The 67,820-nt window shown below is 36.0% G+C and overlaps 9 protein-coding genes and 1 non-coding gene across 16 annotated transcripts in view; 5 read left to right on the forward strand and 5 right to left on the reverse strand.

The window, feature by feature from the left end:
• The first annotated feature begins 687 nt into the window (after positions 1-687).
• LOC149405736 (putative phospholipid hydroperoxide glutathione peroxidase) lies at positions 688-2,992 on the forward strand. Its single transcript, XM_089608001.1, has 6 exons — positions 688-993; positions 1,548-1,624; positions 1,723-1,784; positions 1,884-2,002; positions 2,486-2,653; positions 2,755-2,992. The coding sequence occupies exons 1-6, from the start codon at positions 724-726 to the stop codon at positions 2,785-2,787; spliced, it is 729 nt and encodes a 242-aa protein (XP_089464127.1). The 5' UTR covers positions 688-723; the 3' UTR covers positions 2,788-2,992.
• Positions 2,993-8,702: 5,710 nt separating this feature from the next.
• On the forward strand, positions 8,703-10,914 carry LOC149405737 (glutathione peroxidase 1-like). Its single transcript, XM_089608003.1, has 5 exons — positions 8,703-8,826; positions 9,487-9,563; positions 9,668-9,729; positions 10,096-10,214; positions 10,303-10,914. The coding sequence occupies exons 1-5, from the start codon at positions 8,782-8,784 to the stop codon at positions 10,531-10,533; spliced, it is 534 nt and encodes a 177-aa protein (XP_089464129.1). The 5' UTR covers positions 8,703-8,781; the 3' UTR covers positions 10,534-10,914.
• Positions 10,915-14,585: 3,671 nt separating this feature from the next.
• On the forward strand, positions 14,586-16,401 carry LOC149405738 (putative phospholipid hydroperoxide glutathione peroxidase). The gene is made up of 6 exons (XM_089608006.1): positions 14,586-14,738; positions 14,916-14,992; positions 15,528-15,589; positions 15,689-15,807; positions 15,989-16,156; positions 16,239-16,401. Exons 1-6 carry the CDS (start codon positions 14,682-14,684, stop codon positions 16,266-16,268), a joined length of 513 nt encoding a protein of 170 aa, XP_089464132.1. The 5' UTR covers positions 14,586-14,681; the 3' UTR covers positions 16,269-16,401.
• A 122-nt stretch (positions 16,402-16,523) lies between these two features.
• On the reverse strand, positions 16,524-20,236 carry LOC149405739 (AT hook motif DNA-binding family protein). 2 transcript variants are annotated; one of them, XM_089608004.1, is made up of 7 exons: positions 19,903-20,235; positions 19,659-19,750; positions 18,985-19,572; positions 18,825-18,892; positions 18,434-18,565; positions 17,831-17,989; positions 16,524-17,153 (listed from the first exon to the last, which is right to left on the reverse strand). In XM_089608004.1, the coding sequence occupies exons 3-7, from the start codon at positions 19,502-19,504 to the stop codon at positions 16,884-16,886; spliced, it is 1,149 nt and encodes a 382-aa protein (XP_089464130.1). In that variant the 5' UTR covers positions 19,505-19,572; positions 19,659-19,750; positions 19,903-20,235; the 3' UTR covers positions 16,524-16,883. The 2 variants fall into 2 exon arrangements, with proteins under 2 accessions (XP_089464130.1, XP_089464131.1); XM_089608005.1 differs by lacking the exon at positions 19,659-19,750 and having other exon boundaries at positions 19,903-20,236.
• Positions 20,237-23,575: 3,339 nt separating this feature from the next.
• LOC149405740 (Polynucleotidyl transferase, ribonuclease H-like superfamily protein) lies at positions 23,576-25,810 on the reverse strand. Of its 3 annotated transcripts, none has more exons than XM_089605584.1 (7): positions 25,566-25,810; positions 25,426-25,483; positions 25,087-25,155; positions 24,864-24,959; positions 24,688-24,777; positions 24,030-24,102; positions 23,576-23,925 (listed from the first exon to the last, which is right to left on the reverse strand). In XM_089605584.1, exons 1-6 carry the CDS (start codon positions 25,712-25,714, stop codon positions 24,064-24,066), a joined length of 501 nt encoding a protein of 166 aa, XP_089461710.1. In that variant the 5' UTR covers positions 25,715-25,810; the 3' UTR covers positions 23,576-23,925; positions 24,030-24,063. The 3 variants fall into 3 exon arrangements, with proteins under 3 accessions (XP_089461710.1, XP_089461725.1, XP_089461718.1); XM_089605599.1 differs by having other exon boundaries at positions 23,576-23,945; XM_089605592.1 differs by having other exon boundaries at positions 23,576-23,949.
• An 872-nt stretch (positions 25,811-26,682) lies between these two features.
• On the reverse strand, positions 26,683-38,055 carry LOC149405741 (transcription factor jumonji (jmjC) domain-containing protein). Of its 2 annotated transcripts, XM_089608007.1 has the most exons (33): positions 37,947-38,055; positions 36,365-37,810; positions 35,870-35,927; positions 35,449-35,571; positions 35,130-35,187; positions 34,902-35,038; positions 34,430-34,588; positions 34,256-34,342; positions 33,820-34,002; positions 33,492-33,644; positions 33,217-33,408; positions 32,780-32,845; positions 32,597-32,692; positions 32,177-32,263; positions 31,966-32,082; positions 31,668-31,875; positions 31,517-31,581; positions 31,358-31,416; positions 31,044-31,175; positions 30,765-30,924; positions 30,348-30,683; positions 29,876-30,055; positions 29,708-29,766; positions 29,521-29,599; positions 29,277-29,426; positions 29,030-29,163; positions 28,769-28,889; positions 28,599-28,672; positions 28,069-28,363; positions 27,882-27,977; positions 27,666-27,761; positions 27,387-27,586; positions 26,683-27,039 (listed from the first exon to the last, which is right to left on the reverse strand). In XM_089608007.1, the coding sequence occupies exons 2-33, from the start codon at positions 37,729-37,731 to the stop codon at positions 26,808-26,810; spliced, it is 5,559 nt and encodes a 1,852-aa protein (XP_089464133.1). In that variant the 5' UTR covers positions 37,732-37,810; positions 37,947-38,055; the 3' UTR covers positions 26,683-26,807. The 2 variants fall into 2 exon arrangements, 1 of the variants encoding a protein (XP_089464133.1); XR_016295582.1 differs by lacking the exons at positions 26,683-27,039; positions 27,387-27,586; positions 27,666-27,761; positions 27,882-27,977; positions 28,069-28,363 and having other exon boundaries at positions 28,653-28,672; positions 29,025-29,163.
• A 7,489-nt stretch (positions 38,056-45,544) lies between these two features.
• Positions 45,545-50,745, forward strand: BSK7 (kinase with tetratricopeptide repeat domain-containing protein). 3 transcript variants are annotated; one of them, XM_089608009.1, is made up of 12 exons: positions 45,545-45,717; positions 45,827-45,888; positions 46,332-46,523; positions 46,625-46,842; positions 47,187-47,322; positions 47,538-47,671; positions 47,762-47,867; positions 48,543-48,628; positions 48,737-48,925; positions 49,317-49,469; positions 49,599-49,700; positions 50,016-50,745. In XM_089608009.1, exons 3-12 carry the CDS (start codon positions 46,442-46,444, stop codon positions 50,259-50,261), a joined length of 1,452 nt encoding a protein of 483 aa, XP_089464135.1. In that variant the 5' UTR covers positions 45,545-45,717; positions 45,827-45,888; positions 46,332-46,441; the 3' UTR covers positions 50,262-50,745. The 3 variants fall into 3 exon arrangements, with proteins under 3 accessions (XP_089464135.1, XP_089464134.1, XP_089464136.1); XM_089608008.1 differs by having other exon boundaries at positions 45,546-45,717; positions 49,587-49,700; XM_089608010.1 differs by having other exon boundaries at positions 45,564-45,717; positions 46,611-46,842; positions 49,587-49,700.
• A 1,450-nt stretch (positions 50,746-52,195) lies between these two features.
• On the reverse strand, positions 52,196-52,267 carry TRNAC-GCA (transfer RNA cysteine (anticodon GCA)). The gene has a single exon. It is a non-coding gene; the product is annotated as a tRNA-Cys (tRNA).
• Positions 52,268-52,739: 472 nt separating this feature from the next.
• Positions 52,740-55,646, reverse strand: LOC149405744 (tubulin beta-5 chain-like). The gene is made up of 3 exons (XM_089608011.1): positions 55,118-55,646; positions 54,408-54,677; positions 52,740-53,694 (listed from the first exon to the last, which is right to left on the reverse strand). Exons 1-3 carry the CDS (start codon positions 55,509-55,511, stop codon positions 53,021-53,023), a joined length of 1,338 nt encoding a protein of 445 aa, XP_089464137.1. The 5' UTR covers positions 55,512-55,646; the 3' UTR covers positions 52,740-53,020.
• An 8,309-nt stretch (positions 55,647-63,955) lies between these two features.
• The window catches only part of LOC149405745 (uncharacterized), a 4,272-nt gene continuing 407 nt past the window's right edge, over positions 63,956-67,820 (forward strand). The window contains exons 1-6 of the mRNA XM_089607873.1: positions 63,956-65,354; positions 66,118-66,187; positions 66,304-66,572; positions 66,660-66,928; positions 67,041-67,112; positions 67,670-67,820. The exon at positions 67,670-67,820 is cut by the window's right edge and continues 407 nt beyond it. Coding sequence (XP_089463999.1) covers positions 63,956-65,354; positions 66,118-66,187; positions 66,304-66,572; positions 66,660-66,928; positions 67,041-67,112; positions 67,670-67,820 — 2,230 coding nt within the window. The remainder of the gene's footprint in view (positions 65,355-66,117; positions 66,188-66,303; positions 66,573-66,659; positions 66,929-67,040; positions 67,113-67,669) is intronic.

Genomic DNA, 67,820 nt, shown 5'->3' on the forward strand with positions numbered 1-67,820 from the left:
GTAAGCAAGATGACTATTTACGGAAAATTAACGAAAGATTGGTTAAAACCAAATTGCTAGTGTTTAAGATGGTTATGCAGCTAATTATTTGTTTTTTAAAGCCGAAGCTATTTTTAAGTCAAAATAGCAATATAAGTTAATATAAACTAATTCGAAATAATTAAGCAAGTGAACTTACTCATTTTTTTTTTAATTTCAATGCACGAAATCTATATTGTTGGAGAGAAGTGGAAAAATGAACAAACAAATTAAAGAATATCATGTTTAAGAGACTTTCAAAGGTAGTTTTTGTCCAAATAAATAACGAAAAGTTCAATTTTATATATTTTCGAAATACAGGGTTCGCGATATTTTACTGTATGAAATTTCTCTTATTATAGCTTTGTAAATATCCTTATTTTTTATTTTAAAAATTATGTATGTACTTGTATTTTTTGTTTTTTTCATTCGTTAACACGTCTCTTTCACTAAACGACAGGAGATATTTTACAATTTTGTCAGGAAACACGTATAGTGTTCACACTATAAATAAGAAGGTGAATTATGGCCGTTGGATCATAAAACCCATGACGAACGCCCTGATGAAATGCTAAGCTAGCCAAACATCTGGTAGATTAAACGCCACGTGTAAATCTATATGAAATCCACGTGTCAGTACTATCCGAAGACATATAAAATCCCCCAAACCCCATTTCTCTTCTCTTCAATCTCTCGAACTCACAAATGCTCTGTTCTTCTTCTCCGACTCGATTCATCTTCTTCCACAGAAATCTCAAGAGCTTAGCTGTGATCTCGTTTTCGTCACCTCGTTCGGTCAATCGATTCTCTTCCCGATCTTCGAAGCCCGTCGCTTTCGGATCGTCGCGGATTTCTTCAGAGTCTATCAGAGGAGAAGAGAAGCTCTCGAAGCCCGTCTCGTTCTCTGATCTTCGATTTGAGCATTCAATGGCGAGTCACTCCAATAGCGGTTCGATCCATGACTTCACTGTGAAGGTTCGTCCCAAAGTTGCTCTTGTTTATTGATATATTTGGATATTTCAGATTAGATTATATCAATCAAAACGGAACAAATAGGAAACTATCACTTTCAGTTTATTTGTTTTCGATTTCCAAATTTATTGTATTTAAAAAGTCACTTTCATAATATGAAACAAATTGAAAATTAAAAAAAAAAGGAAAAAAAATAGGAAGACGACAAATATATTATTTAAAATAGTTCATCACATTTGATATATAATATGGCTGGCAATAATGCATATCTCAGTGCATATCCCAAGATAATTAACAGGAAATAATATCTTCGTTTTTAATTTTATTTTATTTCCACAATTATCCACTCAATTACCAAAGGAAACAAGTTACAAAATCAATGGCAAGCCTCTCCAATAGAGGGTCTGCTCATCAATTTTTTTTTTTATTTTTCATTTTGTGAATCTTTTCAAAGAGAACTCATAAATGTTGATTTGATCTATATGTCTTGAAAATAGGATAATTTTGATTCAATATTGACTTGTCATTGAAGTGGCATACTTATTTCTTCCAAACAGGATGCCAAGGGAAATGATGTTGATCTCAGCACTTACAAAGGGAAAGTCCTCTTGGTCGTCAATGTTGCATCACAATGGTAGATATACTTGTAATACACGTCTCGTTACGTTCAATGATGATAATTTCAGTCACAAAATTCAATGGGTTTTGTTTTTGCGTTTGTTTTTTATGCAGTGGATTGACGAACTCGAACTACACCGAGCTGGCTCAGGTGTATGAGAAATACAAGAACCAAGGTTTGATTTTATGCTCTCTTTTTATATCAGAGTTCATACAAGAAATAGCTTTAGATATGGAAGGAAGGTCTAATCTTGTTTTGGACTGTGATTTTTTAGGACTGGAAATTCTGGCTTTTCCTTGCAACCAGTTCGGAGCTCAAGAGCCGGGAAACAATGAGCAGATCTTGGAGTTCGCTTGCACTCGCTTCAAGGCCGAGTATCCGATCTTCGACAAGGTACTTCAGCTTCACACACACAATTCATTCCTAATGAATAATTATCTATGAATTATTTGCATTTTGTCCCGTAGACTTATACAGCAAAATTGTCCTCAAATCATTGATTGTTTCACTTATATTCATGAAAATAAGAAAGAGAGAAAAATAAAGAAAAATAATTTATGGAATTCAACACCTATAATGAACTTAAAACATATTTACACACTTGATTTTTTGTTTTTTTTTTTTATAAATAATTTCTAGTACTCTGAAAAATGGGAAATTTTAAATTTTTAATGGTATCTGTTTAAAGAACTATTTTACTTCAAAAAAATTAGTTCGGGGACCAAAATGTCACTCTGCACATATTAATTCGCGGAGGGATTACTTTGGCCATAGGTTTTAACTTTCAAACAAAGTTCAAAGTTTTAAGCTTGTAGAAGTGGGTTTGTCGATTGAGAAGCAAGTTTATTTATTTATTTTCAAATTTTGAGATTTCAGGTTGATGTGAACGGCGATAATGCTGCTCCGGTCTACAAGTTCTTGAAGGCAAGCAAAGGAGGTCTGTTCGGAGATGGCATCAAGTGGAACTTCTCCAAGTTTCTCGTCGACAAAGATGGCCATGTTGTTGACCGTTATGCCCCCACAACTTCTCCACTTAGCATCGAGGTAAATATAAAAAATAAAAAAAAACAAAACAAAACAAAAATTTCCAAAAATTTACCCCATTGTTATGAGAATGAACGGTTGTCTGTTTTCTCTTTTTGCAGAAGGATATAAAGAAGCTTCTGGGAGTTTCTTGATCAGATAATGTGAGAAGAGCATAATCACATCACGGTGAATAAATAAATAAGAATAATAAGTGCGTCTCTTTGATGTTTTAGTCCACCCCTTGTGTTGAACTTGGAGACTTGTTTGTTGTCACTGAACTTTTTTTTATGCCTTTCTGTTATGTATTTGCTGTATTGAATTAAAACGATGTAACGAAAATTGAGCTTCTTTGAGCTATTACCTTGTCTTTCGTTCAGTCATGAAACCTGTATTTCAGTTTTGAGCCTAGAATTATATGATCTTTTCACATACGCCCCCTGAATAATTTGTATTATTACACGTCCCCTCCAATTTTAAATTATGACCCTTCTGTAGGAATGACTGAAAGGTCTCCGTTTATGTCCCGTTTTCATTCATCATCCCACGAGAAGAGTCAACGCACGAACTAGGTCAACGTAGCCTACAAATGGCATTATTCCCATTTCCAATTAATTTGTTTGATTATGAGTCATGCCTCATAAATACTTTTTTCTCGTTCAAGAGTCTCTATCTGATAGTCCAATCCCACGGAATTGAAAAAGTGCTTTCACGAGAAGTGCAAACATCGAGGTTATAATGTCCATGAAAAATGTTCTTTTAAAAAAAGTAAGGTCAAAGCATCTTGTTTTATGTTCAAGGGATGGTATTCAATGCATCGAGATAAGATGTTCACAAATCACAACATTCATTGTTTTGACAAGCTTTATCATCTCTATTTTGTTAACAATAATGTTACCAAAACATGAATCACTTTTTTTACTTTATACAATAAGCAAAGGTATGTGATAAAAAAGAAAAAAAAAACAAAAACAAAAGAAAAAAGGGAGCTAATAAAAACGAAAATTCGTTGCAAATATTACATATGACATGTGATCGATAAAATAAGATGCCTTTGATTATTTAGAATGAAACACTGGAGCACTATGTGATAGCGCTAATGATGACACTAATACAAGTGGATCTAATACAATATAAGTAAATTTTACCATATCGGACTCATATAAGTATACTTAGCGCGTTGATTAATAACATGTCTCAATGATTGTTAAGCCGTTTTTTGGATTTAACATTTGAGGACACGTGGCGTGCCTGGAATAGTCACGTGCCTGGTATTGGATCGGCCCAAATTACTTTTCGAGAGTCCAAAGGACCCAAAAGCCCAAAGCGTTCAGGAGCTTTAGAGGATCTTAGAATCGTAAAGAGGGAAACAATGCTTTGCCTTCTTCTTCGTCGGGAATGCGTTCTTCGTCTTTGATTTCTGGCCTGGGGGTCGAGCTCGCCTGGATGGTCGAGCTCGTCTGGAGGTTGAGCTCGCCTGGGGGGTCGAGCTCGTCTGGAGGTTGAGCTTGCCTGGGGGTCGAACCTGGCTGGAGGTCGAGCTCGCCTGGAGGATCGAACCTGGCTGGAGGTCGAGCTCGCCTGGAGGATCGAGTTCGTCTGGAGGTTGAGCTCGACTGGAGGGTCGAGCTTGGCTGGGAGTCGAGCTCGCCTGGGGTCGAGCTCGCCTGGAGGTCGGGCCTGCTGGGAGGTTGAGCTCGCCTGGGGGTCGAGCTCGTCTGGTGGTCGAGCTCGCCTGGAGGTCGAGCTCGTCTGAAGGTCGAGCTCGCCCGGGGGGTCTAGCTCGCCTGGTGGTCGAGCTCGTCGGGAGGTCGAGCTCGTCTGGAGGTCGAGCTCGCCTAGGGGTCTAGCTCGCCTGGTGGTCGAGCTCGTCTGGAGGTCGAGCTCGCCTGGTGGTCGAGCTCGTCTGGAGGTCGAGCTCGCCTGGGGGTCTAGCTCGCCTGGTGGTCGAGCTCGCCTAGGGGGGTCGAGCTCGCCTGGTGGTCGAGCTCGTCTGGAGGTCGAGCTCGCCTGGGGGTCTAGCTCGCCTGGTGGTCGAGCTCGGTTTGGAGGTCGACGCTGGCTGGAGGTCGAGCTCGCCTAGGGGGATCGAGCTCGTCTGGAGGTCGAGCTCGCCTGGGGGTCTAGCTCGCCTGGTGGTCGAGCTCGGTTTGGAGGTCGACCCTGGTTGGAGGTCGGGCTCGCCTGGAGGTCGCCCTGCCTGGAGGTCGAGTTCGCCTGGGGGTCGCCCTGCCTGGAGGGAGCTCGCATGGGGGTCGAGCTCGCCTGGAGGTCGCCTCTGCCTGGAGGGAGTTCGCCTGGGGGGTCGAGCTCGCCTGGAGGTCGCCCCTGCCTGGAGGGAGCTCGCCTGAGGGGGTCGAGCTCGCCTGGAGGTCGCCCCTGCCTGGAGGTTGAGCTCACCTGGGGGGCGTGACCGTGCTCCTCCTGAGCTGCCTACGTACCCGCCTTGCGGGATCAGGTCATGACGTAGTTCATGGGGATTCTCGGTTCAGACTCTATTCCGGAGTTGAGAGTGGAGTTTTTTGGGGTTGAGAGTCTCTGGGGTTTAGAGAGTTTTCTTTGAGTTCGGGGGATTCTCCTCTCCTTATCTCCTTTTGAGTTGTGAATGAGTGAATTATTTATAGGAAAAGAAACTGGTGCTTGATGCTTGGTTGATGCTTGATTGAAGCTTGGTTGAAGCTTGGCTTTTGCTTGGTTTGAAGCTTGGTTTTTGCTTGGTTGGCGCTTGGTTGAAGCTTGGTTGGAGCTTGGTTTTTGCTTGGTTGAAGCTTGGTTTTTGGCTTGGTTGGCTTTGGTTTTTGCTTGGTTGAAGCTTGGTTTTTGGCTTGGTTGAAGCTTGGTTTTTGGCTTGGTTGGCTTTGGTTTTTGCTTTTTTTTTAGTCATGCGTGTTTGACTAAACTGCCCTTTTATATCGTAACGTCGTTTTTGTGATTAGGGCGTCGTTTTTTAACCATAAGAAAAAGACGGCATAACAATGATCTTACCATATCGGACTCGTATAAGTATACGTAACGTGTTGATTAATAACATTTGCCTTAATGAGAAGGATGTGTGATGTGGATGACTAGGGTTCATGTTGAGGTACATGAGCAAATTATCTCTACTCCAAAATCTTGGAGTTGACAGGAACAATCGTTTGTTGTTAGCTAGGGTCATTGATGATAGTTGGTGTTTGTGACAGAGTATCAATAACAAGGTCGTTTATGTAGATGAATTTCGTGTAGTTAATGTTTTGATGTAAAAAAATTTGATAATTTTGATGACCAAAAATACTGCATATTGTACATCATTTTTTTTCTTTTTCATAGTGCTCCAGCTCCACTCCACCGGCGGCGCTCATGAAGAAGTCGTAAGCAATGGAGGCTTTTCATGCCGACGAAGATTACTCAATGCCCCTTCTCTGTTTTTTTCTTTATACTTTTGATTTTTTAATTTTATTCTCTTCTTTTTTTATAACTTTTTTTTCTTTTCTGATTTTTTTATTTAAGATTTAATAATTAATGGCAAAGTAGTAATGGTGAAACTAAAATGTAATATTAGGTATTTTCGCCGACGTAAAAAAAAAGGTAACTAAGTGTATCTAGTGCAAAACATTAAGTATTTTTTGTCACAATTTCTTCTAATAATAACAACAAGAAGATATGTTCAAGTCCTATGTGTGTGTGTGTGTGTGTGTGTGTGTGTGTGTGTGTATATATATATATGTCGCTGTTATATACATAATTTGTTATATAAAAATATAACTTGATGCCCTTCGTACGTTTGGAGCATTCATGTACATATCACGATCTCTAGGAAATATTGTAAAACGTCACGGAATGTAATGTGACATCTTTGTATTATCTAGAAAAGTTGGTTAAATAATCATCTAGAACGTCAAATGTATGTGGCATCTTTGTATTATTTAGAAAATTTGGTTTAATAATAATCTCATACGTAAAAAGTTGAAAAATGAGTTTGGTTAGTTTTAGAAATATAACTCATCATGCTTAATTTGTCTAAAGCACTCTTAATTTTTTTTTATATGTAATTTTTATTTCAATTTTAACTTTAAAATAAAAAAATCACCAAATATTTATTGTGCCAATTTCAGTTATTAAAGCTGAATTATATCAATTTTCTCAAGGATAAACAATTCCCTCAAGAAAATGACGGGTAAACCATGACATATTATAACTACTACTTTGTTTCATCATTTGTATTATAACAATAAAATTTGATGCGCTTTGTACGTTTGTACTATTTATAATATTTAATACATACCACCATCTCTAGGAAATATATAGTCGAGCGTAACAAACTTTATCACAAGATATCCTACCATATAACACGATATCGTCAATATCGCACGATATTGTACTATATTGCACAACATCGTCAATATCGCACTATACCGTGCCATATCGCACAATATTCTACTATATTTTAATATTTTAAAATTAAAATTGTGACTATAACTAAAGTTTTCAAATATTAAAAATACAGCATAATTTATGACTAACTCTCTCATAATATAACGCATACGTATTATTTTAATTTGGACTATTTTCTTAATTTATAAATCATTATTATAATTTTAACATAAAAGATCTGTATGTGTGAATTTCAATTATGTAAGTCGAATTTTTTAAATTTGCTCAGTTCAATTCAAATTTGGTTATGACTTATAAGTTGAAAAAAAAAAAAAAAAAATTACGCCTAAATATATATCGTTATGTTTTTTCTTCTTCCCAAAATAAATTTCAACTCGATACCAACTTAATAGCGAGATATACCAACTTTAAACTTTGATCTCACTTTATTCATAAAAATAAAAAATAAAAAAACTTTGATCTCACCTGGTGCGACTAGTTTACAATCCCGTTTTATCACTACAAAAAGGGTATAAAAAAAAAAAACCACCTACAGCAGTTTCTTTTCAAACTTAATACCTCAAAAATCTCTTTTATTTTTTAGGAAAAATGGTATGAACTAGCCAATCTCAAACTATTGCTTTTGCAAAATAACCATAGTTTCATTTGTTTGGTAAAATAGTCATCTCTCAAATAGCCATCTTTCTGGACCACGCCGCGTCGCGCGTTGCTCGCCAGAGCCCCCACGCCACCACTCTCATCGGAAAGCGGACTCTCGCCGAGTTCCAGTCTCACCAAGCCTACGGCGGAGGACTCGGAATCCCTAACCAGGCGAACTACCTCCGCTCCGTGAAGCCCAGGCTGTACCAGCACTCCTCTCCGCGATCTCGCCGCCCTCGCCGTCTCCGGTGACGACGTTGCTCGGAGAATCGTCTTCGAAGAAGGCGCCCTAAGACCGTCGAGTCTTCTCCCGCAGCGATCCGGTTTCGCCGCCGCCGTCGGAGCGATCGGGAACATCGCGAGCGTCGAGGACGCAAGAATCGCGTCGCCGAAGAAGGAGATGTTTCGGTTCTGCTTCAGATCCTCGATTTCCAGATTGTCATTAAATTTAATCCTGCCTCGATTAATTTTAATCCAGCCGTCATAAACCTTACATTATGTCTTTATAGTTCGTTAGGATTAAATTTAATCCAACCTAGATTAATCTTACTTTGGCTAGTTTGCTTATAGTTGACAAACTATGGCTATTTTGCAAAATCTTAAATTCTATTTGGCTATATAACCGCTTGACCCTATTTTTTATTTCATATAGACATTTTCTTACAGTAATATTTTGGTTGTGAAAATTTTGATTTGACTTAATTTTTATTACGGCTAATAGTATCAATTAGAATAACTTTTTTTTTCACTTTTCTTTAGAATAAGGACAAAATCGTCTTGAGAAAAGAAATAGAGAGAAAAAAAAAAAAATTGTCCAATGTTATGGATGTTTTGGAAATATAATTTGTTCTAGAAATTACCATCCTCTTCAAATAATGTATCCGTTGAATTTACCCAAATGAATTATGAATGTACATTGTCTTATTTTAATGTGGACCCCACACTAGTTCCTTGATAGTATCGTTTTGCCAAACGTGTGCTAAACAGTGTTGAATGTCTTCTTGACTCGTCAAAGCTCTATATAAGCCTCACTTTAGTTTCGAGGAGAGACAGTATTGTTCTTTGTTATCTGTTCTCGTTTTTACTAAAAAAAAAAAAAAAAAAAAAAAAAAAAAAGAGAGAGAGAGTCAAAGAAGATGTCAAGCCAGCCCACAGAGACAATCTACGATATCACCGTCAAGGTTTGTTTATAATCTCATTTTTGTACCCGACTTATTTATTTATTTAGTGATTTTTCATATGGGTGTCTCTCAAGTTGATTGCTTCTTCTTGCATGCAAAACTTTTTCATTGTGTATTGTGAGAATTCTGACATACAAGATGAAATTTCTTTAGTCTTAATATCATAGTTTTAGAGTTTTTATCTAGTTTATAATGTTTATTTTTTGTCATCTTACAAATATCTATGAACAAAAGTCACCAAAAATTTTAATTAAAGATTGTCAACTACGTATATGATGTTATTTTAGCTATTTTGAAAATATTTTGTATTTATAATATATAATATTTAAGGTAATTTAAAAAAATAATTAAATGTAAAAGATTTTAAATCACAAAAGTAAAAAAAATTGAGTGTTTGTTAGTGTTAAACACAGGGATGAGTTGTGTCATTAAGTTAAAAATATAGGACTTTTTATCATACAAAATTGATGGATTCTTTGGACGATATTTTTTCTTTAAAACTATCATGTAGTATGGTATGTTTGACCATTTTTTTTTCTTTTTTAAGGAGACCGTTGCTAAAGAACCATTGAAATATTGAATATAGCCACATTCTCACTCTCTCTCCTTTTTCTGCTCTTTTTTTTTTTTTTCCTTTTCTTAATTGACGTTTATGCACAGGATGATAAAGGAAACGATGTCGGTCTCGGTATTTACAAAGGAAAAGTTCTGCTCATTGTCAATGTCGCTTCTAAATGGTATTATCTTCTACTTGTCTTTTATTTTATTTTATCATATATAATGATCATACAATATTTGTTAATATTGTCTCACACAAGAAGTCTTTTGTTGATAACTGAAGTGGACTGACCAACTCAAACTATGAGGAGCTGAATAAGCTGTATGAGAAGTATAAAGATCAAGGTGAAATTGCTTCTTTTTTTTTTAACCATAATTAATTTTGTTGTAGCAAAATATTTGAATTTTTTTAGTCCCTTGTTGTCAACTTTTATTTTGTATTTTATGTTAGATTATAATATGATTAGTCTTTGTATAACATTATTTAAGTCGATAAATACGTTTAAAGTTTCTTAAGTGATAAATTTCATTATCATATATTTTTATTTTTTAATTACTAGTCTGTCAACAAAGTTAATTGATTGACCAAAATTAACTAGCATATATAATATTTTTCTTGAGAATAATATTTAGTTTTGATGTAACAAAATCATTATATAGCTTTTTACTATAGTCCTGCTCTTTTTTTTTTTTTTTTTTTTATTATCACAGGGTTTGAGATATTGGCATTTCCGTGTAACCAATTTGGCGCTCAAGAACCCGGAAATGCCGAAGAGATCTCGGACTTTGTCTGCACTCGATTCAAGTCTGAGTTTCCGATTTTTTACAAGGTAACAATTACAACTATACCCGCTTCAAGATTTAATCCAACTTATAATATTTCAATACGAAGCAATGATTTTGTGTACTCTTTGGTAGATCGAAGTAAACGGAGACAACACTGCTCCGATTTACAAATTCTTGAAATCGGGAAATTATGGCGTTTTCGGGGACGACATTCAGTGGAATTTTTCTAAGTTTTTAGTCAACAAAGAGGGGAAAGTATCCGACCGCTTTTACCCTTCAACCACCCCGCTTTGCCTCGAGGTAAAAAAGAAAGAAAAAATAAATACTAATTATTTTGTTACCAGGGAAGTTATTATCAGCTAATCATGTCAAGATTTTTGTGACATTTTTTGCAGCTAAGTATCAAGAAGCTCTTGGGGGCCTAAGTGAGTGTGTAAGGTGATATGTAAAAGAGGTTTAGAATTGTTTCAAATTATATGCTTTTTTTGAAGCTTGTAATCCCTATATTTAGTGCTCAAAAGACTCTAAAAGCTTTCCCAAGTCTCTACTCTCTTATTGAACAAACTTCATAGAATATATTAATAAAAATAATGCAACTCAGCCTATATTATTGGGTACTTTTTTAATTGACTTGCTCTATCTTGTAATCTTGTAGAGACACTAGTAACCAAAGAGTCAATCGTGTTTTCGCGTGGTAACCGCGTCTTATTAATAGTGGTTTAAAAAATAATTGTTTGAATATAATCATATGATATCACGTTTTGACTAGATTAATATCCAACTGTTTATTTTTTTACACATCCATATCCGTTTAAATTATATACAACCAAGCTATATGGTTTATTTAACCTTGTTTAGACATTTCGACTGAATTAATTGTGATTAAAATTTCAAAAACACATATGGCAGCCATATGAAAAAAAAAACATAGTAGTCTTAAGAAAGCAAAACAAACTAATACACTACAAAGGAAATCGGTAGAGGAAAGACGGCAAGATCAAAGTGATAATCACGCACCGTGTCATCCAAGTGAAAGACTAATACACTCTAAAGGAATTCGGTAGAGGAAAGACGGCAAGATCAAAGTGATAATCACACACCGTGCCATCCAAGTGAAAGACTAATTATACACTCTAAAGGAAATCGGTAGAGGAAAGACGGCAAGATCAAAGTGATAATCACGCACCGTGTCATCCAAGTGAAAGACTAATACACTCTAAAGGAATTCGGTAGAGGAAAGACGGCAAGATCAAAGTGATAATCACGCACCGTGTCATCCAAGTGAAAGACTAATTATACACTCTAAAGGAACTCGGTAGAGGAAAGACGGCAAGATCAAAGTGATAATCACGCACCGTGTCATCCAAGTGAAAGAGCCTTGAGCCGGTGACGACAGGGGTGTAATCAAGTACTTCAACCAAATGAGCGATGAGAACAGCGGGTACGCCTCTTATATACTTGTCTTCCTCCCGATTGCTCCCCGCTTCGACGACGCATGCCGTCAAATTAGGATAACGCCCCGTCGGAAGAGAAACGAGGGTCTGTTGCCTGGCCACGAATTTCGACAAATACTCACACATGTCATTCCTGGGCCAGGGTTTGGACCACCCGGGCTCGCCCAACTTAAAAACTTCCATGCGAGGCGTGAGATATACATCGCCTTCCTTCACCAAAGGCTCTCCATTCAAGTTAAAGCGGCCCACATCCAACGAGCCGCTACACGGCTTCCACTTCCACTCCCACCTCGGGTGGCTAAAATCAAACGAATACGAGCAGTTTTCACCGTTTGTGCTTATAAAGAGCTTGGAGTGTTCCACATAATAGTGACTCACCACGACAGTGCGCACGTGAGCCGAGGCGAAATTGACCGGGGGATCAGGCATGGGACGCCACTCGTCTCTGTCGATAAAGATGGACAAAACAATTAAAAGGTTTAACCAATTAATCGTTAGTTTCACAAAAAAAAAAAAAAAAAAGTCCTAGTAAGGTGTTAACAGTAGTTAACATTGAAATAACCGGTTAAAATAATCGATTGGTTAATTTTGACATTACTAAATAGACAACGTTTCGTAAATCTTAGATAAATAACCGCTTTCATATATTTACAGACATAAATCTTATATAAATAGTCACACTTTCATTTAGTAGGCCACATCATTTTTATGGCTATTTACCTCAAATTTACGAAACGTTATCTATACAGCAATTTCAAACGTTTTAGTTGGCTATTTAACTAATTTTAAAATTAATAAATTTATAGGATAAAGAAAAGGTAAGAAATACAAAAAAAAAAATGTAGAAATTTGTTTTGATGGGGCCTGAAGTGGCTCAGTCCCTGAATTTAATCGATCAATTAACCAGTAAATTCACCTACAGGTTAAAAAAATATTTACCTGTCAGGGTCGTAAAGCTCGAAATTATTATTCTGCTCCACGAGCAACGTTGAAAACACGCAGATCTTGGCGCCGACTAGGACCGCGCGAGGACAAGATTTCGGAGATTGCATCGGTGTTATGGCCGTGACGTCACTCGTCTTCTCGAACGTTCTGGTGCTTCCCGGGAGCCACGTGGAAAGACTGAGACTGAAGGACTCGAGCTTGTCGTTGTCTTCTTCGTCGCGGCCGCCGAACATGTAGAGAGTCGTGTTCACAAGCGCCAAGGCCATGCGACTCGGAAACTCGGCGGAGAGTCGAATAGCTGGGTATAAATGCAGCGGAGAAATACATGTATATCTTACCATAACGCCCACGCAATATACATAGTATCTGTAGTGCTCTGTGGAATTGAGACTCGCGACGATACACACTTGCTCCGATGCCATTTCTTGATCTGTTGTCAATAATAAGCGATCGGAGATGATCAGAACTGATTAAGAAACAAAGGCTTGGGCAGCGATAAAAAGGAGATATATAGGGTTTCTGTATGTATCGTCAAAGGTGAGAAAACCCTAATGACTAATTCTGTCTTAATTCTTAAAAATTTAATATACTTATACATGCAATATAAAACACGGAAATGATCTATTATATATACAGGATATTAATAACGTATTCCTTTTTTTTTCTTTTCTTTTTTTAAAGCATGAATAATCTCTTCATTTATGCTGGAGCCAAATCAATAACTAATATATATATGAATATATATAGAATATAACTAATAGATATTCTAATTATATGAATATATATATATATATATATAACCTAATATATATGTGATACCGTAGGTGATATAGAAGAGTTGAATACCTATATATGTGTGTGTATATATATTTGATGGAATATATATGTATATATCTATATAATATTTCTGAAATTAAACATTCAAATTTTCTATTAAAGTATGGTATATATTCTCCATTAATTTTTGTAAGCATGCAAATTGTCCATGAAAAAATGAATGTCTTGTCTCCAAAACGTTTGCACACTGTTGCCACGCTCAAGTTACTTCAGCGCACCATAGGAAAGTATTCGCAACATTGATTTATAAATGTGTCAAACAAGATTTTTAGGTTCTCAAAAGCATGGTCCGAACTCATTAAAGACCCTAGACGAATTAATATTTTGGGATCATTCGATAATAATAAAAATTTAAATATAGAAAAAAATTCGACTGAAATTCAAAATTTTGGAGGTCATCTTTCTTGTAACTATATTTAAAATTTTGGTCTCAATCAGGACTCTATATCAGTGTCTTGCTTGCCTATAGTCAAACCTGCACTGCTCAAAAGGATACAATAAAACCAACGTGTTTTGGAATCAATAGTTGATTTAAATTTAATATGTAGTAAGGTAAGCCGGTCTCCGAATGACGATAAAAGAGTCGGACTATAAAAGTATCCAAGTAAAGACTGGTTTAGATTTAAGTTGTTTCGTCTATCATATAGAATCTAATTTTAATCCTTTTGGACAAGATTTGGTTTTTGGTGTTCATTCGGGAACAATAAAATGTATACTCGAAATTGTCTTCTTTTTTTTTTCTCTCTTGGGATTTTCGAAAATCCCCTCCTCCAGAAATGTGTATTTTATTGTTAAAAGCTAACCTCTCTAGTTGATTCAATCAAAACATTGTCCGATTTGCTCGTTTTGTCAATATTTTCACACATAATGTTAAATATTGACTGTTTTGCTTAACTTAAAAAAAAAAAAAAAAAAAAAAACAATATATTAGTCTTTCAAAATCCATACAAAAATAATAAAAATAAAACTGAGAAAATTTTGGTTTTTTTTTTCATAAAAAATTGTCGGAGGTCATTCTTAAAATACATATATATATATATACATATATATATATATATATATATTAAAACAATTTTTATTTTGAACTTTTTCGACATTGTTTTTAAAATATTTTGAGTGAAATTACTCTTTTGTATAAGAGTTAAAAACAAGTTTATTCAATTTCAGACGAGAGAGAGAAAGAGGAGAGAGAGAGAGAGAGTCCAAGCTTTCTTCACTTTCAAGGAGATACAGTATTTTGGGTTCTGCGTTCACTCAAAAGCCAAGCCAACGAGGATGTCGAGTCAGCCCAGAGAGAACCCAGTCATCACAATCTACGATATAACGGTCAAGGTTTTTTTACTTTCATTTTTGTGTCTTGTAGATATTTGTTTGTTCTGATAAAAGATCATTTCTTTAGCCTTTCTTCATATCATAAAACCAAACCCATTTGAGGCTCTTTTTTTTCATTTTGGGTTTGATTTTTCATGTACTTTTCAATCTGGGTTTTGAGCTTTTGTTCACTCACAGGATGACAAAGGAAACGATTTAGATCTCAGCATTTACAAAGGAAAAGTTCTTCTCATTGTCAACGTCGCTTCTAAATGGTATATCTTATACTTGTTCTTTTTTTCTTTTCTTTTTGCCGATCATATATAGAACATTCTTGAGAATTTCTTATTATAAGTGGTATTTTATTCTGTAAATTAATTCTGGGAGCAGGATGGTATTTAAAGCTATGGATTTCTTAGTATTTTTTTATCAATTTCATTGAGAAAAAAAAAAAATCAGTCCCCTAAGAGTCTTAGGTTAAGACCAATATTTAGGCTAAAGCATTTAAAGCATAATTTTATAATTGAATTAACTCATTAATTTTATATAATTATAAAAACCTTAAAAACACTAAATATAAATTAAACAATTTGATCATTTAATACTTTCACGAAAAGACTAAAATGCCACAAAATCAATATTTTGAAGATTATGTTTCCCATAATATTAGTTTTAATACTAAAATATTATTATAGTATAGACTATTTGGACTAAAAAAAAACCCATAATGTTTTGATCTGTCCTTGAAGATCATATACTATTGTTAATATAATGTCTCACAAAATATGTCTTTTTTGTTGAACATTGAAGTGGACTGACCAGCTCAAACTACAATGAGCTCAATCAGCTGTATGAGAAGTATAAAGATCAAGGTGAGTATGATGTATTTAACAGATTTAATTGCTTTAACTTTTTTTAAAAAGAACTATACTTAGTTTTGATGTAGAAAATATATATTTTTTTGGGTGCAGGGTTTGAGATACTGGCATTTCCGTGTAACCAATTTGGCGCCGAAGAACCCGGAAGTACCAAAGAGATCACAGACTTTGTCTGCACTCGCTTCAAGTCTGAGTTTCCAATTTTCGATAAGGTACAAAAGCGGCGAAATATCTGGTTATTGGTTTTTATTTTATATTTTAGTTAACCGAGTTTTGGCCGGTTTAAAATATAAATTATATTTTCTCGGTTAAAATTAATCGCTTGAACCCGGTTTAAGACAAAAGGCGTTCTAAATTCGCACCTCTAGATTTAATTGGACTTGAATTTGGTAGATCGAAGTAAACGGAGACAATGCTGCTCCGCTTTACAAGTTCTTGAAAGCCGGAAATTGGGGATTTTTTGGGGATGACATTCAGTGGAACTTCTCGAAGTTTTTGGTCAACAAAGAAGGAAAAGTCTCGGACCGCTTTTACCCTTCAACTACCCCTCTTTGCCTTGAGGTAAAAAATAAAACTGTAAAACTGAATAATGAGTTTGTCAAGTCATGTATTACTCATCAAACATTTTGTGTCATTTTTGCAGCAAAGCATCAAGAAGCTCTTGGCAGCCTAAGTGAATGTTGTGGGTCATATGTAAAAGAGAGAGAACTGTTTTTGAAGCTTGTGAACCTTGACTTTCTGTACTTGAGGGCTGTTATAGCTTTGATAACTTATAAATTAATCATATAGATCTTGGTTTTGATTTTGATTTTTTGGAATGTTACTGACTTGATACAGACATGGAAACTGAATCATATACTTCTCGGAGCAAATATACATAATAATAATAGTCAAATAAACAGAAAAGAATAGAGAAACACTCAACAAATGATTACAGAAACAGAAAAGCTTCTTTTTTTTAAATAATATTAATTAAGGAAAAAAAAAAAAAAAAACTCTCAAATGAATGTACCTTAACTCTTAAGCTACAAATGAGAGACTCTCTAACTTCAGACCTCCGGAAAATTAAACCAAATAAAACTCCTTCAACAATTTTAAAAAATAAAAATAAAATAAACCTGCTACTTAAAACCCTTCGAAGAACCCTTTGTTACATAGAGAGATAGAGAGAGAGAGAGAGCGACATTGAGAGAAAGAGAGATATGTTAGCACAGAACCCGATTTCAGTAGTCATTTACAACAACACATATGTACAAAAATTGCCATGTGTCTGTTGTGTTGATCATCATTATCCGCGAGTCAAGTCGATGCCGGTGTGAGGGCCTCTGAGCTCGACCGGCCTCGAACCCGGCCACATTCCACTGCTCGAGGGACTAAAACCATGCCCGCTCTGGCTGTGGCTGTGACCGGTCTGAGCAGGACCGCTCGTCGGAGTGACTAGGACTAGCTTATCGCCGCTGTGCTCTGGCTCGGGACTGCCCTCGCTTTTCGGACCCGCGATTTGCTTGTTCTTCGCGACCGGCTTCACGTTTCCGTGAACGAAACTGCAAACTACTACCTATTGAAATCCCCAAAACAAGAAGAATAAAGAAATTAAAAATAAAAAGGTTTCAAATTCGGTCGATTGGTTTTTGAGAGGATATCAGAACCCACAAAGCTCGAAGGAGCAGCGTTCTAAAATAAATGGTATCCGCGGTCTGTGTTTAAGAATCTCACACGATGCGGCAACTCATGTGAGGTCACGATTTATTCTTTTTAAGAGAGATTCCGCCGATATCAATTTTTCCAATGCTTTTTCGAAAAATACCGACCCTAAGAAACTACCGGGTTTTTTTTTTAATTGAGATTGTAATCCCTTATTCTAAATAAAATTGTAAACATTTTTAAGAAAAAAAAAATAGCTAAAATGAAACTGATAAGAAAAAAAATTGTAAACATTTAGGAAAATTACTGTTTCAAGTTTGGAAAACCGATATTTCAGGGATTAAAAACGTTGGAATAATAAGTTTTGAAAAGTTGGTATGCCACAGAATTTTATTTTATTTTTAAATGGTCAATTGGTCTTGAGATAAAACCCTATAGCAACAGTTAAAATAGTATCAAACCCCCACAAAGCTTAACCGAGAAACGAGCATTCACACGAGTGAGCTCAAAGAGCAACCATTTGACCCCACATCATAAATAACGAATATGAGGTCATGAATTACTCGATCGAAATGGGGTCGGAGAGAGTACCTGGACGGGGCTGGCCGCGATGAGCACAGCCACGCCGCCACCAACGACGTGCCCGTCGGGGCTGGCGAGAGAAGCGCTTACGCCCCCAGTTCGGTTGCGGGGCCCACCGTCCTCTGACACCAAGTACGAACCCGACAAGCATAGTATTTGGAAGCGACCCTGTAAAAAAATTGCCGGGATGAAATTACAAGAACTTCATCTATATGCACCCGATTACAACTCTTTTTGTAAAAAAGAAACGTTATACAAGGCGTGAAAAAATCTTTGCATATTTTATGGATATGCTGTTCTTGAATACATACATGCCTAACAAAAATGCTAAAAAAAAGATGGGAATACCTTCACTAGTATCGAAAAAAAAAAAAAATATTTAGGAAGGTAAAAAAAGGTTACTTTTACATGTATAGTTGAGCATCGATTAAGATAAAATCCCCATATCTTCTTCTTCGTGTCCCATTAAACTTTCGAGTCCAACATATATAACAATTAAACCCCAAACCAGATCAAAACCCACAATCGGCTTGCCAGTATATCAACAAAGTGAACTGAACCAACCATGAATTAAATTTCAAATCCGCGACATGAGAGAGAGAGAGAAGTGACCTCGTAAGTGACACTAACACCGGTAGAAGCGGGCTGACGAAGCGACACCGAGGAGACCAAACCACTGCCCGACAAAATGCATAGCGCTCTCGGCCTTTGTTGTGCAAACGATAGTAGTTTCGCAACGATGTCCTGCCACGATATCATAAAAAGAATAAAAGCAAGATGAGCAAAACCACATGATTTAGACCCGAGCATTTCCGGCTTCATTGTCCTCTATTTATAGCCTATGATTGACCTAACAAACAACTGAATTCTAATTACAGTAACACCCTAAATTCAAATGGTCTCATTTCAGGTTTCAATTCAAGCAGTACTTTTAAAAAAGATTACAACTTTCACTACTTCAGATCATTGTGATGCATTGTGTTTCCGTTAATCAGTTCGTTACCTCTCCAATCCCGATGGTTATGACATGTGGCGCGAAGGCGATTCCAGCCGAATTGTTCATCCAATCACCTACGCAACAAAACACAAACACACACACTCACTCACAACTCATAAGCAAATATGAACAACGCCGATCCAAAGAGAATATCTTTCAGTCTCACCGAGCTGAGCCAATTGTTGCTTCCGACCCGTCCCGGGAGGCCGGCCTCTGCTCCTCTTCGGCGACGAGGACCCCGGAGATCCCACCACCACGTGGCTCTGCGACGACGACGACATCGAAGAGAGCCTCAGAGACACCGGGCCCGGCCCATCGGGCCCGTACTTCCTGGGCCGGCCCCGCTTCTTCTTCACGACCGGCTCGCTCGAAGCCATTCCCATCCTCGGCCCATGAGGAAACCCAGCCGCCGCGGCTCGCTGTTGCTGTTGCTGTTGGTGGTGTTGCTGAGTCGCCGAGGACTCCACCGGGAAAGTGGGTCCCACAGAGCCAGCTCTGTTGGGCTGTTGTTGTTGTTGTTGTTGTTGTTGTTGTTGCTGTGAATTAGGGATTCCGGGGTTGGACAAGGGTCTGAACCCAGATGGGTTGTGAAGCCCAGTGGGCTGTGAAGACCCGGAATGTCCTCCTCTATGAATGTAGTATGAAGCTGACCCACCAGACAATGCCATGGCTTCTCTTCCATCCATGCATTTAGTGACGAATTGGTTCGCCAGAGACTGAATTTGGGGGGTGCTAAAGTTGGAGTCTTTATGAGCTGGAAAGTGAAACAAAGCCTTCAAGTTTGAGTCTTTTTGTGTTCCCTAATGCTGATATTCGGTTGTGAGAAGGAAAGATGCGAACTTTGTTTTAAAAAGAAATGGCAAATGAAAATCCGATCACTTTCAACTTCAACCCTAACTGAAGGGCTTTTGAAAGGGTTTTTCTTCCACCGCCTAGAAAAAACCCAATAAAAAAAAATACAGTGAGAATAAATATACAAAAAATAAAAATAAAAGATGGGCTGATTTCTAATCTCGGACTTATTTCACAGCCCAAAGAGAAGAAGGAAAAAAAAATGTGGTGGGAGAGTAATTTAGAAGCTCACTGAAGAAACGAAAGGAAGTGCGAGAGTATCACCAGGGAGGTCTTGAACAACCGGCTCAAACACAGTGACTAGAACAAAACCCTAGATTTCAAATCTAGGGTTTTGACAGAGAAGGGAAGAGAAATTGCAGTGAGGTGGGAAAAGAGGGAGAGAAGGAAAGGAAAAGGGGGAGAGAGAAAAAGAGAGAGAGAGAGAGAGAGAGAAGGGTTGGGGAAAATTGAATTGAAAATTCGAGCTTTTGAATTAAAGTTGGTGTCTTTGTGTGCTTATGTGTGACTGTGTGAACTGTGAACTACTACGAAGTTACTAACAAGACAAGACCTCATTTTTCTAATATAAAAAATTGTGAATTTTTGGGTTTTTTTTTTTTTTTCTCTTCTACTCAATTTATTACTTGTATATATAAAATTTATAAATCACATATATATAGGTCCAAGCATCTGCTTATAACAAAGGCAAGCCTAATTGGTATTGGAGGGACAGGCTATATGGCCTACCAAAGTACCAACTTTCATGTCCTTATCATTTTGCTAATTTCTTAAATAGTGAGTGAGTTGAGTTTGATTTTAGTGAGTGAGTTAGTGCTAGTTTTATTATTTTTATTAAATTTCTTGGTCAGAATTCTGCCGGGTTTGAGCTCTGCTATATTGCCATTTTGATGTATATGAGAGTTTGGAAAGGAGGGAAGGAAAAAAAAAAAAAAAAAAAGAGAAAAAGAAAAGACCTTTAATTTCTTTCCTTTTTAGCTGAAAGGGATGTAGAGTTTTTTTGGGGGGTCCTCTCTATTGAATAGTCAAGGAAAGAAACAAACAAACAAACCTGATAATAAAGTAATAATAAAAAAGGTATTTATATGTATGATTTGTAAGAGTGAATGATATTATATGGGTTTATTTTTTGTGTATTTCTTGTCATCTTTTGTTTTATAAAAAAAAATGGGATCGATGTTACTTTGCTTTTGGTCTGAAAAATCCATGTGATGGTTACATGGGAAGTTTTGCTTGGTGAAGAAAATGACAAGTGATCTTTCACTTCCTTGTGCTACTATAAACGATGTCGTTTGATAATGCTAAAAAGAAATGCTTTAATTTTTTAATGATGTATTATTAAATATGGAAGATATTTCAAATTGAGTTTGGTGAAAATGAGAATTAGATGATGATTAATAGGAATTCTGAGCTCAAAGCAAAACATATTTTTTTAGCGTGGTCAATGCTTTCCCTACAATGGTCAACCGTGTTTTCTGTTTCATTATTTCAGTCTTGAGATAATAAATGCATGAAAAATGCTTTCAGTCAGAGAGAAGAACAACACAAGCATTATTTCCTTTGGGTCCTACACTTGCACTTTTCTACAAACATTGTTGTTTTGTTCATCCAAAACGTTAAAATTGATGACAAAAATGCTAAAATCACAAGCCATCTTTTTTTTTCTCTCATCTCTTTACTTTTAGTGAATTATTTACACTGTGACCAAGATGAAAATGAAGTAATATTTTAATAACATTTGTTTGGAATCTCACGTGAAAAATGAAAAATAAACTAACATTTTTATAATATTACGAGTTGTTTTTTTTATTAATTAATGTTTAGATGTCATATTATAATGCTTAGAGAAGTGTTCGGGGCATGACGTACCATAGAAATAAATAAAACAAAATAACTATTTAATCTGTCATTCCATACATATAATATAATTGATTTTAAGGAAGGATTCATTAACATACATTTTAATATCAAATATTTAGCGATATAAACCACAAAAACATAAGCATTTACATTTTAACTAACGTTTTGTAATTTTTTCGTAAATAAACATAAATATTTCGTAAATAGTAAAAAATGTGACGTAACCAACGTATTTGCACATATTTATTATAGATTTATTATGCATAATATATTTACATGACTATTTATCAAAAATTAAAAAAATTAACGTTTTATATGATTAAATAGCCACTAAACCCTTTTAATATTCATGTCACAATTAACATAGATATTAGATAATGGGAAATGTATTTGAAAAGTCTCAAGGGGAAAACAAAATTCCCCAAATCTTGAAAGAAAATATGGAATTGTCAACTTCCCGGCCGCAATTGGACATCATATATTTCATATGATTTCATTCATTCATTTATTCGGTGCTCATTTAATATATTATTATATATCACATTTTTTTTTTTATTGTAAATGTTGTTGTCGGTACTTGAAGCAAAGTTGTGACCACCACCTGCTTTGTCTTTACTCTTTGCAGTGACTTTCACATGGGCCTAAAAGATGCCCCAATCTAACCCCTTTTAAATTTGGGCTACACTCACTTAGCTAGCTAAACCTAATCAACTCACTCATTACCAACATAGCCTTACTTTTGCCTCTCTCCACATTTTGACACATAGGACAAACTACAATCAATAACCTCCCTTTAGCCCCCAACCAAACAAACCCTGAAAGAAAAATAAAAATTGAAAAGAAAAATAAAAATTGAAAAGAAAAAGAAAAATAAAAATTGAGAGAGTATACTAGTATTTAATAATCATAGGCTTGGGCGTGGCTATTAGATTTCTATCTGATAATGTGGTATCTCAATGCATGGTAAAAAAAAACTTTGCACATTTTTAGGGTGTGAAGCTGACTTTTTTTAGTCATATAAATCGGCCAAAATCTATATAGACACCAAAATCACAAAATTTTAGCTGAATGTAAGAGTGTTTAGGGACACAACTAAAGTTTAGTACAAATCTTCATCACAATGAGCAAACTATATGGGTATTAGAATTCAAAACATATGTTTCTAAGCATATGTGTTTTGGAGTTTTATGGACATCTTTTTGTTTTCTTATTTGAAATTCTACTTTAATAAATTTTGTCTTCAATTTTGAGTTTCTGATTTTCTATTTTTTTTTTTAGCTAGATCGACGAGCTTGCCGGTGGAGGAAAACGAGAAGAACGACTAGAGAGGAGAGCTACGTTTTGTATCTTTATTCGCGTCGTCACGACTCACGTTATGAATTTTTCATGTACTCTTCGTTCTAATGAACTACATGCGAGTATGATAATTTTGGTTATTTAATTGTAATTCCATTTCCTCAAGATGGTTTCGGCTTGAGGTTGAATAGATTTGTGCAATTTGTGACTAGGGTCAATGGTATCACCGACACTTACTCTCACCCTACGGTTGTACAAAGGTTGTGCAGAGCAATGATATCCCATGGACTATTGTCACAAGTTCACATGAATTTGGATCAAAAAAATCATATGAATATCTATAATGTTATCCGCAAAAAAACTAAGATAAATATAGAGAATAGTAGCGGGTTCGTCTAACTTTGATAAAAGATGTCAGTAAATTTTTAATGCTTTTGATAAAAAGACATCTCCATTCAATTTAAAAACAACTAATTACATAACAAGTTATCAAAGTTATCAAATTAAACGAAACCTTTACATATATATAACCATATAAAAACTCAAATTTTGCCATATAACCTAATTTTTGGCAAACTTTAAGTAAATAATCAAGAATTTTATTAACAAAGTCAAAAAGACAAATTGAAAGTATTAGTTAATATTTATAAATAACAATCAGACTCCAAGGGCATAAATAAAATGCTAAATACATTAGCTATTTACTTAAAATTAAAAAAAAAATGTTAGCTATTTAACAAATCTCCAAATTTTGATATCTTAGTTACTCAATTACTTTAATTAAATTTACTGTAAGTTTTCCAGTACAAAAGTAAAATTCTGAGCACATGGTGGAGTGAAAGTAGAGAGAGACGTTCATTTTTTATACATTAATGGTAAAGATTGCCAACTTCTTGTAAGAGCACAAATATACCAACTGAAGCTATTTAGTTAAATAGAATTAACTCTCTCTTTTACCAAGAGACTTAACCCGTTGAGCGTAAAAAAATCATTCACTTTCACCGTCCCTCGATGTTGATCTTCGTTCCAAAATCCGCATATCCATAATGGATTCATAGGTCGAATTGTCTTTCTATCTTCAATTTAACCCATTCCGACTCTGATGGGGAAAGAAAAACACTTTCTTTACAAATATTCAGTATCAAAGAAAACATTGATAATCTAGTCCAAGACCAAGCAACAACTCAGAAAAAGAAAGCTTACATGAAACTCAAGAGAGATTGAGAGACTTCGTTTTTCAAGCACTAAGCTTTCTGTTCCCATAATCCAGATATTCCTGCATCGGAAATAAACAAAACACGCACGATTTTGAATATACTAGGAACTCCATTTAAAGTTTTAAACAATACCTGTATTTTTTTTGGTACAACTTTATATATATATATATATATATATATATATATGTAATAAAAAAAAAAAAAAAGTACCCATAAGTAGTTCAAAACTTCGAATACGGACTTGCACAGAACCACAAGCCTGAATTTTTTTATAAAACTTTGAATATACTAAATAACACCAATAACTAGTTCGGAGTCTAACTTCCTCATAACAATAAGCGTGAACATTTTTCTACACAAACTTTGAATATACCAAGTAGTTAGAATATACTCAGACACCCTGACTATAACTTTGAATATATATTATACGTTAATATACTGAAAATAATTAATTACTTCGTATTCAAATTTACTCGGAACCACAAGCCCCGGTTTTTTTTCCGTTCTATAAGATTTTGATTATAGTAAAAGATTGATGAAGTCAGGTGGTTCGCTTATATACTCAGAAACCCATTTGGAGAAGACCTGAATTTTTTTCCGTTACAAATTCGAACACACTAAAAAAACAAACGTAATAAAAGCACCTGAAGAATGCCAACGGCAGCGAATTTGTCCATGATCGTCTTTGCATGAACTGGGTGAATATCCAAAGGCTTTAAAAGTAACTCCACATTCTGCGCACAATTCATCAAAATCAAACTCAGTCTAGATAAAGTTCAAAGCTTGCAACGAAAAAATAGAATCTTTCACTTTCACGTGCCTTTGACGTGTAACGCTCGTCCCAAAACGTGTATCTCAGCCCATCGAGTTTCTTTGTTTTTCCGAGCTCGTCGACGAACAGTTTCACTTGCACAGACTGAAACACAATGCCAAAGCGCGTAAGTGTTGCTTAGAATTAGAATCAGCTCGAATTCGAAAGGCCTTAACAACTAACTGTTGAGAAAGAATGATTTTAAGGTATTGAAAATGAAAGACTCACTCACATCATATGTACTTCGTTGTCTATCAAAAGGAACTCCCACAACCATACCCTCCAACGAAAACTCCGATATCTATACACACAACCCAGAAAAATCTTCACTGGTGAAGCAATTAAGACTTGAGATTAATAAGCTTTTTCTCTCCCATTTTTTTTTTTCATTATTGTGGATTAAACCCTTTAAAGGGGTTTTCAAAATACGCCCTGTATTTTCCAGTTTTTCATTTTTTTTTCATTTTAATTGATTAAACCATGTAAAGGGGCTTTATAAAAAAACGCCCTTTATTCTCAATTTTATATATAAATCAATCAATAAATAAAAGAGAGAGCATAACTAACTAACCAGGGTCTGAAAATCGTCAGCCATCAACTTGATATTGGATTTGTTCCGAAGCAAGACACTGGAAAAAAAAACCCCCGCAACGAGGAAAGTTCGAGTCTTTTTGGAGTAACTTATGGTAAAATGTTGTTAATTTTTCGTACCTTAAAGGAGAAGCAACCTTGTTGCCAGTGTCAGAGACGGACAAGCCAATGTACTTCGACCCGACATCGAGACCGAGCAAGCGACCTCGTTCGAGACCGTCGGTTTTTAGAAGCTCTTGGAACAAGCTCAGCGGCTTCAAGTACCTCATTCTCCGCTGTATTCGACGGTTTGCGAAGCTTGGCTTGGGTGACTTGGATGAGCTTGAGTTGTGAGTTTCATTGAAAAAAAGGCCATTCAAGAAACGAACGAGGGAGAGTGGAAACTGAAGAGGAAAAAGAGGAACGAGAAGGTTTATTTGGGCTTGGGCCATAGAATGTTGGGCTTCGGAGTCATTCAACGAGAGCCCAAGGGAATATTCTGTAAACCACCCTTGTTTAGAATAAGGTGGAAATAGCCTACAATAACCGCTTTTCGTAATTTTTTCAATATTAGCCGCTGAACCTTTTACTTTTCATAAATAATCGTTTAAATTTTTGAAGTTTTCATTTTGCCCTTAATAACTGTAAATCAGATTACAACAATTGTTGACCAGATTTCAATAATTGTTAACTATATTTTAATATACTAATATATTGAACCAGATTTCAAAAATTGTAAATCAAATTTCAATAGTTATTGACCATATTTCAATAATGTTTTGGGTATTAATATTTTCGAAAACAAGATGAAAAACAGAATGAGGAATTTATACAAATGACTTTAAAATTTAGGGTGAATCTCTCAAAAGCCTAATATATTTGTTTTATTCAAAGTGACTCGTCAAAATCTGACGAACTAATACAAATCAAAAGATGGAACATGTAAGTTATTGGTTCTACACTTCTTATTTCACGGCCAAATTTTTTCATTGAATTGTATAGTTTTGATCACGAATCAATGTGAGCAATGATCGACGATAATATAGATGGTCTTTTATTACCGAGAATGATAAATTTTTATATAAATTTGACCATTTCTGTTAAATCATAAGACTAGCTAAAAGACCAATTGAATATTATATGCTACAATGAAGTCAATGTCTGCCAGTAGAAAAGTTGAGAGAGAATTTCATTTTTTTTTCAATTAAAATAGTGGAATACAAGCTAAAACTTGCCAACCAAAACTAAGCAAATACAGTTTACAGAAAGAAAAACTTTCCTCTTTATTAAAATAAATTAAAACTGAGGAAAGTGGGCTGAATCTGCAAGAAATCAATTAAATGAATCAAATGGTTAGCAACTACGGAATTTTCGTAATGTGACTCAATGTTGTAGAAAGTGTGAAAAAGAAAGACTATCGAGCTCGGCGCGCCTCTTAGCGACCCTTCTAAAAGGCTTCCGATTTTGCCACCACAAACGCTCGATTCCGCGGCTTCGGTCCGTGATTGGGAGAATCTCTTGCTTTGGGCTCGAATTTGACCTCTTCGGCTTTTTCCTCGACTTTGTGTGCTGCGGAGACGGAGTTTTAGGCTCCACAAATTTGGTATCCAATAATCTGCCCCACCATAGAAAACCAATAAATGTTTAGACAAGAGACGACACTTTTTTTTTTTTTTTAGTAGCGAATGGTTCTGAAAATGTTGATTTTGTAGCATCTTAGTTCTATGTTATAAATTGAACTTTTTAATGAAAGATAACACTTGAACAACTTAAATAATATTCAGATAAGTAATTTAGTTTCATAAAAGAAACAATTTTGGATTTTTAAATGATCTTAACATTTTAAAATTACCAACAGGAAAGATAATACTTTTTTACAAAATGGACTAAATAGCTAAGAAATCAATAGCATAATAGTTCAAGAACTTTTGCAGTAAAAATCCGAAAAAGACAAAAACTGACCTTTCGTGATTGATCGACAACGATTTCAGCGAGTCTTCCCCTAAAGGCTCACACGCTGGGCAAACATAGATCTTCGGAATCTTGATTAAATTAATGCAATCAAAGTGATACCACTCATCGCATTTATCGCAAGCAATCATCGCTCTCTGATCATACGGCTTCCGACAAATGCAATAAAGCATGCTACGCGTTCTCAATAACTGCACCAACCGAGGGCTTATTAGCAATTAAGAGAGTGTGAGATTTTAGTTATTCCCAAGACCCAATGTTCGTTACTACCTTGAGTTCCTTCTCTAAATGGACAGGGAAAGTCTCGCCCTCAGCTATGAGGTCAAATACCTTGTCTAAGCCAAGATCCCCGAAATCTGCAGCGACCTAATTAAGCCAGAAAAAAAAAAAAAAAAAAACTATCAGGTCAATGCAAAAAAACATGAGAATGAGAATTAGATAAAAACAAGCAATGGGTTCACTTAAAAAAAAAAAGACAGTTTGAACCTTCTTGGCATGATCAGCCCATTGCTGGGCTTTGCTCTTCACTTCTGCAAGTTTTTCACAAAAGTGATCTTGCTGTGGAATGTTCAGACTCTGTCCCTGCCATATTTCAACAACATATCACAAACCAGGAATTATTAATAATCTATATTTCGAGGTGGTTATAGGAAGAACAATCTATAGTACATACATCTTTTAAATGCTGTTGGATTTGTTGAATCGTGGGTTTTCGTGAACTCTCGAGTAGCCTATTGGCTCGAAGCTTCCAAGAGTTCCTCGCCAAAGCCAACTTGAGGCTGCAATCATCTTCATGGTCGTGAAAACCGGCTACTTCCGAGGCCTTTAAAGCGGAACATAATTTTCCAGCGACCACACACAGATCTCTGTCGGTGAAAGCTAGTGCTGTGTCTATCATTTCCGCCAAGCGAGCCTTGCATTCCAGGGCTTTAGCCACAAGATCCTTCAATACCTCTCTCTCTTCTATGCTGCAAGGCAAAGCAAAAGTAAAACTTAAAGATAAATATGATGACATCTCTTTCGCCTTTGTCAAAAGCAGAAAAACATAATGGAGTTATTTGAGAATTTTAGTTGTAAACCAAAAAAGTATTCTCACCCGATGCAGATAAATATTAAAAAAAAAAAAAACAACAACAACAACAACAAAACAAAAACAAAAAACAGGGAATTTCGAACATTGAGACGAAAAGATTAGATTGTTACCACACACAGAAATCTATATTGTTGGACAGAAATTCGATAAGTGTCTCAAGTTCTGGACGCTTCCCATCAAACCTCTGCAAGAAGAAAAAATAACAGATGAGACTGACAGTAATAAACAAAAAAAAAAGCCTCTCTTTATCTAAGACTTTCACGTGAGAAATTTGTATTACCAGAGGCCCGCCTCCTCTAGGAAGACTTGATCCATCCACCAAACTCCGGCAATATAAACATTTATATGTTTGAGCACACGCAGTATGAGACGATCCACGTCCTAGGCACCGCAAGTGGTAACTGTGCATACACGGCACAAACATATACAAAAAAATAAACATATTGAACCCAAGAACATGTTGTTGAGCAAATAAAAATGCCATATCGGTGAGATATTTGGAATAAAATGAGAAAAAGTAACACATCTATAAATACCTTACCAGTCCTTGCAGATAGAACAGGTAAGGAATTCCTGGTTCTGGAAGTCACTGAAACAGGACACACAAAATTCCTCGACTTCCGAGCCACAAGACTTGTTGCATATATACAACGATTTCTCTATTGTTTGCTGTACCTGTATTTCAATGGAATTATTAGCAAGACTCATCTGTAGAGTGACTATGGTATATAAACTTATGAGCTCTATATAGTACTTGGAAAATAAAAAATAAAAATCTAAAAAAAAACCTTTCGCAGAGCACCAAGCAATGAATTCTCATCTTTGATTGAAGTCCCAAAAATATCCGAGCAAAGATTCCTCCAATTCTCAACCTTTTCCACCTCAGATAAAACCAAATCTAGCTCTGTGCAACCAAAACAATCAACACTACCAACTTCCTGGAGAAGTCACAAATACATTGGGAATCATGCTGGAGAAAAGAAAAAAGCACTCAAGTATTCAAAAAATGAAACAAGGATAGATAACAAATACCTTTAGCATCAAAATTTCGAACCAATTTCGCTCCCCAAAATCAAGATTGAAAAATTGATTGACTTGCTCTTGCCACAACCTGTATCCATGTTTGAGTAACATAAATATAGTCAAATGACTAAATCCTTGAATAAAAATAAAAAAAAAAGGGGTTCAGGCAAATAGCCTTGTCTCATAGAACACTCACTTGTGTTTTTTAATAGCATTCTCAAGTTGACCGACCATGACTGGATAGATACTGGTGCGCTGCAAGTAATATACTTTTGGTAAATGATTGCAAGACTATTAACATATTTAAGTCAAACCTGTATACTAAAGCTTCCAGAAACAGAATAAATGGCAAAAGTCAGCTCACCTGGGTTAGAATTTCTTCTGCATCGCTCAAACTGCATCGATTAGAGTTGCGATCAATACAAACTACTTTTGAGGCTTTCCAAAGCCATTTGACCCCGTCGGTCAACAAGCTCCACAATATGCCCGAAGCAAATGTGCTCCTACTAAGAAGTTCTGATGCTTTCATCAACTCCTCAACATCCTTCAAGAAAAGTGACCATTTAGCAAAAAAAAAACTATACCATAGGCCCATTAAAAGACTGACACTACAATTTTGAGATGACAAAAACGGAAGGAAAAAAAAATGTGCCCCTACACAGAACTAGAATAGGTAGCAAACTTGATTTTAAATCCTAAATCTTCAAAAGGATATTAGGTGAAACATAGTTTACATAACAAGAAGCATTTGTATCACTGTAATCACAGGAAAGGGTACCTACAGAAATCATATTATCATAAAATACGAGCATATCAGAGACAAAAATGGTAGTTACCTCTAAGGAATGAGCACTGTGGCAGAAAGAAATGGCCTTTTTACACCATTGCAATAAAGAACAAGCATCCTCAAGCCTAGGAATCTCGTTCAAGTCATACCCAAAATCTAACCCTTTCTTTACAACGGATTCAATTCTAGCAACTAGACATTCGATTCTAGACGAAAGGCTTCCAATTGATCCATCATGGACGTCGGAAATACCAATGAGCCCTTGAGCATCTTGAAGCAGAGAAGAAGCGTTGTTCTTCCACTCCTCGCAGTCTTTCAAGACTGTCTCGAGCATCGTTCTTTCTTTTAAAGATACCTTCAAAAGCTTAGATTGCGAAACTAATTCCTACAACGCGTCAAGAATAAAGTTGTAACAAAATAAGGCCATCGAAATCTTTGCAAATCACAAGTAGAAGTGCGTAAGAACCTGCAAAGCCCCAAATTTTAGCAAAGAACTTGGAGTGGATGGCGAAGTGGAACGAGATACTAAGAACGGCTCTGCATTTTTCAACCACGATCTAGCCATTGACAATGCATTTTTCACATCACTGAGGGAAGGCAGAGTTACATGTATATCGTCCGAATCCCTAAAGAAACTTAAATTCAGTTAGTCCATATAAAAATGTCCAAAAAATTAAATTATTAGAATTAAAAAAAAAGTTACCCAATATAGCACTGAAAAATAATGAATTAAAAATTTCCGAACCTTATAGCATCTTCGAAGACACATATCTCGGCCCCGTGTGCAAGAATAGATGTTCCTCTTTCCTCCCAACGTATGGAAACAGCAAGTGCTTCTGATAAATTGACAAATACTTTCTCCCCCGTGATATGTAGCCTGAAAAGAAAATAGTTTACACAACGGAGAAGGTAAAAGAAATAGAATAAGAAAGAGTACTCAAATAGAAGCAAAAACTACAAACCAAAAAATACATTCAAACACTGATCATTGACAAACAGTGCAATACGGAATTGTTAAGAGTTCAATACAAAATAAAAATAATATAAAAAAAATCTTACAGTTCAGCCTCCATCATTAATTGCTTAAGGAAGTTAATTGACATCTTAGTATCTCGCGCCTGTATCAGTTTTATTGCAAAAACGTAAAATATTTGCGTATTTATTTCAAAATTGAATTCAAAGCTCAAGTTAAAGTAATCACAATATCAATAAATTTACCAGTAGCGCCTTTTCCCTGCAACAAGCCTTCTGCAACTCAGCTTCAACAAGAGGCAACTCGTCAACTGTTTAGAAAAACCCAAAAATATCATGACAACATAGAATCAAGATAACCAAAAATCAGTACAAATAAGTTCATCCATTGCAGGACCTTGAATTTTCAATGATGCTGCGTCCTTTAAAATGCTAGTTAACTCGGCAACTACAATATGTTGATCTTCCCGTTCAGATATGTTCTGACGTATATCACTAAAGCGTAATTTCCATGAAATGACATCAGCTTGATATTTTCGCAGAACCTTCAGCTCAGGTAAATCAACAGTAAACTTATCCATTTCTTGGAGAAACACTTCAACATTCTGTAAAAAAAATAGGTATGTTTGCCATTTTGTGAGTTACAGGTGCTCAAACCCATAAAATGTACATGAAAAAAATTATTTAAGATTGACCTTTAAGTTTATCGGGTGCTTCAAAATTTGATCACACCGAGAACGACATAACTCAGCTTGCTTTAACACATCTAAGAGCAAATCCATCTCCGGGTATTCTATATGTAGCTCCGAAATCTATTATTAAGCACTCCAGAAAATTAGCCTTGGAAAAATCCGGAAAAGTTTAAAATTATACATGGAAATTCCTGAGCTAGAAGAACTAGATCACCTCTGACTTTAACTTGTAAAGAAATTCAACTTCAATGGCGGCAGGACGTCTTTCTGAAACACATTTTGTTGCATTTTCCAGCCAGAGCTACAATAAATAAACACATCATAAATACATCAGCCGCATATAAATCTCGAGTCTCTTTCATGTGGGAAAATATATTGTAAGGCAACTAAAAAAAATGGAGTTACAAGACATGCACAGAAACAAGCACAATCAATTTCAATATTTTGGCTGATACAAAAACTGAACAATAAAAGCCAGCTAAAACTCCACAGTTAATACCAAAGGGAATGGAAACATGGATCTTATGCAAGTAGTCATAATCAGAAAAGCATATATGATATACATTTCTTTTCTGTAAACCGACTTGAATAATCTTATTTACAATTCTGCCAAATGTTTAAAACTAACATATACCTTAGCGGACGAAAGTTTCTGTAATAACTGTTTGCTCTCTTTCACATAGACAGGTAAGTTCTGGACTCTAGAATACAGAAGTTCCAGATCCGATATCTGACAGGAAAAATCATAACAGATATATTGATTAGTAGTATGACAAGCATTATAACTTGGTTACAGATATAGTTCACAAACAAATACTTTTGAGCTTGTTAATAAAGCTGCGTTGATTTCTTCAATCAAAACCCTAGCCTCTTCAGCGAATTCCTGGGCAAGAAAAAAAAAACTATCAATTGTTAAGAATCCTAACTGGGATATCACGGACTAAAACAAGAGAAACCTCAATCACACACAAATAAATAACAAAAAATTAGCCAAATAAGCCACCAAAAGTCTAAGAATTGCTAAATAGCCAACCTTTTGTAAATTTTTTGTAACTAGCCCCCTCAACTTATTTACAGCACTCAAAAAAACAAAAATACCCAAAATTATTCTCGCCTACTATGGGTTTTTGTTTTTTTGAGTGCCGTATATAAGTTGTAAGTGGCCATTTACAGAAAATTTACAAAAGGTTGGCTATTGTACAAAACGCTATAAGTCAAATGGCTATATAGCTAAAAGACCCAATAAATAACCACCTTTAATTTGGTATGCCTAGGCTCATTGCAAGGCATGGGATCAACACTCAGCAGTTCATTGATTAATTCAAAGTCAGCTCTTTCTACGCCATCACGTTTTTTACGTGACCACTTTTCACCTCTAAGCACACATTTTCGAACTCGTTCAGCCCATCTTCGAGCTTCAGCCAAATTTTTAGCCATATCCCTCACCTACGTCCAGAAATAACAAAGAAAACTTTATAAAAATTTGCCGCTGATACTAATTGAGAAGTAAAGAGTATTAAAGAACTTACAGGGTCCATCTCAGGACCAGCCCACATAAACTGTTGAGCTTCCTTCAATGCTGATATATAAATATCCCTCGAATAGGTGCTCTGAAAAATCTTACCAGAGCGCATAAGCCATTGTTCTGCAAGTTGATTAAGGGTAACTTGACCCCCTTTCACCTATATTAATCACAATGTCTCAGATGACCAGTCTAAATAGCATTTTTTGTTACAATAAGCACTCATATACACCCCAAAAACAAAAGAGCCAAGTGTTATGTTGAAAAGGGCCATCTAGATTATATTACAGTTAAAAAAAAGAAGGAATTAGGCAGCATTGCTAAAACTTTGCTACCTTTTTTGTTAAAGTAGTAGGTTCTTTGGAGCTAGATGTTTTCCTTCTTGCTTTCTTACTTTGCGTTCCCTCGGATGAACAGTATTGATCCACTGAAAGAACCAGGTCACTCAATTCCGAAAGTGAATGCCGATAGAGAAGACGACGCGTACTAGTTTTGCATTCACAAAGACGTTCCCAGTGCTGAAAGAGAATCGGATGCTCAGAAAATATGGAAAAGGCAAATCAAACTTAAAAGAGACAAACTGTGTAGAACCAAAGTGTAGAACTTAACCAATCTGTCTAAGTTTATCTTTAGAGATAACTATTGGATCTTCAAAAATCAGTGTGCAGTGTTCTACAGCCCATTTTACGAAGCAACATTACGCATCGAATTTAATTTTTGCAGTTACAATAAATTAATCGATATTCATCAAGGGGGGAAAAAACTACAAACCTCCAAACATACAAAAGTTGATTTTCTACAACGACATGCAACCGCTGAAAGATAAAGACATTGCTTGCATATTATACATGTTGAGTCCTGCAAAATTTAACAAGCAGGTAAACATTGGATATGATAATCGCCTTGAAATAGAATTAAACCAGAAATGGAAATAGAAGTGTGTACCTCCTCGTTACCAATGTATTCCGGGCATTTACGAGGTGGCAGAGGAGATGATTTAACAACACCATTTTTCCATAGCCGCTCTCTCCAGGTTTTCTCTTTAGTATACATCCTATGCAATTCTTTCTTCAAATACTGAGCAACTCTGCTATCACCTTCATTCTAAAACAAGTAAGAGAGAAGAAGTTAGATCATGGGTAAAAATCGACTTATAGATATAACGAAATAATCCAACTTATTAAACATTCCAAAAAGGAAAGAAGGCAGTCTAAAATAATGAAGAAATAAAACGGTAGTCTATAAAGTGTCGACACTTCTCTGCAAAAGAAACACGAGAGAGGACTTATGTATTAAACTGAAAATGGAACAGCATTCATGTACTAGTTCATAATCAAGTAATAATACAAAAAAGTAAATTAGAGCGTAAATCACGTTAAAAAATATTAAGTTCAAATCAGATTTATGTGTTTAGAACCTTAGCCAATACACAAAGAAGCTCGTCATGAGACAGAACAGCAGTTTTACGATATAACTGATACAACTCTGCTCCAAACCTGCCATGAGGTAGCCAATCCGCAGGAGCAAAATTTACAGCCTCTGCACAATTTAAACCTGGGAAGCATAACCAAGTCTCACTCACTGCCATGTAAATCCAAATTCTTCCCCATTATGTGGCTAATTAACTTAAGACATAAACTTTTACCAAGATTGAAGCCTCCATGGTAAGATCTAGGGAACGTGATTACAAAATTCCCAGGCTCCTGATAGAAAGGAAGAATCATATCAGGGCACAACACAACCAATATGGTTCAAAAAATGAAATAATAGAAAGTCAAAGCACTCCTATCCCTTTGAGAAACGAAATCGTAATTTTTTTTTAAACAAGAAAGAAATAAAGAAAAACCTAGCTCTGCAACAACAATTGCTTCTATACTAAACTTCCCATAAATATTAACATCCAATCTTTCTATTTTTACGTCGAGAAAGCAATGTGTTGAAGAATACAATCAAATTATGTATACCTGAAGTACACTATATACAGGAACATTATTTTCTTGCAGAACAGACGGGTTCAACATTGTAACAAGCTGAAATAGCAAATCTGGCTCCGCGTCAAAAAGATCAGGAAGACAGTCACGCATCACCTATATGAAAAGATACAATGTAAGCCACTCAGAAGAAGAAGGAGAATGAGAAGAAAAAAAAATGAGGTAAAATTCAAGAAGAATCAACTATTGGAAACGCAAACGCTCTTTTCAATAGAATCAATAGCAACCCTCTAATATACAAAAATGTACAGGTGGTCATTTAGGGAACCCATGCAATCAGGTAAAATTCGTCCCAACCCTCTAATATGTTCTCATCAGACAAAGAATCAATAGCAAGATTTGGCAACGTAAAAAAGCTTGTTGCTTTGCAGTACATATTAAAGCAACGATTTACCTTCTCAAAAGCATCAGCTGCGCTACCCGGGACGCTGTACCAACACTTTGGCTCTCCCCTGTCACCGTGATATGCATACCATTAAAGCAATCTTAATCCAAAAAGTTAATCACTACATAACGCTTTGAAACAACAATTTGATTGAGTTACAAATTTCTATAGAGAAATGCACCCGATGCCACTGCAGATCTATTTCTTGTATCTAATCCTACCGATATAGATGTTATCAACAAAATCGGTTTGGCAACGGATACCAGCCACAAAGTCAGATAACACAAAGCAGACTAGCATAATCCTTAGAGTCTTGATTTCCCTATATGCAGTTTTCTTTTAATAAGCTTTTTTTTTCTACTTCTCTTCTAAAAGAAACTAAATTTTATACAATGCAATTATGATTCATGGGTAAAATTCAGATAACCAGGTTCGCATTAAATTACTAACTAGACTAGTATACTCTATCACCTACGCAATAAATTGGCATATTTGCATACATACCAGTGTAGGTAATTCATGGAGTAAAAGCAATGATCTTCAAAATGCCAGCAAAAAGACGAGAATAGCATTCCAATATACAACCAAGGCACCATGACACCGGCAATGTTGTGATGAACAGCTCGCAGCACCGAGCCTTTCAACTTTGGCAAGTTGTTGAGGTTCCATGGACTCTGACAATATTCGTCCCACACCTTACTATCAATAGACTCGGGTCTCTCTGTGTCCGCACGTGGAAACCCACTCCCGTACACAGAAGTGTCCAAATCACTGCCGTACAAAACCTCGACCTCGCCGAGAGTGCCTTCCACGATCTCCCAAAACTTCTTCTCTATCTGCATTCGCAAAGCGGGTCCCGCCCCGAACCATTTCTTCTTGGCCCGGTCGGCCATCCGTCTAAAGGCATCGAGCGTGTACTTTTTACCCGGAACGAAACCGAAGCTGTCTTTATCGGAGTTAAAGCAATCTAGGCAATACCAATTACCCTGCGGAACCTGCGTCAACGGCGGAGAAAGACAGTATATGTGCCAACCCCTATTGCACCGATCACACAAGAGCATAACTTCACCGTGCAAACCGCTCTTACACTGCTCGCAGATCTGATCACGCTCTTCCTCTTTCTCCTCCTCCTTCTTCTTATTCTTCTTCTTCTTCTCGCAAACCCTGATTCTCTCGCCATCGTTGTTCTTACGACTCTTCTTGGAGCCCGAGCTCTCCCCGATGCTCTCCTCGTGCCCTAGCCTCTTCCCACACCGACCCGACGGCTGATTCAACTTGCTGTGAAACTCCTCGTAATCGTACAAGTGTTCGCGGTAAAGCTGCGACAAGACGTGCTTCGCACACTCCGAGACCTTCCTCGAAGAAGACGCCACGAACCGAGAAACGTCGCCCCATTTCTTCTCCTTCGCGACTTTATCGTACCCTCCGTACCGCTTCACCGCGTTGAAGAACTTGCAGAGATCCAATTCCTCGCCCTCGAAAACCACCTTCTTCCTCGCCTTCTTTCCTCCGCCGCCGCCGCCGCCGTGGCTCTCGAGAAACCTGTTGTACTCGAGCTCGAAGGTCTCGGAATCGCACGAGGCCGGCCTCGCCTGAAGCCGGTGGATCGCCTGAGTCTTCGTCGGAAAAGAGAACGAATCCAAATCCAGAGCGAAAGGGGGTTTCCAAGTACTCGGCGGGACGATCCTACAAATCCCGTACGGCTCGGCCTCGGGTCTGATCTTGAAAATATACTCCAACGGGTCTCTGAACTCCTCTTCGTTAGGGTAATACACAGGACCGGAAGGTATATTCAGAGAGCCACACAACGAAACGCATGAATTTTGCCCTAGAACTCCTTTCTCAACAGACCTAGGTCTTCCTTTCCCCATTTTTCACCACCGCCAATGAACAATAATCACAATTTTTTTTTTCTCTTATCTAATCCTAAACCAAATATAGAAATTAAACCTACAAACACAGTAAATCAAGCATAAGATATACATAGACCTCAATTAACAGACATTGTTCTTTCGTTTCACATCACAATACACGAAATTACAGAGAAATTCACCGGAAACTGTTTCTCGGGCTTGGAAAAGCGTACCTTTATGAAGAGAGAGAAAGAGAGTGAGTGAGATAGAGAGGTTCTGAGCTTTTTTCTCTCCCAAAAACAGTAATCAGTGAGTTTCGTGAGAGAGAGATTTGGTTATGATTCTTATGAATGATATAAAACAATAAATCAGGGGTTTGCAATTAAGTCCCTGAGATTATAAATTATTAAGAAAAAACTTTATCAGTTATCTGCAGATTATTTTTATTTCCGACGTGGCAGTGAGCCTTTTTGACCTCATATTCTTTAGATGAACGGTTGAGATCAAAAGTTTTGTGGGGTGTTAAGATTTGCGTTCGCGCGTTGGCAGAGAAAACGACCGTACGGTCCGACGTGTAATGTAGCCACGTGTCAACCATCTGCTAGATATCGGCAGTGTACTTTACTTACTACTTGCTATACAAGATTTTTTATTAACGGCTGTGATCGAACTGACGTTTCCGATCTTTGGTCCTTCTTAGCTAAGGTTGGGCCGTTGGGGTAGGGATAAAACCTTTTGACTTTTTTTTTATAGTTTGATTTAAATAATACAAATATATTATATATGTCGTGGCAGTGACCAATAAGAAAGGAAATTGCTAATGAAAACCTTAAACGTAACTCTTAAAAAAAAAAAATGTAGTCAAAATGAGATTGGTGTTAATAATGATTGGCAATATGCTGCTTGAGTTGGTGAAGCTAGATTTTGCATTTTGAGTTAAGGAATATTCAAGGAAATTGTCTTTATATTTGTAGTATCAGCTCTCTAATATTGACTATAGCATAATTGTCAAAATGAAGTTGGTATTAATAATGATTTGTATAATTTTTCTACTGGTACATGTTTTAAACTTCTCCAAGTCTATTGAAGAAACAAAATACCGTGTTTTTTCCCATTTTTAGTCTCGGTTGTTTTATCGAGTTTTGTTTTCTTCATTTCTTAATTCCTTTTATTTCCCGTGTTGTAGTTAAGTGATTTAATTGCCTCTCAATAGACCATGATAGAACAAATTAAAATGACGATATTTATTAATATCATTAACAAAAGCACTGCGATGATTCGAGCTCGGATGTCGAATCAAAGCTCTCATATATTATTAAATATTTTCATAATTTATAAAAAAAAAAAATGTATATTGCTGATATATATTTTTTCTTTCAGTCTTTTGAGTTCTGCACAAATAAAACAAAAAATTGGTTACGTAAGCCACAAAATCTATAGCAATTTAATTTTGACCAACGTTTTGTAAATAATTTGTAAATAGCCAAGTTGCTTACGTGACACCATATTAATGACGGATTTTTTACAGCTTTGCCCTTGAAATATTCGGATTTGTAACTGTAATGTAGGCAGTTTTTTTTTAATTTGAATCAAATATTTTAAACCAAATTGGTAAGTATTAACTGAAATTTCAAATTGGAAGTTTCAGCGTTGACTTTATTTAATTAGTTTATATTTTCGTGGCAATTCATTATGGATAAAATCTGTAAATATAATATTCATTTATTGATATTATTTTATCTTTCATATATTCATAATTTTAGAACGTCCAAAATATTTTCCATAACTTTTTTCAAATTATTTACAATGAATATACTGTAAATATGTTTTGTATTTACAATGAATATACTGTAAATATGTTTTGTATTTACACGAATATACTGTAAATATGCTTTGTATTTACACAAATGTACATCATCCGAACAAATACGAATCATCCTAATCTGTACAACCAAATAACCATTGAAACTCATCTTCCTCGTCACGCAAATCACCGACCCATCTTTCTTGGGCGTCGGAGCCTTCTCGCAGGCCTTTTGCAATCCCGGCTATGTTAACATATTAACATATTTATGTACTGTAAATTTCTTCCTTGTACATTTGCAATACTCATTTACAATAAAAATAGTAAAAAAAAAAAAAAAAAAAAAAACCTCTGCCCCCTTGAAAAGGGAAAAAAAAGTGTGGATCAATCGATCGATGGCGGCGTGCGAGCAAGTGTCGGGCCTTCCTTCTTCCCGACGCTGACACCTTCCCCAACGGGTCGAACGGCCCACCCGGGTGAAGCTCGCGCGCTCCTCCCACGGCGATCTCACCGTCGGCGACCTCAATGCCCTCCTCTACCGCCTCGCCGCCGCCAAGTTTCATCTTGACGCTGAGACGCGACGCCGCGACTTCCGATTCGTGACAAGCCGCGGTGGTGGTGGGGGAGTCGGATTCGTGACGCGCCACGGTGGTGGTGGGGGAGTCGGTGAGTTTTTTGGGTTTTATTTTAATAGGTTTTGGGTTTCGGTCGAGAGTTTTTTTGGGTTTTTTTTTCTTCAATTATTAAATGCTTGCGTGTTGTGTGTGAAAATTGGTATTCGGTTTTAATGACATTCCTCGATTTACGCGATTAGTTAAGGCCGAATATATGATTCCGATTTTCTAATTAAGTGTGTCCAACAAATGGGCGAGAATTTTAAAGAGTAAATGGGTATTTTTCAATACTGTTAATAAATTCAATTGGCTATTAACAATAAATTAACATGATGTGGGCTAAAAATCAATTCCTTATATCCGGGTGGCCATATACATTGATAACCCCAAATAAAAAGGTGAGATTATATTCGGGGCCTCGATGGATCAGAGAGAGGATCAACAAAGCTCTTAGAATTTAAGTTCTCAAATTCAAACTTTTGAAATTGGAGTCTTGATTTCTTCACTACGAATTACTAAGCTATTTTGATAGGGATCCCATTTTGATATTCTTACTAATAATTCTCATAGCTATGTTCATTGATAAATTTGTTTTGATGTGGTAAATTAGGGGGAAAATCGGGACTGCTATTTTAGCTAAAACGCCAAGTACGATTCGAGTTTGGATTCCGAATCGAAGCTCTTGGATATTTACTAAATGTTTTTGTGATTTATAAAAAAATGTATAGCGCAGATCATTGTTTATTTTTTCTCTTGTGTATTGGGTTGTGAACAAATAAAATGGTGGGATTTCATTCGGGTCTCGAAATATCCTCGAGCCTCTTGATTTCTTTCAAACAAGTACTATTGTCCCTTTGCATTGCTAATTTTTTGTGGTTCTGATTTGTAATCGAATTAAGTATATTGTTTACGGAAATTGAATTTTCAATTCATTAAATGTAAGTACTTACCTGTGATCAATATTTTTCCTTATTCTTTTGAATATCAATCGGGTAGGTCATTTTTTAAAAAAGATCATTCTTTATTCTTCCAACTCAATTTAATGTCATGCTTAGAATCTTAATAATAAATTCATTGAGTTTGCTAGTATATATGTTTCTTGCCACGACTTTTTATGCTACATTTTTTTATTATCTGACTTGGCCATTTGTTGATACTTAAAACTAATAAGAGCTTTATTTGTTTATACAGCGAAATAGATCTTACTTATTGGTCGAACATTAATCTCTTTCAAAGTCGCACTGCTCGATTGAACTACATAGTCCTTCTGATCGTGATGTTTATGTTGAGATTACTTTAACGAGCTCAATTATTTTTATATTTGTTAATTTTATATTTCGAAACATTTTAGGGAAAACATCCTCGAATACTGAAGCAAATTATTTTTTTGTGCATTATGGTTTTAGATTCCGGGTAAATCATTGAAATATTATAGATTCTTTTTGTTTATGAACTTTAGCATTCAGAGAGCGTGAATGATTAGCATAAGAGATTCGAGATGGATGAGAGCAACGGAGACATGAAAGATGGACCCATCTGAGGTCGTTCTCGTTTCGACGATGACCGTTACATCTCGACTACCCAATTGGACTGTCACGATGTAAGTCAGGATGTGGAGCTTAATGCTTGAGATTAGCGAAATTTGGGTCTTGTTATTTAATGGCCTCTTTGAGGAAAATAAAAAAAAATGCTACAACTTAATAATCTAAAAGAAGGAGAGGAAGATGACAACATAGTGGTGCTTGATATTGAGCTTGAAGGCAATAATGTTAAGCTTGATGGTATTTTGAAATTGTCTCAATTTTAGACTAAAAATGGTTCAATACAATGTAAAAAAGAAAAGAACGAATAAATAAGGTGAAGTTGAGGTATTACCCGATGATACTCAATTTGTTTGCAGATTAGAGGGTCGAAGATCAAAAGCAACTTGAATAAGAATGTTGGCGTTAAGTGGAGTCTGGTGGGGTCGGATGCTTGTCCAATTGTACCAATAAACAATGATGTTGATTTTTTTTTTTTTTGCAAACTATTTTTTTCTTCTTTGAGAGCTAGAATCTCATTTCCGTGGCTCAAGACAATAATCGTTCTCACTATCCTCGTTTTTGTTTTGTTTTTATAGTAAATCCTTATTTTGATTGTAGTAATTTGTCTTTTAATTGATATTGGTTCGTCTCAACTCTTAATCTAAACATGTACCAAATTATGCATGCTAAATAAATCAATATTAATCATGTGCGTAGCGCATGTTGTTACTTAGTGTGTGTGTGTGTATATATATATATATATATATATATATATATATATATATATATATATGTGTGTGTGTGTGTGTTAATCACGTTTTTTGATTAGCACTACGAACCGTCCTTGGTTCGATCTAGGGCTGGACCCTATGACCGCACAGAGGTTAGGTTTGGTGAAGTTATTCTCTTATTGCCGTGTTCATGTTATTTGGATCTTCGAGTGTCCGGGTCTTCGGATCTTCAAGTCTCTGGGTCTTTGAATCTTCCATGTTCTTCGTGTTCTTCGCCGGGTCTTCGAATCATTGCACCTTCACCTAACCACAAAGAAAATGTGAATCTAGAGGGACGCAAAGAGTTTTCCCTCAGCGCGCGCTCTGACGCTCAACATTAGTCGTGTTGTATTATGTTATTGGTGAACGATTTGTACTCGTCTCTATGTTTTCTAGAGAGTGAGAGAGAGAGAGAGAGTGAGAGAGAGAGAGAGAGAGAGAGAGAGAGAGAGAGAGAGAGAGAGTTGTAGTGTGATTTTTGTAGAGTTTTGACAAGCTGAAAAAAACTTACACTGTGTTGCGAATGAGTGAGGTATTTATAGGAGCCGAGAGTTTGGTGAAAAATACTTGATTAGGTGGTGGAGATGGGCGGGTGATCTTGGCCGAGTGAAGACGGCCGGATGATCTTAGTCGAGTGAAGACGACTGAGTGGTCTTGGCCGAGTGAAGAATACCGGGTGGTCCTAGCCGAGAAAAGACAGTCGGGTGAAAACGACCTGGTGGCCTTGGCCGAGTGAAGACGACCGAGTGATCTTAGCCGAGTGAAGACGGCCGAGTGTTCTTCTTTTTTGGCCAGTCGTCGCACTGAAAGGTATTAGGTGCGACGAAATAATATCCGGTGCGACAGTGTCGCACCGAATACCACTTAACTTCAGCAAAAAAATTAGTTATCCGGATGAGTATCTAGTGCGACATGTCACATCTAATATAAGCTTAGGTGCGATTTTTAGGTGCGACATATCGCATCTAATACCTTTTCGGATCAAAAAATTGAATTTGTAGTAGTGTCATAATATCTAAATTAAATGTTAACTACCAAGGGACGAGCTCGAGTAAGAGTTTTCTTAGAAGTTTGCTCAAGTGAAGTTAAAATCCTTATAAATTTTCCAATTAGATAAGTAGATATTTATGTGTAATACAATATAACTTTGTTTTTTATGGTGTGATGTGCACAAGACACACTGTAAGATTTGATTTTTATTATATGTCATTTGTGAATTGCATATTTTGTCTTAAGGATACTAGTATAATTGTAGAGACGTGCTTATATACTAATACTGAGTTTGTATCTGACATTACTACGATGTTAAAATAAATAATTACTGACACCCTGATGATGAGCAATATAGTGGGGACATGTAGGATTGAGTAAGTTAAATTGTAGATTCACTTATGCACATCAAGATCGTGAGAGTGAAAAAATCACGTATGTAGAGAGCGAGCGATCATGAAAGTTTAAATTCACTAGACATGTAGAGATTTTGAGAGTGTAGATTTACGTGTGCAGATCGAAAATGTAAGAATATAAATTAAAAGTCTAGATATTGAGATTGTTTAGTTGTTTCGTGAGTGATATATTATGTGAGACTGCATATCTCACTTATTGAGATATTTATGTAGGACTTTAGATCTTTTTCTCTTTATGTTAATGATGTCTTCTTAGATTGCGGATCTCGATGTGTTTTGAAGGTGAGACTTAATTAAACATGAATTATTAATCCGAAATTTAATGCAATATTTTTTTAATAACTATTAGTCAAATAGTAAGATTTTATAAGATAAAAATTGAATGTTTAGAAGGATAGAAGTAAAATACACATGAAAATAACTAACAAATGGCTAGTTTTCTGAAACCATGCAAACGTTGGGTATTTGTTTGATATGAAATATGTTTTATGGCCAGATTTTTCAATACTAAATAATCATATTGATCACAAGAATATGGATGCGATAACTAGAGCTACATTAAAAAAAAACTATATTTAAATTATTATTTGCACAACAAGAACTCTATATTTATTTTATCACTAAATAAGTTTTTTTTCTCTATCGTGTAAATCACCAAAATGTAAAACACTACAAATCATAAATGTCAACCTTCACCCTTATAATCATAATTCAAATTTTTTAATAAAAAATAAAATATTCAAGTAGTGTTCATTCGTATCGATATATATTTTTTTATCAGAAAAATAAATATATTTTTAAAAAACTATAAATACATTTTTTCAAATTTAAATATTTTTGGACATGTCTCTATGTATTTATTCATCCACACTAAAATATATTAATTATTCCGCAGTAACGCGCAGATATATATATATATATATATATATATATATATATATATATATAGATTACATGCCAATATAATTTTATTATTTTCAATTTTTTTTTTCATATGCGCAATACCTTTTTTTAATATACAGATGTAAAATTTATATGAGATACGTATCAGCATTTTATGACATTAGATTTGGATATAAAGAATGGAAGTAAAATCACACATTTCAAATATTTAGTGGAACGAAAATCATATCCAAACATGGATCATTGAAATATAAAACAATGATAATTTTTTTTTCATTGGAGACTCTGAATTGGCCATTGCTGATTCTGACCCCCATTTTTTTGGCAACCATCTCATCCGGGCAGAATCAGAATCCGCTTGAATTTTTTGCTGATTGCTAATTCATATTTGTATAGAATGAGAAAATAATACAAATATCTCGCTCTTTTGTTGTAAAAAAAATTAAAAAAAATTAACCGACGTCCATTTCGTAATATTATGAAAATTATACAACACCGGGTTGTAAGAAAGAACAATTTTTGTTGATTTTTTGTTTGGAAAGAATGTCCAAATTTATCCGTCCTCGTTATTAATTTTATATTTGCATAGCGTAATTTAATCTATTGATACACTTATTTTTTTTTATTGAATATTTATTAATTCACTATTCATTTAAGAGAAATTTTTTAACTTTTAACTGGACATTTGGTGGCTTCATAAGTTGTGTTAAAAAAATAGAAAAAAAGAAAAAGAAAACTCATGTCGGTGGAAATAGGGAAAAGAAAACACAGAAAAAAAAAGTAAATAAATAATTTATACAGAATATTAAATTATTCTCTCATCCAAATCTGAATGAAAAAAGCTGTTACAACATTTTCAGACTTCAGTTCTGAATTCTGAAAGAGTCTCTGAGAGAGCTTCGAAGAACAAAAAGGCTTTTATGGTCTCTGATTCGAAAGAGATTCACTTTTTTCCTTTCTTCACCCAGTCTTCCATATCCATGTGTGCGTGTCTTTATGATTCCAATATTATATTTATTATATATATTAATAAATGTTTGTGTAAGTATGCGCTAAGAGCGTTTAATTTATTCAAATATATTATATAAAACAGGAAAAAACCTCGAATTGATCTATTGCCTTTTGACCGAATCGAGGACGACGATTCGTTTTCAGGTTTTTCTTGAAAGCTCGGCCTTATTTCATTTTTTTTAGTGTTTGTTTTGAGTTTTGATCTGAGAGCTAAAATCGGTGTTTCATGTTTGTTGATTAGTGAGTGTTCGAGGTTTTGGAATTGCTCAGAAAGCTGATTTTGTTTTTCATTTTTGTTGACGAGTTCGTGGACTCAGTTTACGTAGCTCGTTGACACTGAGTTGACTCAGAATTCGAATAGATTCGGATAAAGATGCGAGTGTTTGTTTCTGCTTAAATACTGAATATTCCATCAAAAAATTTCTCTTTTAGACTTTGTTTATCTTTTCATCCGATTTCTCTGTTCGTTGCTCTTTTTTTTTTTTGAACTGTATTCAAATGAAATCTTAATGGAATTGTTGCAAATTCAATTTGAACTGTCACATTGGCGTTTATTGAGATTTATTTTTGGTCTTTGTCTGCCAAAGAATGGAATTGGATTGACGATGAAGGCTTTGTGGAGAGAGATTGAAGACTTCGAGTAACTTTCAAAGCTCAGAGCTAAATAGTGGTCGATTTCCGGATTCTGGTTCTTGCAATGGGCAGTGATTGTTCGAAGCTCTCGTCTTGTTGTGTGGACTCCGAACAAAATGGAACCACTTCCGCGGCCGAAAAAGTTGGTAAGCGAAATTCTCGCGATACACTACTTGTCTTTTCATTTCAATTTGTGTGTGAATGGAGATTAGGAACGTTTTTAATATTCTCAGAATGAATTTTGTAGAAACCGAGGAGAGGAATGATCTTAATTTACCCGCGTTCCACGAGTACACGGTGGAGCAACTTAGGATAGCCACGTCGGGATTCGCCGTGGAGAACATAGTTTCCGAGCACGGGGAAAAAGCTCCGAACGTGGTCTACAAAGGGAAATTCGAGAATCAGACTCGGATCGCCGTCAAAAGATTCAATAGGTCGGCCTGGCCCGATGCCAGGCAATTTTTGGTAAGTCTGGTTCGGAACCGCTTCTAATCCAATTTGGGAATCATGTTCTATGAATATGATGTCTCTATAATGGCCAGGAATCCTTTGGAATTTGGATATGCTCTTATGATAAGAACCTTCTGAATTTAATTGATAAGTGATAAAAGAGAATACAAGATAAACGGACAGCTTATTAATACCGATTCTGACCCTAGTGATTAACTAATTGTTTCTGCCTGAAGTCCTATTATAAACTTCATTAATATTTTGTGATGGGTTATTCTGTTTTCCAATTGAATATTAGGTGTTCCTTGAAGCTGCTTGACATATAGGCATTATTATTGTTATTATTAATATTATTTCAGGAAGAAGCTAGGGCTGTTGGGCAGCTCCGGAACCAGCGATTGGTGAATTTACTTGGCTGTTGCTATGAAGGTGAAGAGAGGTTACTTGTTGCCGAGTTTATGCCCAATGACACCTTAGCAAAGCACTTATTCCATTGTAAGCCCATTACTTTCTTAACCTGTTGATCTTGTGCAATGGTTATCTTTTCATATGTTTCCAAATGCAATATTATCCCTAGGGTGATCGGCAACACTGTAAAAAAAAAAGGTTTTAAATGTTCAGTTTCTTAGTGGAAAATTAATATTTCTTTCACGTTTTTTTGTTAACACGCAACTCTTCAAATATGTTGTTTTTATTACATGCTGATGTAGGGGAATCGCAACCAATGAAATGGGCGATGAGATTAAGGGTGGCTTTATATCTCGCACAAGCACTTGAATATTGCACCGTGAAAGGACGTGCTCTTTATCACGATCTTAATGCTTATAGAGTCGTCTTTGACGATGTAAGTTTGTTTTCAATCTTTCAATTTGTAGTCAGTTTATGTCTTCTTCTGTAGTCGCTACTGATATGAATTACTCCCCCGGAACCTCAGGAAGGCAATCCTAGGCTTTCATGCTTTGGTCTCATGAAAAACAGCAGAGACGGGAAAAGTTACAGTACAAATCTGGCATTCACTCCTCCTGAGTACTTGAGGACAGGTATCGTGTTATAAAAACTATTATCATTATTTCGGGAAATACAGCCCAACATTTTCTTGGTAGCAGCTGGTCATGCAATCCCTGCCTGTGTTTTCATAGTTATTGTTTCTTTTTTGTTTTCTAGAACTATGAATCATAGACAAATAGAGTCCTCTTAGCCTAGATTCTGTTTCAAATGCGTATTTTTCGTATCTGTGAGACAGAGATCGGTCTGTGTTATATTACTTAGTGTCATTTGTCTCATTCCAAGCATATTTTTTATTGTTCCCATACTACATCTGGGAATACTGAAATGCCAAAATACATTGTACCACAGCGAGATCATTTAGATGTCATGATGCTTATGAAAGTGACTGAGACACGCTTTATTCTATTCGATGTTTCCTAAGAGTTGTTGATCTTGTGGTCAGGTCCTTGGTTTATTTCCAAGAGGTCCTGTGTTCAAACTCCTCTGAAGATACCCGTCTACCTAGGGTTCAAAACAAATCTGTATTTGATTATTATTTCATATCTACCTTGAGTACAAAGGATCTTTGTTGCTTGTGTTTCTTACTCCCATGAGTATTCTATTTGCGGGCGGTTTATAATCTTTTTATCACATTATGAATGTCGTGATGTCTCGACGAGGACTACTCTAGTTATTATTTACGTCTGAATATATTGTCCTCTCTGCAGGAAGGGTTACTTCGGAAAGTGTAATTTACAGTTTCGGCACTCTTTTGCTTGATCTTCTGAGTGGGAAGCATATTCCTCCAAGCCATGTGAGCCTCGTTATAACATAAAGGACTAGTCCAGCACCGTTTGAATCAGTCTCTCTAGACGACTGGTTCAAAATTCAACTTCACGTGCTTATAAAAATTACATTTCAGGCGCTCGACTTGATACGAGACAGGAATCTTCAGATGCTAACGGATTCTTGTTTGGAAGGCCAATTCACAAACGACGAGGGGACAGAGCTGGTGCGTTTAGCTTCGCGGTGCCTACAATATGAGCCCCGAGAACGTCCTAATCCCAAGTCATTAGTCACCTCTTTGATTCCTCTTCAGAAAGACGCCGAGGTCAGTATGTCTTGTTAAGTAATTAGACGACGTATATATGGTAGGAACTAGATATTGAGGGGCGTAATAATAATAAGAGATAATTAGGGGGCTAAATTTAGAATACTTAGAAGTTAGGTAGCCTATAAATAAGAGGAATTAGGAGAAATTAGGCATGGAAATGGTATGAGGAATTAGAGTGCGGAATAAATTGGAGAGCACCGACCTCTCAAGACTGCGATATCGCTATCATATATCCTTTCGGTTGTATTGCAATTATAAAAAAAAGTTACCAGTTCGTATCAACGTGATCAATTAAACTCTATAATTAATATTATTCATGAAAAGACTTTTTACGATGAACTTCATTTCTTCGATATCAAAATAAATTTTAGGGCAACTTATTCCGCAGGTTCCGTCTCATGTATTGATGGGAATTCCACACAGCGGCGAAGCTTTAGATCTATCACCGCTCGGCGAAGCTTGTGTGAGAAGGGATTTGACGGCCATACATGAGATCTTGGAAAATCTTGGGTACAAGGACGATGAAGGTACAGCGACCGAGGTGCGTTTGTGACATAAAATTTTAATTTAGCCACCCAATAAATAACATTAAATAACGCTGTTTTACTTATTATTATATCCCCTGTATCATAATAAAGATTTGGGCACAATGTTTTAGCTTTCGTTCCAGATGTGGACCAACCAAATGCAAGACACATTGAATGCGAAGAAAAAGGGTGACGTGGCGTACCGCCATAAAGATTTCAGAGCTGCGATCGAGTGTTACACTCAGGTCAAATTTACACTCCGAGTTGCCTGTGAACCCGTATCAGCCTAAAATCTCGCAGATTGATTATAATTAAAAAAAAAAAAAAAAAACATTGTGTTTGTTTGTTGACTTACTTTGAACTTGGGGACTTAGTAGTATAGATCAAGTATGAATTCCTTTGCAATAATTCAATCTGGTCTATACTCAGTTTTCTGTCTCTACCACGGGATCATTGGGTTTCGTCTTTTTTAAACCTGGACGTTTTTTTTTTCTTCTTGGAATCATCTCAGCTGTAAAATAGTTTTCGGTGATTATTCTGACATTCTTTTGGCGTTGCAGTTCATAGAGGGTGGAACGATGGTGTCTCCAACGGTCTTTGCTCGTCGTTGTCTGAGTTATCTGATGAGCGAAATGCCAGACGAAGCCTTCAACGATGCAGTACAAGCGCAAGTAATATCACCGGTTTGGCACATAGCTTCGTATTTACAGGCCGTAACACTTTTTGCTCTATCAAGGGAAACTGAGGCACAAGTAGCTCTCAAAGAGGGTTCTGAACTCGAGACTAAAAGAACCGCCTCAGCTTGACCCGTAGAAAAAAGGTGAAAGACCGAAGTGAGCTTTCATCGGGCCAAAGATGAAGCACATACAACCCCCGTAATTGCATATACGCATCATTATTCATAATCATCGCTGTTTCAAATTCGGGTTAGAGAGCTTTTTTTTTTTTTTTTTTTTTTTTGTGTCCTGGGTCTGGTTAGGACTGGTTAATTGTGGTGATCTTGAAAGCATTCTTTTCCAACATTATTATTGGATGGGTTGGATGATCATTGTTTGGTGACAAAAAAAAAAAGAAAAAAAGAAAGCAATGAGGGCTTGGATGTTGCATGATGTGTAGTTCATGCATGAATCATGATGAGAAATAATTTAGACGCTTGTGTACAAACACATGGTTTTAATTTTGTAAAGTACTCGTGGGAATGAATGAAAAGAACTGTTGTTTTGATTTTGCATTAACAAGAGTGATATCAGAAATGGAATGTTGTGCCAATCTTGTACGTTTTTGTGCTCACTACGTTTTCTTCTTCTTCTTCTTTTTTTTTTTTTTTTTTTTAAGCGTTTTCTCCTCTAATTGCTGGTTTTTGCTTTCCTATTTCATGGCAGCCAATTTTTTTTTTTTTTTTTTTTTTTATAACTTTCACTAAAAGTTGAAGGGTAAAAGTGGAAATAAGCCTAGTCCTCCGTTTACATAAGCTGATGAATGAAACCCTAAGCCTAAGCCTAAGCCTTTGTTAATCAGGTTTGATCATCTCCGATTGCTTATGATGTTTAGTATTTATCATTGCGTGTTCTTTTCATTGTGCTGTTTTTTTTTTCAAAAGAGAATTTGTAATTTATAATTGATAAGAGCAAGTGTGTATCGTTACGACTCCGAATTCTGCAGATTACTACAGGCACTATATCTATTTCGTGGGTGTTACGTAAAGAGGCCTTCCCAGCGTTTATAACCCGCCATTCGATTCTCCACCGAGTTTCCGATTTGCATGGCCTTCACGCTCGTGAACACGACTCTCTCTACATTTTCGGCGGCTACGAAGACGAGTCGAATCCTTCTCTCTCAGTCTTTCCACGTGGGGCCCGGAAACCACCATAACCTACGAGAAGACGAGCCTATGCGATCTCCGAAATCTTTTCCTCGCGCTGTGCTCATCGGAGCGAAGATCTGAGTAAAATGAATAATTTCGAGGTCTACGACCCCAATAGGAACGAATGGCTTCCCATGCCCGATCGATCCCCCAATTGATTTCGATTTCGCCTCCGTCGAGGTGGAACACTATTACGCTGAACACTCCAAGCTCTTCATACGCATAAGCGATTATAATTGTTCGTACTCGTAGCGGCTCATCGGATTTGCCCCGATATTACTTGAATTGCAAGGAAGGCGATGATTTACTTTTTCCATCCTCGTTCAAGGGCGCCGGTGAGAACCACACCAACTGTGACCGGTTTGACAACAGGCCGGTCATAGTTTGTAAAAGATTTTAAGTGGATTCGCTTGGACTATGCTATGTACTAATGAGATTTTGTAGTTTATAGGAGATCTTAGGTTCAAATGTGTCACCGTAGTAAAAACCAACGAGTAAAATTGCGACGAGATGGGGTTTATACAGCGCAACGAGTCTATGCATGCCTGCCGTGATAAATAAAATTGAAGAAGAGATTATTAAAACTTTCCCATGGATCAGTTGTGATAAAATTGGCTTATGATAAAAAAAAAATGGAATATAAATTATTTAAGGAAAAATAAAAAAATTCGATGCACCACGGTAATTTTTTAATCCAAGAAAAACTAATGTCGATTGAGAAAATATATTTATCTATATTGTTGGCGTGAAAAGGCAAAAATGAATAGCACTGAAACATAGAAAACCAAAGTTGATTGAAAAAAAAATAAAAATAAATAAAGACCGTTTTGAGAAAGTAAAAACAAGTTTAAAATCAAATAAAAAAAAGTAAAAATGAGGGCCCAACCGGGTTCGAACCGGTGACCTCTTGATCTGCAGTCAAATGCTCTACCACTGAGCTATGGACCCAATTTGTTATTTCTTACAATTTTAAAATAATTAGCTAATTTATAATCTTGGCATTATCAAATTATCATTAGCAGCAATTAGTCTGTGTATTTAGTGCATTATCAATGAATCATCAGTTTATAAACTTTATATGTATATTTTTTAAAATCATTTTAGTAGCTGGGTTGTATTACTATTACATAATGAATAATGACAATAAGCATTTATGATTCGCTACGTAAGAGTCTCTAGTAAAGAAACTTTTTTAATCTCGACTACAAAATACATCGAGAACTAGGAGCCTATACTAATCAAGCTCTAAAAGGAATTAAGAGCTTGTTTGGTATACGAGAATAATACTCTTAAGTCAGTCACTTTGGTCATTTTGAAGAGTATCAAGAGTTGGCATCTTTGTTATAATGAATAACCCATTACATACATCAACATTTCATTAATACAAAAAGAAAGAACAAAAAAAAAAAAAAAAAAAAAAAAAAAAAAAAACTCACAACACATGTGCATGCAATAGTTGCTCAATAACATCCTTATTACAAAACAATCCAAAACAAATGAATATATAAACGTTTAAGAAGGAAACAATTAACAACCAACATACATAATTCATCACCTCAAAAATATATTTTTATCATTATCCTTATTTCAAAAGACTTAAAAGTTCCCATATTGCAAAAGGAGCCGTTACTGTATCTTTCTTGCGATGCAAGGCATGTAGTTTGATGCCATTTTTTTTCCTCCCCCCCTTTTTTTTTACTATCAATTGGCATCGGCTTCTTCGTCCTCGTACTCTCCGTCGTCTTCGACGGTCACGGCATCTTGGTATTGCTGATACTCGGAGACGAGGTCGTTCATGTTGCTCTCGGCCTCGGTGAATTCCATCTCGTCCATTCCTTCCCCGGTGTACCAATGCAAGAAAGCCTTGCGACGGAACATGACCGTGAACTGCTCGGAAACTCTCCGGAACATCTCTTGGATCGACGTCGAGTTCCCCATGAACGTCGACGACATCGAAAGCCCCGTCGGAGGAATGTCGCAAACGCTGGACTTGACGTTGTTTGGGATCCACTCGACAAAGTACGACGAGTTCTTGTTCTGGACGTTGATCATCTGCTCGTCCACCTCCTTCGTGCTCATCTTTCCCCGGAACATGGCTGAGGCGGTTAGGTATCTCCCGTGGCGAGGGTCCGCGGCGCACATCATGTTCTTGGCGTCCCACATCTGCTGAGTCAGCTCGGGGATCATGAGGGCCCGGTATTGCTGGGACCCGCGGGAGGTGAGGGGCGCGAAGCCCACCATGAAGAAGTGGAGCCGAGGGAACGGGATGAGGTTCACGGCGAGCTTTCTGAGGTCAGAGTTGAGCTGCCCCGGGAACCTTAGGCAGCAAGTTACCCCGCTCATTGTGGTGGAGATCAGATGGTTCAAGTCTCCGACTGCACAAGAAAGATTACGTGATGTTATTACACAACTATTCAACACATACATGTGACGACCGTTTCAAATCTAAAATATTACATACTCCTATATTTATGTGTTTGAGTCATAAAAACAATTTAATCTCAACTTCCTAAAATATGTATGGCTTGTAAGAAATTATCATGTAAAGCATTGTGATTCTTTCTCAAAATTGAAGATAGTATCCGAATTGTATATTGCGCATTACCGATGTGGGTGTTGATCTACCAAACTGCTAACAGAAAAAATAGAAAGAAAAAAATAAAGACGGTTCAACATCAAACTGGAATTATCCCGTTAGTGTAAGAAGTTGTGTGCCTTGTGTCCCAAGTTAAAAGTTTTATGGATCAAAACTAAGAGAATTTACTTACAGCTGGATTAATTGCTATGTGTAAGATTGCTCTACACAAAAATGGAAACAAGAAATAGGGTTCCAACTGGATCAATCCCGTTAGTAGTGTAAAAAGTTGGGTGCCTTGCGTCACAAGTTAAAAGTTTTATGGATCAAAACTAAGAGAACTTACTTACAGGTTGATTAATTGCTATGTGTTAAATTGACAACAAGAAAAAGGATTCAAACTGTATTAATACTCTAGACAATTAATGAAGAGATTAATGTGAAAGACCTCAAAAAAAAAAAAATGGGTGCCTTGTAAGTGTTACAAGTTAAAAGATTGTCGGACGATCTTACAGCTGGGGTTGGTGAGCTTGAGGGTACGGAAGCAGATGTCGTAGAGAGCCTCGTTGTCGAGAACCATACACTCGTCAGCGTTCTCGACAAGCTGATGAACAGAGAGAGTTGCATTGTAGGGCTCAACGACTGTGTCCGAGACTTTCGGGGATGGGAAAACAGAGAACGTCATCATCATCCGATCCGGATACTCCTCCCTTATCTTCGATATCAGCAGCGTCCCCATCCCCGATCCCGTCCCGCCCCCAAGCGAATGGCATATCTGAAACCCTGATTTATCAAGAATCTATCAATTTAGTCCTCGGCGTTTCAATCCATAAATAATAATAAAAAAAGGATATTATGATCTCAATTTAATGTTTGGGTTAATTTTTCATTGAAAATTACTAATGAATTTTTTCGACATTTCCGTATAAAAAATTTGAAATCGGAACACAGATCTAAAATATTTTTAATGAAACTCCACCCAAAACTAGCATTATAATAATAATAATCTAAAGGACAAAACAAACACAAAATTAATTCCCTAGATCTAGATGTAAAACTAACAAAAAAAAAATGTCACTAAACCGAGATGAATAAAATGACTATACTAAGGAACCACTTTCCTAAAGATTTTTTTGAGTGAGATGGGAAAATAAATAACACCAAGCCGCCATAATAATAATTAATAATTTAAAAGTTAGAGAGGACATAAAAATGATAATTACCTTGTAAGCAGTCACAATTCTCAGCCTCTTTCCTAACAACGTCAAGGACAGAGTCAATGAGCTCAGCTCCTTCGGTGTAGTGACCTTTGGCCCAATTATTTCCGGCCCCATTTTGGCCGAACACAAAGTTATCGGGCCTGAAAATCTTCCCATACGGCCCAGTTCTCAGCGCGTCCATGGTACCGGGCTCGAGGTCCATTAGGACAGCGCGTGGCACGTACCTCCCGCCACTCGCCTCGTTGTAGTACACGTTGACCCTCTCGAGCTGAAGTGGCGAGTCTCCAACGTAGCTCCCACACGTGTCAATCCCATGCTCGTCGCACACCACTTCCCAGAACTTCCCTCCTATTTGGTTCCCACATTGACCGGCTTGAATGTGAAGAATTTCTCTCATTCTTTTTTTTTTTTTTTTTTTTTTAAATAAAAAAAAAATTAGACAATTGGGTTTGGGGAGAGGAGAGAGGTGTAGTAGGAGGAGAAGAAGAAATGAGAGTGTGATTGCCTTTTTGTAGCTTCTAAAAGAAAGGAAGAAAGAAAGAAAGAAAGGTGGGATTTTTAATTTAATGTTTATTCTTTATTTATGGATGAAAGGAATGGAAAATAAATAATGGTGGTTTTCAATTAATAATTTCATGTGGGCTTGTTTGGAAGGTATGTCAAATCGCCAACAAGAGTTTGTGAGCTGGATGTGGAATATGTGACAACAAGGTGCAAGTTTTTTTTTTTTTTTTTTGCCACCATACTCATAAGAGAGGTTCAAAAGTTACAAAAAAGTCCTCTCATTTGATCTTCTCATTGGTTTTGAGATATACCAAAAATTGTCAATTTCTTTGTTCGGCGGTATTGGTTTTATTTTTTTGCATTTTTTTTATTAGTATTATTATTACCAAAATTATCAATTATAGTAATCTTGTACTTATTTGTAATACAACACACTACACCTAATTTAATTGGTATTAACTCTCAACTAATTTTGCATTTATTCCTCGAGTCTAAATAGTTTTATTTAGAATTGTCAAAACTTACATCAAACAATCAAGTGTTTTGGCAGCTCTTTGAATGACATGAAAATATTCACGTGACATGTGGTCTAGCAATAATTAATTGAAGCATTTGCCCAAAGAAAGTTACATGTTCTTTTATTTTATAGCATCTTAATTTCAAGGTACAAGACAACCATCCTTGGGATATAAATCTGATTAAAAGTGCTAGAACTTAAATATCTACTAAAAATTTATCAAAACCTGCATGTATTGTATGGTAAATATAAAGGACATTTGAGTTTATTAATTAATCCAATACATTAACAAACACTTCATGAAAATCCTTGGAGTTTATTATGGTGGTCTAGCTAACTCACGAGGACAAGGTGGTTGTTACACCACACGTATCATTATGTAATTGTTTAAAGTAATACAGATCAAGATCAAGATCAACTCCACAATATATAATATATACATATATATAATATATATATATATATATATATATATATATATATTGTAGTATGTGATAAGAGAGGAAGGAAGGGACAATTATTGGAGACAATGAGATTTCTCTGCCACCTTGTCTGCCACCTCACGAGGCCTACTTGGAATCCAAAGCTTGTTAGCTCTCAAAAATTGATCTAACATACAATAATTCGACCGCTAACGAAATGCAAGTCAAATATCGGTTGATCTTTGAACAAATATATGTTAATTGTTTTTTTTTATACATGTACAAGTTATAGAAATTCCCTATACCAATCAAACTGGCATAGTACAAGAAACTACTATAGGTTTGCTGTGTGTGTGTGCGCGCGTGTGTGTGTGTGCGTGTGTGTGTGTGTGTGTGAGAGAGAGAGAGAGAGAGAGAGAGAGAGAGAGAGACTTTACTCAATAATATATACCAATAAATAATAATTGAGGGGAAAAACGAAGTGTAATGGCATAGAGATGGGATGTAGCAAAAAATGTGACAAAATAGAAGTTAGAGCATAGCTTTCAATGCACAATGAAGATAAGTCAAGTGGCATCAGATGAACTGTCACCGTCCCATATAATATCACAAAAGCCTCTAACTCTTGTACATTGTTCCCTTCAACACATTCAACACATCTATACAAAAAATATTATGGAAGATTATATGAGCGACTTATAGAGAGAATGAAAACATACCGAAGAATAAAAAATACATGTGAAAGGATTGCAAAGCATATAAGTGTACTGGCTCATTCTACATTCAAACTTGTCATCATGTAAGTAAGGTCGTTTGTCCATCCATCCATTTGCCAACGAATATAAGGATGACAATAAACGAGTCTCATACTCGAGTATTTACTCATATTTACGAGAAGGGTTTGATTTTGTCATTTGGGATCCAGTGATAGTATCATCATCATCCATTTAAAACGGTTGCGATAAAGATTAAACATGTGATATACGCACTTGATCGGGCTCTCTATGGGGCCTCATGGTCAATACATGCATGCAACACTCATTAGAGCACTGTGCTACTAACACACAGTCTCGTGATTTTTTGGTACCACCAACATCTTTTATCAGTGTCCGTTACTCGATACAAATAAATGTATATTTTTAAATCACGACAGGATAACATGATTTGGAGTTGAATCTCAAGTGAAGTAAAATATTACTTTGCTCGTTTTAGTATTTGAAAAGAGGATTCAGGGTGTGACCCCCGTTATCCCTGGGACTCATCTCTTAAGTTAAAATTCTATAATCGATTGTTGTTGCTTCTCTTGTAACCTCATATATCAAGTCAATCTAAGTCAATTCTAGCTAAGGTGGATAAAAATTAATAAAACAAGCAATGTGTTATTAGTTTTTCTACGTTTGGATGTTTTCAAAACCCAAAACTCATATTCATTAGTGAGTTTTCATGTATATTTTTCGATAACTGATATCATTGATAAACAATACACCTTTAAGTGATGAGAGAAGTATTGAGCGTGATTAATGAGAGAGAGCACGAGGATGAGTGGGAGAGAAAAAACTTAGGAAAAAAAAAAAGAATTAATAAAATTAAGATGATACCATATTAAATATGGGCATTTTTGCATAACTGTTTCTATCTACCACTCAAGTGTAAAAGTGGAATTAACGACTACTATTTGAGAATGAAAAAAACACTACCAATTAATCATAATTTTGAAATATTGTTAATTTTAAGTCAACCCAACATCAACAAATGAAACAAAGTACATAAAGTCAGATAAAAAATAATTTTATTACCACAATTTCAACTATTAACATGTAATGTTGCAACTACACATTTCAAGAAATTAAACACCATAAATCCATCGACAGTGACAGGGACGATGCCGCTACGAGCTATTCAAAGATGAAGACCAAGAGTATTAGATGATTTTTTTTTTTTTTTTTTTTGAGAAATGGACACAATTGTCCCAATTTTTTGAACAATGATTATGTATACCCTATTCTAAGTTTGTTTCTAAATAGATGTCTATTTTAACGTAAAATCATATGTAAATGCACATAAAAATTCCATTGCCATGAACAGACAAAGTACAGTTTCCATTTTTTAATCAAAAGGTATGTATCCGTTGAAGCCAGACTTGAATCCTACTGAGAGGTCCACTAGAGATCAGAAATTCTTGAAGAAAGAGGGACAGAGACATAAAATTTATCAGCTTCAAGTAGGGGTAAATAAAGCCGTTATTACTAAAGAAGAAAAAAAAACATTAATTTTGAAGGTCTGATTTATGAACAAACGACAAACGTTTCACACTCTGTACTAAAAAACGACAATAAATAATAAGCCGTAATGGACCAGAAGCCCATAAAAAGAAGCCCAATATCGAAGCCTACAAGCCCTAAAGCCAACTTATACTTTGAATTTTTTTAGAGTTTCACAAGGAACATCAAACCCCCCAATTCCTGCAGAGCGGCGTCACCGGAATCCTCAGAGAAATTTCATTTTCTAGACCCGAAAGTAATGAAAATATCTCAATAAGACCCATTACTTAAAAAATATCAAAAATTAGACTTTTGTACCAATTTTGGACGAAAGTACCCTTACAAGACCATATAACACTACTAAAAAAGTTCATTCTCTACTTATTGAAAATCTCTCATTTTCTCATCATTTCGCGTATCCAATTGGTTGAATTCCTTCAAAATGGGTAAGTATGCTTCTTCATTAATCTTTTATAGCTTTAGTGATATAGTTTGTGTAGAATAAATAAAGTTGGTAGATGTAGGTTAAACTTTCCGGAATTTGACATTATTTTCGATGAAATCCGACCGTTTCAGATGAAATTCATGTAAAAATTCCGATGAAATTCAAGCAGAAATTCCGACAAATTCCGACCAATTTCGACCAATTCCGAAAAATTCCGACTCTTTCCGACCAATTCCGACAAATTCCAATGAGTTTTGTAATATAACATAATATATAACAAAATAAAATATCATCAACTTATAAGTAAATTTAACATAAAAAACACGATGTTCATAATTTAAAAAACAAAAATTTATTAGTATGTTGTTCATAATTAAAAAAATAACAACTAATCATTAATTAGAAAAACAACTAATTATTAGTATATTTTGTTCATAAATAAAAAAGAACTATTTTTTGATTTATTTATCATAAACACACACCAAATTATCTTAAATTAAAAAAAAAATTCAAGAACACCTCTTTGGAATCTCAAAACCATCGGAACTCGTCGAAACGTGTCAGAATTAATTGGACAGAACTCGTCAGAAATTTCCGATGAAGACCATCAGAATCCATTGGATTCGGTCGGATCCGTCTGAATCCGATGGATTCCGATGGTCTTCATCGGAAATTCCAGTTTTTTTTTTTTAAAAAAAAGTCTTTTTTAACCTCCAAATCTCATTCAAATCAACCTAAAATAACTAATAAGCACTAAAATCTTGTATCCTATCAATCATACATTAATCAAACCATGAAAAAAAAACATAAAAAAACTAACATTTTTTTGTCATTTTGAGTTATGGAAGTTTGAGAGCTTGAGACCTTGAAGTGGTGTGGTGGAGGTCGGATTTGTGGTGGTTTCGGTCGGATTTCGAGTGGTGGGCGTCGGATTTGAGGTGGTGGAGGTCGGATTTCGTGTGGCGGAATGGTGTTGTGGGCGTCAGATTTGGTGTGGATAGCAAGAGAGAGAAAGTGAGAGAGTGAGAGTGAAAGAGATGAGAAAGGGTTTATTTTTGAATCGAGGGTATTTTCGTCAAAATTGGTACAAAAGTTCAATTTTGGATATTTTTTAAGTAATAGGTCTAATTGAGATATTTTCATTACTTTCGGGTCTAGAAAATGAAATTTCTCAATCATCATTCATCAGCCATGGTTCTCAAGTACGTATCTTCTCTTTGCCTTTTCAATAAATTACATGTATTCGAATCTCCAGAACACAATCTTGACGAGGAATTTCAATAAATTAATTTAGATTCTATGATGAAGTTGAGACATCGTGTGATAGACTTAATGTTCTGCCTTGCTTTCATAGATGAATTATCCATAGATTTTCGTCTGAATAAAAAGAAACAAATGACTTAAACTATTTAGGTGGTACCTGTATAATTTTTGAAGCTTCGAATACGTATATGGAACATTCTAGTTGATATCTATTTTTTTGGCTAATTAGCCCTCGTAAGGAAATCAGAGCTTTTTCATGCTAAACAATTTGTTTCTCAAGTGGGACTCATGTTACATATTCTTATATTTTTGTATCTAATTCTCTTTCGATGATTGAGGTCAAAGTATATATATATGTTATTTTACACAGTAAGAGGATGTTCTCTTTTAAATTTGCAAGTATGTCCCGGTTCTTTTTTTTTTTCAGAATAATATATGTAGCGTGTTTCTGAAGTTTTTCCTGTTTATACTTTACTTCCATTCATATATTTTTTTTTTTTTTGCCTATCATCTTGTTGGTTTCTTTTTCCCTATTATAGTAAACCAAAAATCAATTTTAATTTAATCTCAAATAGGCGTTAAAAGTTCATAACTTTTTAACCTTCTAGTATTTTGAGCAACTTTCTAAAAGCCGTAAATAGTTCATGCAATACTTCAGTTGTAACTATTAATCTTAAATGAATTCGAGAGATCTATTACTGCTAGCCTTTTATGATTTTTTTTAAAAAAAAATTATTTTAGTCTTGTACATACATTTAGATGATTGGAAAACCAGTTATAGATCGTTATCAGTTTGATCGTAATTATGAAATTTCTTTCATCTCTAACCTGTTGAACAAGTTACGGGTTAGGTTATGAGAAACAAAGGCCATTGCTGATTTTGCGCTTCACTCGTATGCTTGAATTGGTAGAAGAAGCCTCTTAATTTCTAGAAATCTTTACTCTTGTATTAGGGCTTATCAATGCTAAGGATGTGCGGTCCATGGCTTCGTTGATTTTATTTATGTAGATTTTCCACGTTAAGTTTAAATTTGTGTGCCTTGTTTTATGCTGTAGTTGCTCCTTGGTAGTTAACTCAAAAAGTTTTTTGTTTTCTGTTTTCTAATTTTTGTAGTTGTATTGAAAAACTGTTTTGTAATTGTTTTCAAAAAGTTGTTTGGTACAGTTTTCATTTTTGTTTTTGAGAAAGTGAAAAAACTGAAAAAAGTGTTTGGTATAGTTTTCATTTTTGTTTTTGAAAGAATGAAAAGATAAAGATGAGGAGAAATAGGAGAGAAGAGAAGAATTTTTTTTTCAAAAACACATTTTATTTGTTTTCAGTTTTCTTTACTTTTTTCCAAAACAACTTCAAAATTTTTTGAAATTTTTTTCCGAAAACACTTTACCAAACATGTTTTCAATTTTTTCAACTCAAAAACTAAAAAACAGTTTTTGAGTTGCTTACCAAACATGCCAAATGGGTATATTCTAATAAATAAGTTGCATCGACATTCATTTCTTAGATTTCTTTGACTTTTTATTTACCAAATCACCTTTTTCTTAAACATCTAAGTTACTTGAGTCGTCGTAATTATTTTCTATCCTCGCTGTTTCACCAAGTTAACATAGTTACAAATTCCACGTACAAAACGTTTACGCTTGTCCTGTTATCACTAAATATATGCAGACAAAGACATGATAGAAAATCGAATTCTAAATGAACTTTCTTTTCTTCACATACAAGTTAACAGAGCATAACCATTCCAAGAACTGTAATTCTATGGTATTTTTTTTACAAAAAATTGGCTACTAAAGCCACCTAAACTATAGGAATTGTAAATTAGCCAATCTTTGGTAAATACTTTGTAAATAGCCAACTTGCATACGTTGCAGCCTATTAACTAGCTTTTTTACATGTTTGACTGGATTAAATAAGTCTTTTATTAATCTGTTAATAAATTAACTTGGCTATTTACAAGAAATTAACGAAAGGTGGGCTATATCCAAATTCACTATATCCGTGTGGCTATATAACTTAATAACTTTTTTTTATACGAGGTTTTCAACACGCATGACATTGGAGGGGTTTATTTTTTTTTTTTTATTATTTTTTTTTTGCAGCTACTTTCTCATGAGGATGGAGAATCAAAGCACAAGGTTTAACGATTTACCTTACGAGATATTGGTTCAGATAATGATGTACCTGTGTCTCGAAATCGTGGCGCGAGGCTTGTCCCGACCCGAGAATTTGGAGGGTTTTGGATCTTGACGTGGCAAGTTCCCATTGGTTCTTCCGCCCGCGACGACCCTCTGACCAAGTCTGAACTGGAGTTTAGGGGAACACAAATGCGGTTTCTACAGAGTGCTTTGAATCTCAGTGGCGGAGCTGTGAGTACCTTGATTTTTCCATTCCATGGTGTTCTTAAGGAATGAACACTTGTTATATATTGCACAAAGGTAATATATATATTTCCCTTCACACTATTTTTTTTTTTTTTTTTTGGAAAATCCTTTAACTTGATGCCATGTTTGGTAATGTTTTCATATTCTTAGAATATTAGTCGATAGTAAATTCCACACTACTTCCAAAGTGGGGGAAATTTTACATGTTAATTCTCATAATATTCCTCCTTTTTAAATACTTCGTTTTTAATTATATACTGTATAAAACTGTAAACAACAAGATATATACTGTAAAAAAAAAAGATTTATTTATGGAAAAATAATAAATAAATGAGGTATTTGACACATCAAGTTTGAAAAGAAAGCAGTGGAGGTAATTTCCACTCCAAAGTGAAGTTGTGGAACCGGGGGTTTTTTTTTTTTTTTTTTTTTTTTTTAAGCAAATGTATTTTTACTCGCAGGAACGGGAACGTAAAGCAACTAGTCTTGCCCTCGTGGAATCTCTTATTAGACATGTGCGGGTTCAGAAAGGGCCGTAATGTTCTGGAAGGGTCTCGAGTATCTAGCGATCCCGTGCTTTCACTACCCTTACGACATGATGAGAATCATGATCAGCTTTCACTGCAAAGGGCTTCTTATTGGAGGTTTCAGTTTGTATTTAGACGGTTTCTGGGTTTTTTACATTCCACGCTATTCTTCAGCGTGTTTATGTGTTTTGATTAGTTTAGGTTTTTACCTTTTTACCCTCACTTAACATATTGTTAGTGAGGCTGTTTTAGTCTTTTAACAGCTCCTCTAATGGTGTTGTTATATAGCGTGTACTTTCCCCAAATTCAAATTAAGAAATACAGTTTTCATTTTTCTCTTTCGATTTCCTTTCTCTCGATGATCGAAGTCTTTCCTCAATCTCTCACATGGTATCAGAGCGACTCTCCGCTACTCAAAGATTGATCTGTTCATCATCGAAGATCTGAATCTCTTCTCCGATATCTCTTTCTTTCTTCTCTGATGGCTACTGAAGAAACCGGAATTGGAGAGAGATCTGCGATGGAAATCAACTCAAGAAAAACTTCAGTGGATGAAGCAATTGATCCGTATTTTCTGCATCATACAGATTCGCCGGGAATGGTCCTGGTGAATCAACCGATGAATGGCGAGAACTATCACTCATGGCGTAGATCAATGAGAATGGCGCTCTCGATCAAGAACAAGCTCGGATTCATCGATGGTTCCATTGTGAAACCAGATGAATCCAATCCAATTCTTCTCAATTCCTGGAGAAGAAACAATAACATCGTTATCACCTGGATCCTGAATTGCTGCACCAAAGAGATCGCATCTAGCGTGGTCTATGGCGACTCGGCGAAAGAAATTTGGGAAGATCTACAGGAGAGATACGAGCAGAGCAATGGACCAAGGATCTTTGAACTGCGACAGGAGATCATGAATCTTGTTCAAGACCAGAAACCTGTTGGCGTGTATTACACGAAATTGAAGATTCTTTGGGAGGAATTGAATGTTTACAAGCCACCATGCGCGTGTTCTTGTGGAGGATCTAAAGAATTACTCAATTTCATTCAGAATGAGTACGGCATGAAGTTCTTGATGGGACTCAATGACTCATTCAACACGGTCAGAGGTCAAATTCTTCTCCTAGATCCTTTGCCTCCCATCAACAAAGTGTTTTCTATGGTCTGTCAAGATGAAAGGCAAAGATCTGTCAGCTCCAACAATCTCACAACTCAAGATCAGATGAGCTCTGTTGCAATGGCAATAAATGATCAGAAGAAACCGAACAACAAGAAAGATCGGGCTATCTGTACTCACTGCAAGATGAGTGGACACACTGCAGACAAATGCTACAAGCTCCACGGCTATCCCACTGGTTACAAGCCAAGAGCCAAAAATCAAGCCAACGTAGCTGAGGGAACAGTGGAAGGAAAACAAGAAATCAGCACTACACCAAATCTCACAAATGACCAGATTCACCAGATCATCAACATGTTGTCCAATCAACTCACAGCACCATCTGCACCAGAAGGTCAAAATGACATCAACATGACCTCATTTCATGCAGGTTCTTGTTGTTTCAGTAATGGTCCAGGTTGTACCTCTAATTTTGATCATAATTGGATAATGGATTCTGGTGCCTCTCGTCATATCTGTGCTCATAAATCCTTGTTTCACAGCCTAAAACCCTTACAGTATTCATCTGTTACCTTGCCTAACCACACTGAGATCCCTGTTTATTTTTATGGTGATATTGTGGTTAACACAAACCTTGTTCTAACTGATGTCCTTTTTGTGCCTGGTTTCAAGTTTAACTTGTTATCTGTGAACTATCTAACCCTTGATCCCTTCATTAGAGTTTCTTTTTCACACACATGCTTTGACATACAGGATATCAGGAACAAGAGGATGATTGGCAAGGGTGACAAGGAAGGAGGTCTATATGTACTCAAACATCAACCACCTTTCAAGATTAATCTAGTCACGGCTCAGATTTGGCATAATAGGCTTGGACACCTATCCTTTAAAAGGCTAGAGTCTTTACGGGCTAAGTTGTCTTATCCTTCCTCTAATAAACATACTCCTTGTCATGTTTGTCCTCTAGCTAAACAACGCAGATTACCTTTTGTATCTCATAATCATCTGTCAGGAAAAATCTTTGATCTCATTCACTGTGATGTTTGGGGTCCTTATACTGTGACCTCACATTCAGGATATAGATATTTCTTGACTCTAGTTGATGATTGTAGCCGCTTTTGTTGGATTTATCTCATGCGCAATAAAACTGAAGTTCACAATATTATTCCTAAATTTTGTGCCATGATTTCTACTCAGTTTTCTTGCACAATTAAACAGTTTCGTTCTGATAATGCAAAGGAATTAGTTTTTGCAGATTTTTTTTCTAAGCTTGGAGTGATTCATCAATACTCTTGTGTTGAGACTCCACAACAGAATTCAGTGGTTGAACGAAAACACCAACACATCCTGAATGTGGCGAGAGCTTTGTTCTTTCAATCTCAAATTCCCATCATTTTTTGGTCTGAGTGTATACTAACCTCTGTTTATCTGATTAACAGGACACCGAGTCCACTTTTAGATAACAAATGTCCTTACAACATTCTTTATGACAAAGATGTTGATTACAATTTTATGCGAGTTTTTGGTTGCTTGGTGTTTGCTTCTACATTGCAATCTCACAGGACAAAATTCCAACCCCGTGCAAGGAAATGTATTTTTCTTGGATATCCACCAGGAGTCAAGGGCTACAGGGTCTTAGATCTTCATACTCGTGACGTTTTTATTTCACGTGATGTTGTCTTCCATGAACAAGTTTTTCCTTTTCATAGTATGACTGTTCAATCTATGATCATTGACCCCTTTCCTAGTGTTGTACTGCCTGCTGCCTTTCCAGATATCCATGACATACCAAGCACAGGTCATTGTCCAACTTCACCAACTCACTTTCAGGAGGATAATGCGTTAGTTAACTTACCTGTTGCTGATCAACCAAGAGATCATGACCAAGAAGATCACCCTACTTCCAGTCATGAAGACCAACCTCTACAGTCATTAGCTATCCGACGCTCTGAAAGACAACGAGTTCCTCCCACTAAACTCACTGATTATCATTGCAATGTTATTAAGACATTATCAGGTGTACACACTTCCTTGCCTCACCATATTTCCAACTTTTGCTCTTACCAAAACTTATCAAGCTCTTTTAAGTGTTATGCCCTTTCAGTCTCACAACATTCTGAGCCACAGTTTTACCACCAAGCCTGCAAGTTTGAGCATTGGAGGAAGGCAATGCAAGAAGAACTTAATGCCATGGAAGATAATTGTACCTGGTCTATTGTGGAGTTACCACCACATAAAAAGAGCATTGGCTGTAGATGGATCTACACCAACAAGCTCAATTCCGATGGCACACTAGCACGCCATAAAGCCCGGTTGGTGGCCAAAGGTTACAACCAGAGGGAAGGTGTCGATTTCATTGACACTTTCTCTCCGGTAGCTAAACTCACTACTGTTAAAGTTCTTTTAGCCCTTGCTGCTTCTCATAATTAGCTATTAGCTCAGTTAGATATCAATAACGCTTTTTTGAATGGTGAACTTTTTGAAGAGGTTTATATGGATATACCTCCAGGTTATGCAAAACAGGGGGAGTTCTCAGAAGGCTTACCTAAGCGTGTTTGTAAATTACACAAATCGATATATGGTTTGAAGCAAGCTTCTCGGCAATGGAACATCACTTTTACACAGGCTATTATCTCAGCTGGTTTTACTCAATCGCAATCTGATTATTCCCTGTTCACTCGTGGAACTGGAAATAAGTTTGTTGCCATTTTATTGTATGTCGATGACATTATTATTGCAGGTCCCAGCAGTGTGATTATTGACGATGTCAAACGCTTCCTTCATTCTCAGTTTAAATTAAAGGATTTAGGTCCTTTGAAATTTTTTCTTGGCATTGAAATAGCAAGATCTAAGACTGGCATTGTGATCAGCCAACGTCAATATGCTTTACAAATCTTAGATGATTATGGTTTTCTTGACTCTAAGCCAGTGACTACACCAATGAATCCCAGAGTTTCTTTAAACTCTGACGATGGAAATTTACTTGATGATGTCACACATTATAGAAGCTTGATTGGCAGGCTTCTATATCTTACCATAACACGTCCTGATATAACTTTTTCTGTTCATGCCTTAAGTCAGTTTTTACAATCACCTCGTGGTCCTCATTTGCAGGCAGCTCATCACCTGCTACGTTATATCAAAGGATCACCTGGTCAGGGCTTGTTCTTCTCATCCAATTCATCATCACAGTTGAAGGCCTTCTCAGATGCAGATTGGGGCACTTGTTCTGACTCAAGACGGTCTGTCACGGGATTTTGCGTTC

The sequence above is a fragment of the Urtica dioica genome, chromosome 2, assembly GCF_054948205.1.
Source record: "Urtica dioica subsp. dioica isolate 48M chromosome 2, U.dioica_male_clone48M_v1_H2, whole genome shotgun sequence".
NCBI classification, from domain to species: domain Eukaryota; kingdom Viridiplantae; phylum Streptophyta; class Magnoliopsida; order Rosales; family Urticaceae; genus Urtica; species Urtica dioica.

Bases quoted from the DNA above. Each gene is read 5' to 3' on its own strand.
- LOC149405741 (XM_089608007.1), bottom strand. From the start codon at position 37,731: ATGGGGAAAGGAAGACCTAGGTCTGTTGAGAAAGGAGTTCTAGGGCAA. The intron at 34,589-34,901 runs GTTCTAAACACA...TACTTGTTTTAG, and splicing joins TTCTTTGTGTATTGGCTAAG to AATGAAGGTGATAGCAGAGT. The intron at 29,767-29,875 runs GTGAGCTGACTT...TATTACTTGCAG, and splicing joins CAGAAGAAATTCTAACCCAG to CGCACCAGTATCTATCCAGT.
- LOC149405744 (XM_089608011.1), bottom strand. From the start codon at position 55,511: ATGAGAGAAATTCTTCACATTCAAGCCGGTCAATGTGGGAACCAAATA. The intron at 54,678-55,117 runs GTAATTATCATT...TTGATAAATCAG, and splicing joins GAATTGTGACTGCTTACAAG to GGTTTCAGATATGCCATTCG. The intron at 53,695-54,407 runs GTAAGATCGTCC...TTTCTTGTGCAG, and splicing joins CAAGCTCACCAACCCCAGCT to TCGGAGACTTGAACCATCTG.
- LOC149405738 (XM_089608006.1), top strand. From the start codon at position 14,682: ATGTCGAGTCAGCCCAGAGAGAACCCAGTCATCACAATCTACGATATA. The intron at 14,993-15,527 runs GTATATCTTATA...TGAACATTGAAG, and splicing joins GTCAACGTCGCTTCTAAATG to TGGACTGACCAGCTCAAACT. The intron at 16,157-16,238 runs GTAAAAAATAAA...TCATTTTTGCAG, and splicing joins CTACCCCTCTTTGCCTTGAG to CAAAGCATCAAGAAGCTCTT.
- BSK7 (XM_089608008.1), top strand. From the start codon at position 46,442: ATGGGCAGTGATTGTTCGAAGCTCTCGTCTTGTTGTGTGGACTCCGAA. The intron at 48,629-48,736 runs GTGAGCCTCGTT...ATTACATTTCAG, and splicing joins AGCATATTCCTCCAAGCCAT to GCGCTCGACTTGATACGAGA. The intron at 49,470-49,586 runs GTGCGTTTGTGA...ACAATGTTTTAG, and splicing joins ATGAAGGTACAGCGACCGAG to CTTTCGTTCCAGATGTGGAC.
- LOC149405737 (XM_089608003.1), top strand. From the start codon at position 8,782: ATGTCAAGCCAGCCCACAGAGACAATCTACGATATCACCGTCAAG. The intron at 9,564-9,667 runs GTATTATCTTCT...TGATAACTGAAG, and splicing joins GTCAATGTCGCTTCTAAATG to TGGACTGACCAACTCAAACT. The intron at 10,215-10,302 runs GTAACAATTACA...ACTCTTTGGTAG, and splicing joins AGTTTCCGATTTTTTACAAG to ATCGAAGTAAACGGAGACAA.
- LOC149405736 (XM_089608001.1), top strand. From the start codon at position 724: ATGCTCTGTTCTTCTTCTCCGACTCGATTCATCTTCTTCCACAGAAAT. The intron at 994-1,547 runs GTTCGTCCCAAA...TCTTCCAAACAG, and splicing joins TCCATGACTTCACTGTGAAG to GATGCCAAGGGAAATGATGT. The intron at 1,625-1,722 runs GTAGATATACTT...TTTTTTATGCAG, and splicing joins GTCAATGTTGCATCACAATG to TGGATTGACGAACTCGAACT.
- LOC149405740 (XM_089605584.1), bottom strand. From the start codon at position 25,714: ATGAGGTACTTGAAGCCGCTGAGCTTGTTCCAAGAGCTTCTAAAAACC. The intron at 25,156-25,425 runs GTTAGTTAGTTA...TTGTGTGTATAG, and splicing joins CTGACGATTTTCAGACCCTG to ATATCGGAGTTTTCGTTGGA. The intron at 24,778-24,863 runs GCACGTGAAAGT...AATTGTGCGCAG, and splicing joins ACGAGCGTTACACGTCAAAG to AATGTGGAGTTACTTTTAAA.
- LOC149405739 (XM_089608005.1), bottom strand. From the start codon at position 19,504: ATGGATGGAAGAGAAGCCATGGCATTGTCTGGTGGGTCAGCTTCATAC. The intron at 18,566-18,824 runs GTAACGAACTGA...ATATCGTGGCAG, and splicing joins TAACCATCGGGATTGGAGAG to GACATCGTTGCGAAACTACT. The intron at 17,990-18,433 runs GTCACTTCTCTC...ATTTTTTTACAG, and splicing joins GTGTTAGTGTCACTTACGAG to GGTCGCTTCCAAATACTATG.